This window comes from Lygodium microphyllum, chromosome 29, assembly GCF_053477565.2.
Source record: "Lygodium microphyllum isolate KBCC chromosome 29, Lygodium_microphyllum_v1.1.10, whole genome shotgun sequence".
Lineage (NCBI taxonomy): Eukaryota > Viridiplantae > Streptophyta > Polypodiopsida > Schizaeales > Lygodiaceae > Lygodium > Lygodium microphyllum.
The window spans coordinates 36907315-36979403 of NC_141163.1; the positions used below are offsets into that span (position 1 = coordinate 36907315).

Consider the following 72089-nt stretch of genomic DNA (forward strand, 5'->3'; position numbering starts at 1 on the left):
TTTATGTTGATCCAGTGGGGATATAGTTGATGAGCTGCCACCTATTGATGAAGACGGTCTTATTCAGTACATCCCAGAGGCTGTTATAGGTCAGCGTGAGAAGAAGCTTCGATCTCATTCTATCGTGGAATATTTGATCAAATGGAGAGGTTTACCACCTAAGAAAGCTTCTTGGAGACCTGATTCTATATTGGATGAGTTTCCTTTCTTGAGGGATGCATTGGTGGCTGAAGCCTATTGATTATGGAGCTAGTGATGATGCAGACAGGTTCAGGATAGCACGTTGTTTTAGAACAGTTTTTATCGTGCCTAATTTTCAGAATTAAGCTATCTACATGGGCTTAAAGTACTCTTCAAGAGCTTCGTTTTGATATATGGTACGTCTCATTTGGATACTTCTACTAGAAGTTATGGCAAATTTGATCCAGCAGGGTCTGTTTATATAGCAAGCTGTCTACTTTGTTTTGAGATTATTTGTTGAAGACTTTATGGCTCCATATACTTTTGAAGTACTCCAGATCATGTATATAGCTGAGGCTTACTTCCGTTCTTCAATCTCAGTTCATATAATTGGTCATACTTCATTCATTTCCCATTTATAAAGCTATAAAAACAGAGTAGAACTCTATTCTATCCATCTTTTTCTAGTTTTCTAGGTTTGTTTTTTAGGACAAAAACTTTTAGGAAGGGATGGATTATAAGAAGATGAGAATAAGGATTCAGTGTAAATAATATTGATATTATGCCATGTCACACTAACATTGGTATAAAAGGAGAGGACATGTAATTTTTCACATCTTTTTGATACAATTACAGTCTTCTCTCCCATCTTGCTCACAGCTTCTATGGCTTCTCCCATCTTGGTTGCAGTCTTCTCTCCCATCTTGCTCACAGCTTCTATCGCTTCTCCCTCCTTCCTGTCTTTCTCTCTCCAAATCTAGTCTTTCTCTCTCCTCGTCACTCTTCTTCTCTCTCTTCTTGCAGTCTTTCTCTCTCTTCTGCAGTCTTCCCTCTCCTCTTTCTCTCTCCCTAGTTCTCTCTCTAACAAGTTCCGGCATCATGGGATGTATGGGCAATATGCCCCACATGGTAATCATGGATAGCAAGGCCCTTATGGAAAATTTGGCCAACATAGTCCTCATGGATAGCATATGCATGGGCAACATGGACCACATGGAATATATGGGTAACAAGGCACTAATGAGCTACGTGACAAAATCATTTTTACCAAGTTTAATGGACAATCCCCATCCTTGACTGACTTGGAAGAGTAGACCTCTAAGCTAGAGGACTATTTTCACATCTACCCATGCACCAATGAGACAAAGGTCCTTTTCACCTCTCTTCATTTAGAGGGCTTTGCCCATATGTGGTGGCATTACATACAAAGGGAAAATCAGCAATTCTGTGATTGGGATGTCTTTGAGATGCATATGGTGTAGATATTTGTGTTCCCCCGGGTAGAAAACAAATGGTTGGCAAGAAGATGGTACCAACTTGATCAATGTGATCTTACTGTACAAGAGTATACAAATCAGTTTATGAACTTGACAATGTATGTAGAGGTTGTTAGTAATGATGCAAAGTTACATAAGTATACTTATGGGTTGGAACCAAGCCTTTCAGCTGATGAAATGGCTCAAAAGCCATCTAGCTTGTTTGAGGCCATAGAGTTGGCTGAAAGATATGGCCGAAGAAGTACTACAAGAGTGATAATTTACAGCTTGGTTTTGGATAGTAAAGAACCCCCATAAGGCACAACCAACGTGGTGGGATTTATTGCAATAATAACATGCCTAGTGGCAGCCCCAAAATACCTACTTTTTTCACTTTTAATGCTAATAGAAAACATGGCACTTTTGGGATAGCATCCACCCTAAAGGGAGCCACTAAGTATGTTGAAAACAAACCATGCAATGCATCAACCCCAAGTGGTCAGAAATTATCCCACCAAAAGTGGTTAAAGAAATAAAAGCTAAGGGTTTATGTTTCAAATGTAGGGACAAATATACATCTAATCATGCTTCTCAATGCCCTTGTATAGAACAACCACTGTCAAATTTCACAGCATGTATGTCTTAGAAGATTATGAACATGAGAATGAGGACCCGAGTGTTATGTCTCCTATGCCCCATGCTGAAAATATTGATTATGAGGAGGACCTTGACCATGAGCAATTCTTTGACTCTCCAGAAGGATTCCCATTTAACCCCAGTGGTTGTCTTCCTCATGAGATGGATGAGACTGATCATATGACACCCCCACATGCCACTACTCCCATTTGCTCCATATCTATGGATGCATGGACAGGCTCTAGAAACCCAAGTACACTACACATACAAGGAAACATAAATGGGATGCATGTATTTATTCTTGTTGATAATGGCGGCGCGCATAACTTTGTAAATAAATCTGTCCTTGACCGTTTGAAATGCTTGCCCCACTAAATTATAGCAGCCCCTTAAGGTGCAAGTGGCTAATGGCAATGAGGAAATCAGCACTGAAATATGCTCTACGGAACCACTCAGCTTGGCTGCAAATTACATGGCAATTGTGGACGTGATTGCAGTTGATATGGAACCCATTGACGTTGTCCTGGCTAAAATAGTTGGGCAAAATTGCCATAGATTTCTCTCAACTGTCCATGGAATTTCTAATGCATGGATAGCTTATGCACTTAGAGGGGATTAGAGATAATGCTATTTTCAACTCATTATAGCAAAGCAACAGAAACGGGAGCTTGATGCTCAATCTATCTTGCATTTAAACAATGACATTTCAAATCAGTCCACTAATTTGACCAAGGATGCAGCCTTGAGAGATCTTTTGGATGAATATAAAGACCTCTTTCAACCACATATAGCTCTCCCACCAAAAAGGCAAGTGGATCATCCTATTGACTTGGAACCCCACTCGAAACCAATCAATAAGCCGCTTTATAGGCTCTCTAAGTGGTGTGAGTGCAAGGAAGTTGCCAAGCAAGTTAAAGAGCTCATTGAGATGGGGTTTATCGAGCCTAACTCTTGCCCCTATGCATCTCCTATCTTCTCGGTCAAGAAGAAGGATGGCTCCTTCAAGATGTGTATCAATTATCATGACCTTAACAAGACCATAGTCAAGAATAGGTGCCCCATACCTAGAATTGATGACTTGCTAGATGAGCTCAAGAGCGCCCAATACTTCACTAAGATATACATGAGGTATGGCTATCATCAAATATGCATGAGGGCAGGTGATGAAATCAAAACACCATTCATGAGACTGACAGAGGGTTGTATCACTTTCTTGTCATGTCATTTGGGCTAACAAACACCCTTGCCACTTTTCAGAGTCTTATGAACAAGATTTTCCATCCCTTCCTTTTTCAATTTGTGCTTGATTGTTTGCCAAGGAAAGCATATGTATTTTCATGCAAACTGACGTTGAGTATTTGGGCCATATTGTGAGTGAAAAGGGGATCCAAGCTAACGCTAAGAAGGTGCAGTGTGTTCAGGATTGGCTCACGCCCTCTAATACTACCTCTTTATATGGCTTTCTTGGTCTCTCCTCCTTTTATCAAAGATTTATTTGCCATTATGCTACAATTGCAGCACCATTAATGGATAGGCTAAAAAAAGAGGCTTTTTTTAATGCTTTGACTGAACGCACCTTCCAACAACTAAAAGAATTGCATACTTCAACCCCCATTCTTGTGTGTCTTGACTTCACAAAAAAATTCACTATACAGTGTGATGCTAGTGGAAGGGGTATTGCTCCAAGTAAGTTACTCATGAATACATGTGTGCATCATGTGGGTTCAAAATAAGGTATTTTTAAAATACCATTTTTCACATACAAAAGGGTATCATATAAAGGGGTTATTTATAGACTGAATAGAAAATGGTTATGTTTTATTCAGGAAAAATTCATAGATAAGGATATTTATAAATAGGCTTTGAACGCACGTGATGTAGAGGATATACATATAGTAAGTTCCCCGAGGGGTATTGGGACTCTTTTGCTACAAGAACATGGTGTTATAGCCTTTGAGAGCTACAATTTGGATGAAAAAGAGAGGCAACTGCATATTTATGATCAGGAGATGTTGGCAGTCATTCATATTATTAAAAAGTGGCACCACTATCTATATGGCAACAAATTTAAGGTGAAAAGTGACCATCGAGTGCTCAAATACTTCTTGACACATCCTAATTTGACTCCTAAGCAAAGGCGGCGGGTGGCAACTTTGCAAAACTATGATTTTGAGATCACTCATATCCATTGGAAGGACAATGTGGTGGATGATTCTCCCTCCTGTATGTGGGCATGCAAAGTCTCATTGATCACACAAAACTTCACAGTGATTGGATAGAGGAACTTCAAGAAGCCTACTTGCTCAATGCTAAATTCAGCTCTGTCTTTCAAAAATTACAGCAAGGCACTATGGATGAGCACTCCCCATATCAACTCAAAAATTGTCTCATATGGGTACATGGCCGGATTGTGATTCCCCACATCTTCCCTTTCACATAGCGGATCCTAGAAGAGATGCATTATTCGTCAATTGCTAGTCACCTAGGGGTGCTTAAAACCTATGATTGCATCTCAAAGGGCTTTTATTGGAGAGGCCTATGGAAAGATGTTAAGGACTTTGTGTCTCAATGTGTGCCTTGTTCAGCAAAATAAGGACAACAACCTTTAGCTGGGTGGATTATTGCAGCCATTGCCCAGGCCTGAAGGCAAGTGGACCCACATTACGATGGATTTTATCACCTGTCTCTACCCATGACCAAGAAGGGTTCGAACAACATCTATGTGCTAGTTGATAGGCTCACAAAAGTAGACTATTTTATCTCCACCAAGTCACAATTTACAGCATCTCAAGTGGCTAGTCAGTTTATGGAGCATGTATTCAAGTTGCATGGGTTACCACATGTCATAGTGCATGACCAAGAAACCAAATTTATGAGCCAGTTTTTGTAGACATTTTTCAATACCATGGGGACGAAATTGGCTCCATCTATAGCCTATCACCCCTAGACTAATGGTTAAACAAAGTGGGTCAACAAGTAGCTTGAAACCTACTTGAGACATTTTTGTCACAATGTCCAGCATGTATGGGATTCATGGCTGCACACTTGGCTGAGTTTGCTTACAACAACTCCACTCATTCCAGCATTGGAATGTCCCCCTTTGAAGCCTTATATGGCTATCGGATGCCCCTCCCTACTACAGCCATCTTTAGTGAAAAGCTCAACCCACATGAGAACGAGGAATTAGACCACATGCAAGACTTACTTTAGCAGTGCAAAAGAACCTTAAAAAGGCCCAAGACCACATGAAGCTCTATGTTGATGAAAGGATGCACTCTCTTGAGTTTCAAGAAGGTGAGTTGATACTTCTCAAGGTCCCCAAATCCTAATATGCCACACTCAAGGATGGCTCATGGAATAAGTTGGCACACTGCTATTATGGGCCATATAAGAAAGTTAAGAAAGTGTATGACTTGGCCTACCACCTCCAACTCCCTCCCTCCACTAAGATCCATGATGTCTTTCACCTGAGCCACTTGAAACCATTCATTGGTACCTCAACAGACTATGTGGAGGAGTTGTCCCCCATGAATGAAGAGGGTCTTATTCAATACATTCTTGAAGTAGCCATTAGGCAGAGAGAAAAGCTACTTCGTATCCAATTGATCAGAGTACTTGATCAAATGCCAGGCCCTACCTCTAGAGGAAGATTCTTGGAGACCAACATCCATTTTGGAGGAATTTTTCCACTCAAGGATGCTATTTTGACTTAAAACTAACCACAGTTGGCCGTGCTTGGACTACAGACCACTTTTAGACAACAAACTATTTTGCACCAATTTTGATCCTAAATTTTTTTTCAGCCCAAACCCACCTACGTGAGCTAAGAGTATGCTTCATAAGCTCCACGTTGACACCTCAACCATCCTATTCTAAGGTCCCCACCCCAAGTTATCACCATTTTTCTATAGTAGTTCTGCTCTAGACAACATGATGTCTACTTCATCCAGGGCCTTGATTTTCATGAAATGGTGGATGGTCTCATGTGTGGGCCCACTTGTATGATGCCATACTCCCTATGCCTCTCTGGGCCCCATTTCACATGGTACTCAACCCCCTCCTCTGGTCATTTCCCTTGTATTCCTACATAGAGTAGTACTCTATTGCCTCTCCCTCCCCCCCCCCCAATTCTCCTTTTGTTTTTGGGGACAAAAACCTTCTAAGTCAAGATGGCTTATAACAAGCAAGACATACAAGAATTACAAGGAAAATAGCAGTCACACCGATGGTATTTAAGGTGTAAGAGGGTTAGGTCAATCATCATGAATTAATCAAGAAACTCGCTCTTCACCTTCATAGCTTCCATGGCTTCCTTCCTTTTCTTCCTCTCTTTCTCTATCTTCCTCTCTCCTCTTCTAGTCTTTCTCTCTACTTCTCACTATCTTTCTCTCTTTTCTGCACTCTTTCTTCTCTCTCTTAGATCCTGTTAGGTTCACTACATTACAAATCATTAGTACTACATGCAAGGATTGAGTGGGCAACATAAGACACCTTGTTGCCCCATAAGTCAATTTCATATCAATTTTCTAGTTATCATGTTCATATAATTGAATGATATTTATCCAAGACATGTATCCTTTGTATTTCTGCCATGTAGTATTTGATTATATACAATCTTGCTATTTATTATTGAGCAAAGCATCAATCCAACATCTAATTCTAGGTTTTAATAATGATAAAAAATAATAATGCATGCTTAGGTTCCTTATACCTATTTACCAATACTCTAGGAGTAAAACTATCATGTATTAATTTTATCATAGTTTCATGCATAATCTATACGAAGCTAGTTCTTCATACTAGTGTCATCTATACGTAATATAGCCCCCAATTTTAGTGGTTTCTTTCAGTAAACATCTATGGATACCATAATCAATCAAATTTACATGTTGATGCCATGATATACATATAATTAGGATCAACCCAACAAATCCATACTATAGAAAATGCAATCCATACCAAATTATTTCCAAATATAGAAAATGCATACTTCAGTTTCCATTTTTACACCCTAAACCAGTCACATATATATGCTCTTTAATATAAGAGTAGAGTTATCATTTAGTTTTCCCTACTTTATGCATGATCAATATAACTAAAGTTATCTCAAATAGGTACTTATTGCTCTTAGACTATCTCCACACTTACTAAAAAACCATGCACGATGTTAAAGTAATACCATACAAATTTATCAACTACATTTGGAATATCTATCTGTGTAGTATAGATGCATTCCCACATCTTATTTTCAAGAATTATACAAAAATATGTCATTTAGTTTTGAAGATACAGAAGGCAATTGGACTATATTCAAACTTCATATAATTCCATCTATTACTTAATTGTAGAAAAAAATATGCATAATATCTTTCAAAATTGGTTCCCATAAATCCCTGTTAATTGCCATGTTTTCACTGGTGGGTATCCCAAATAATCACGTTACTTGGGCAAGGTCTCTATAGAATAAGCCTTTCTTGTTTAGCTAAGCATCTCTAAGATTATGGGTCTGGTTGTTCTTCTACCTCTCAATTGTGTGAGTAGCAAGCTTACACTAGAGTTACACTAAAAATGTCAAATATATATGATCTTAAATTCCTAGAAGGCCAAGTTATACAAATCTCTAAAAAGTCTGTTATACTTTCCAACCCACTATATTGTTCTTGTCATTCAATTTACTGCCACATAGGATGTAGATAGCATAATGCCTTTCTGAAGGTTGTGCCTAGTAATTTGCAACCAAGCACTTTTCTCGCCTTTATAAAATGTTCAACAAGCTATGTGGAGCTTTTCTTTTTGCTTTCCTTTGGGATCTAGTTGCTATTGATCATGGCTATTGTGGTGTTCTAGGAACTTTACATACCGTGCATTCATATGAACAAACCAACTAATAGCTCCTAAGTAACATCTGGAGCAATCCACTAAGCCAAAGATAGTTTATTGTCCACTTAAGGTCAAATTATCCATATTTCTTTCCAAAAGAGCACTCAACCCCAAAGACAGTTGATTGTCCACTTAAGGTCAAATTATCCATATTTCTTTCCAAAAGAGCACCATTGGAAACTATTGGAATAACATTTTCAACAATGATTGAAACATAGTATTTCACACATTTTAGCTTTATCTCAACTAACAATGTATTGCCTACTTTGGCATATCCAAAGCTACAAGATAGGCAACAAATCAATTTGATTCCCACTTCTCTACAATACTACATTTTGGTCAAGTGAACTCAAGGATGGTGGTTTTGTTGCATGGAAAACATTTATGTGATAATGTGTAACCACATACACAAAAGAGAAACATATTATGCATAATTTGCATTAAATATAAAATAGGGCTTCTCGCTCTTCTCAATTTGCGACAACACATTACATTCAAGCGGCCGTGTGTCCAAGTACATGGTTACAACTAAACCCATTGGCATACTTTTCAAATTCAACTAACTATTGCAAGTTTCTTTTTCCCTCCTTTACACGTTCCTTATGTCCATTCCATCTTGCTTTATTTAGCTGTTGGCAAGATGAGTTGAATTTTGATTATTACTGTCATGGATGTTGATAAGGGGATGTACGATAGACATGAAAATACTTACGCTAGCATTAGTTCCAAACATGAAGCAAGATAAAACTAGACTTAAGTTATAATGGGCAAATTAACCTCTTTGACATTCTAGGGCATGCTTCACCCATGTATGAGATAGTTGTGGAGGCTGATAGTAGGAGCGTGGACCATGAAACTGTTCGAAAACCATACTAGCCCAGGAAAGTGTATTGTTTAAACCATCCGAATTGATTTCTGACAAAATCTTTGGCCCATGCTTTTTCCCCTTCATATGTTTGGCCTTAGCTGGAGCAACAAGATAGGTTGATGAACGAAAGCCCCACTTCCTTTCCCCTTCATGGGTTTAACGAAAGTTATGGAGTGAAGTCCATGGATGTAATCTTTTAGAGCCACATCGGTCATGCCATTGAAGGACCTACTTGACAAGTAGACAGCACTAGTCATTCACCAAGAAATCTTGTGAGGTTTGCCAATATCTTGATAAGGACTAGTACTTCGCGGGCGGGCGGGGAGGAAATGGGGGGGTTATACGTGCCAAAGCTCAAGGTAAGCGTTAATACTGTGACAAGGACTTCACCACAAGGGTAAGGATTGCACAAGGTGTACTGTACCAAACAATTTCCACAGCTCGAAAGTTGCACCAGTATGTATCACGTTCCTCTGGTTCTTTGCCATGGCCTAATAAGTTCTAGGAGGAAGATGCATCGTCCTCTGACACACACAGCTAGAGGGCTAAGCTTGTACCTTCAACCTTACGACTGGCCAATAGGGATTTGTAATTACTTACTTTTCCAAAAGCCCCAATAGAAGAGAAGAGACTATAAGCAACACATGATCTCTAATGTTTTAACAGATCAAAAGGAGGGGCACAATGCTGCCACAGAAAACCCAACCACAGGAAAAGGTGGGCTTTGATATACTTCGGTTTCAGTAAAAGAAACTAAAAGGCCAAAACAGACAGACAGTAACTTTTACATGGTGCAGTGATAAAGTTCGCCTTAACCTGAAATTGCTTTGATGGGTACAGATAGATCATACTGGTGTTCTGTGGAGACTCAAAGATGTTGCTGTACAATATGACAAACGGAAGGAAAAATTCTTGCAAGTTACGCCTGTCTACAATAAGATGCATACCGTGATTTTGATATACAAACTACACATGCACACTCCCTGGACTAACTCATCTAACTTAGTAAAGATTCTAAGTTTTTCTCAGTTGTTCCATACATTATGATTTTTCTTTGCCATATTCTGTCCCAAGGGTTACAGTAAAGAGACTACTCTCAACATTCCAAGTTCCCCCAACTTTTCCAATCATAAGCAAATCTCCCATTATCGTAGGCATGGGACAGAGAGATATGGTTACCCATGAAAATCAAACTTGTCTATGAAGTAGCCATCATCCATGGCATCACAGAGATAGTAGATTTCAACCATTTCCAACCACACTGTAAGAACTTAAAAATGAACACACTGTGCTTCAGCATGCATATGCTCATGATTATGATCTTCGTCATCAAAGACTGTTACTAATATATCCCACCAGTTGCCATCACCTTGGCTTTACGATATTTACCACATGGCCAACTATGTTCACTTCCACTCAATACCATCTCAATGAAATTCAGGAGGCCGACTCCTTGTTGAACAATCCAAACCTAAGGCACATGTGCATCCAGCTGAATGAGCATCATCCAACAGGATGTTCTGCCTGGCCAAAGTAATCACCAGCTATTGTTATCAAAATGTTAATCATGTGTAGCTCTTCATCCTCAGGCTGCTTATCTTTTCTAAACTCTGAACATTTTCTCAGTAAGTCACGAAATGCAGCACTTGTCTGGTCATCAAGTGGAAAATCAACTGCCACTGACAAAGAGAACAACCATAGGGCTCTTTCATACGAGAGATGCGTCTGCTCTTTCAGCCATAAGACATGATATCTGAATAGAATTGCTCTGGAGATCTCGTCCAATCTCAAGAGAATATTAAGAAAAGGAGAACATGCCGTGATACCACAAGCACTCTCTCTATGACAGGTCTCTTCATCTGAAGAGGATCTCTCAGAAGCTTCATGAACATCTCTGAAAGGAATTTCACTGTCCTTTTCATCCACAGGGTGTTGATTGTTTGATTCAGATTTGTTGGCCCTGGAAAAGCAAAAGGATTTCCAAATATCTTTGTTGCGAATAGGAGGAAGTGGTAGGAGATTATTGATCATGTTAGTGTGCTCTGCTGAAAGCCTTGTGAATGACTGCCAAAAGTCATAACATTATGAATTAAAACCAACGACAATGGTAAGAACATTTAACAATTGAAGCTCCTTTAAACCCTGACGAGATACACTTAAACAAGAAACATACAGCTCGCAAGCCCGAGAAATCTGCCAAAAAGGAGTTCTTCCAGTCCTTGGAAGGAATTAATTCAAGTGGACATGTTGGTATAGGTGGAATCTCTGGCATATAGGCAGTTTGTTTAGAACCAGGATCTTTTCTTTGAATTTTTGCTGTTTTTACTTTTGGACATTGAGCAGCTTCCCACCTAGAACCCAGGAGTGCTATTAGCAACTTTAATGAATCACTATCTGCTAGTCACATCAGTCAAAAGTGCCTGATTTTAACTAGCCACTAGTCCTTTCAGAAAAACAGCTCAATTTTCACAAACTTGAGAGAAGGTAAAAGAAGCACATTATGCACTCTCAGGTGATCAATAAACATAACAACAGGGAGAGTGGCTTGTTATAAAGTAAAGCAATAAAGAATTGTTACTTTGAATGCGAAAATTTGTACTTCCTTGCACTGATATTAAAACCTTAAACAAGAACTATAACCAGTCAAACACACACACATTCAGTAATTAATCACATTAGATATTCCAGTGTATGTACACACACACACACACATATATACATATATGTGTACGTATGTATGCATGTATGTGTAATATCGAGGGGATGACAAGTGAGTGCTCTTACCATTGATATCATTTGGATTCAAGTTTAATGTTTGATGAAACAAAGGCAATGGGTAACCAAATACTTAAAAAGGTTATGAAAGAATATCATGCAATTAATTGTGATGATCAAAAGGTATTACTGCTTGTATATAGCGGTTCTAGAAATACACTTCTTGCCTAGTCTGCAAAAGGACAGCCCCATACTCAAAAAAATGCACGGTTTGCTAGCAGTTCAAATCTTCCAAGCACAATATATAAAAATACCACCTAACTTTGTGATATGTGTTTTACACTTTTAAGTCAGCTGAATTTAAGTATTGGCTGGCTAAGCACTTTTCACTTGCCATGATGTTTAGTCGCACCTTTGCACTTTTTCCATTATCGTGGCTTATCCTCTCCCCCTTAAAGGATGGTGGCAATCTCCGCACTTTGAATTGCCATGGCAATGTACCCATGTACAACAGGATAAGGAAAAAAATGTCATCTCATCCAACGCCCATCAATCTCATCATGAAGAAGATAAAGCGCTCAGTAGTGAGGCTTTTCGTGAGGAGATCTGCAGGATTTTCGTCAGTGGAGATCTTAACAAGGTCAACGAACCTGTTCTCCACGACATAGTTTCCATGCGTTTTGGAAACGAGAGTTTCGGAAACTGAAAGAAACGGAGTTTCGGAGTTTCGGCCATTTGAAATTTTGGTGGAAACAACGTTTCGGAGAACCCAATAAATTATGATTTAATATACATATATATACACATACTAAGTATACTAGAGACTAGAATCACTGGTGACTGAACAATCTTAACTTTTAGCACAAGAATCCAACTTCCAAGACCCATGATTTAAATTTCACAAATCACATTGCGCAGCAATTTCACATAGTTATCAATTTCTCAGGCTGCAAATCACAAGATTGAAGAAATCTTAAATCACCCAAAATAACTTACAATTTTTTGAAACAAAAGTGTAACATACTAGCATAATAACATCTGCCATCCAAGAATCATGATCAGAACTTAAAAGTTAAAAGTTAAGTTCATCATTCATGAGACTCTTCACTCGTCACTCATGATAATACGAGTAGTCACCGGTGACAGATCATAGTACTAAGTAGATACATGATACATCAAGATTCATCATTCATCATTCAAATTTCAAAAGAAGGCAGCCTAGATTCTAGAATCTAGATACATCTAGCATCAACAAAAGCCAATTTAAAGACTCAAGAGTCAAGACTACAAGCTATAGCAATGATCATATGATGTATCATGTGAGTCATGACATGTCTCAAGAGTCAAATATCAAAGTAAGATAATAGATCTATGAGATCTCAAAGAACTGATAACTTCAAAGTTCAAACAACGGCCACTGGCCAACCATGGGAAAAAACATAAGCAACTGACAACTGTCAACAATGCTCAACATCAACAATAAATCAAGGCTCAAGGCTCAAGCATCTGTAGCAACATCATCTAAGCCAATAGAGATGTTGTCATCCTGATCCTCCTACAGAAAAATCCAGCCCATAAACAAATTCAAAATGAGTGCGTAAACTCAAGAAGAAGCACTTTTGACCATCTATGAACAATGTCCTGAAGAAAAGAGGTCATTTTCCTCTATTACAATCATAAAAAACCCATGTTTGCTCATAAAAATAGATCAAAATAGTGGGCTGCCCTGTTTATGACTGGTTATTTCGGCCCATAACAATCCATAAGTCTTCAATATCCTCGCCCTTTGCTTGCCCCAAAGTCACTCAAGTACTTGGGCACAAGTCGGGCTTCATTGGACCAAGAATAAGGTAGAGAAGATGAGAGAAGTCGTGCATAAGAGCAGGCTGAATACTCTTCTCTCAAATTTCCCCTCTTTTATAGACAGTTTCAGCATGCATTTTCGTCAAACCAAAGAGGCAGAGAAGTGGAGCTCTCACCAAGTTTACATCTTCAGTAGTTGGACCAGTTAATCTTCAGTTTGCATGCTCCACTCCATGCATCTCAGCTCCAGCTTTCTTCCAGTTTCCCTCAGACAGAGCAGCCCGCATTTTGCGCCGAAAAACGCGGGCTGCTCTCTGCTCCAACCCTGGTCACTTTTTGACCAGCCTAGGTCACTTGCTGGTCACCTAAGTCAGTTACTTTTGGTCCCATGTGGACCTAGTGGACTTTTGACTGTTTTTGGCAACATTTTTGGGTTTTGTCCATATTTTTGTACCTGAATTAATGTGATTTATCTAGCAGACTGTCAATTACTTCCAGATGTCCAAGTTATAGGTTCCCATAGACTTATTTTTCATAAATGTACATGGTATATCTGCAAATTATATGCTAAATACAAAAGAACTTGTATAACTAAGGTAGATATTGGATAATAATGCCTGAATTTTGTATGCAAATATCTCATACAACTTCCAGTGAAACTCTTCTGTGTTTATAAGAATCCCATGATTTATATCATGGACAGTAAATTCTTTGACAACGTGGTACGGCTCAGGGCTATCATCTCCTAGTAGAGCATGGTATATATGTCCCGCTCCTCTGGAGTGATGTCTAGAACAAACCTCACCTTCTCTATGTCGATCTTGTCAATATTTACATGTATTTATTTAACATAGAGATTTAAAAAAGTTATCAACTTTAGATTCTAGAATTGGCATTCAAGAGTCAAACTTCAAAGACCATAAGCTATTAGCAAAATATAAATATAATCACCTGCGCAAGCTCGGGATGAATATCGTTTTTCTCAAGCAGTTGGAAGTTGCAATGGCAAAAGACCAACATCTCTAATTGAGATGTGGTAAGTTTATTTCTTTTCTTTGTATGGAAAGGACCCAAGTACTCCAATTTCTCTCACAAGGGCCTGAGCTACAATCTTGTGAGAGAACCCGTATAGCAATGTGTTTCTATAAATCATCATTCAAAGAGAAACACAAACAGAACCATAAGAATCTAAGATTCAACTTTCAATAATCAAACTATACAGTGAATGCCAGTGATAATAAATTACAAATATGTGATTGTATATAATTATTAAAAGAAATCTTGGGATTACAAATTACCAATGTGGGCGCACAATTTTCATACTTTTCCCACCATGAGACAAGCTGAAGTTGAGTCTCTCTCAACTTCGCAGTCTCTCTACTAAAATGCAAGCTCTCATTGCAGAATGTCAAAAGATCATCCTCAATCCTTTGAAGCATTGACACATCACCAGCTGTCACCTTTGTCATATACTCTATGAATCCCTCCTCTAGCTCCTCACACTCACTTTGCTCATCATCTCGCCGAAGAGGATGCAAGACATGGGCCACTGCATGAATTGGTCTATGAAACCAATTCTATCTCCTCTCCCACACAGCTACGATTTGAGCAATCCTTAAGATGTCAACATTGAAGAAATGTCAATTCAAGTCTCAAGAATAGTTATTCAAATTTCAAAATTCACACATATAATATCAATTTGTAAAATAAAGACTCCAGAGTTACTTACTTGTCCGAGGGCAAAAAGTTATTTTGTTTTAGAGTCTCTCCTATCTTATCCATATACTCATAAAGAAGACCCATAGTGCTACCCTCCATATCGGTAATGCGTAGCACTGTATAGATAGGATTGAGAGTTCTTACCATAGCCTCCACATCTTTCCACCAAGTATCATTCATGACACTGCACTGAAATGCCATGGCCTTTGGATAATCATACTCATCCCACTGCATGATCTCATCAGACCATATAGTGCGCACCAACTCCTTGTGAACGCGCACCAATCTCTCAAGAATAATGAAGATGTAGGCAAATCTGGTGGTGGAGGGTTTTAAGAGCTCAAGATAGTTAAATGAGCGAAATATGGTAAGAACCTTGGGCCTTCTCCTCACAAAATTGACCATACTTGTGGCCCTGCTGAATATGGCCTTAACCCATTGAATTTTGCCTATATCCTCAATCAAAAGATCAATGGAATAAGAAGCACATGGTGTCCATACAATGCTTGGAAACTCCTCTAACATATTGCTCATGGAGACACAATTGCTTTCATTATCGGTCACAACCTGCACAACATATTCAGGCCCGATTTTCAAGATGATATCCCGCAAATGTTGCCATATAAATGCATCTGTCACTACAAGGCTTGACAAAGAGGCATCAATAGCCTTCACAAATATAGTGCCCTTACAGCATGAGACCATGACATTATACACATTTCTCCTACGGACATCAGATCATCCATCACACAAAACGGTGTACCTATACTTCTTCCATGCATCTTTCAATGGCTCTAATTGAACCTCAATACATGCCTTTTCCTTCTTGAGCTCCCGTATGCATAGTGCCTCTGAGGATGGGCCCTCCCATTCACATCCAATGCGGCTAATAGCTTTTATGGTTCGCCTCCATTGCTTTGTTTTAGCCACATGGAAGGGAATAGCACATCTAATGAACAATCTCATCAACTCTCGAGTTGCCTCAGCTATGGCTTGCTTTTACATAGCAGATGTATACTAGCCCACTGTAATGAACCTCTAGGAGCACCTGAAACATCAGGCTGAGACAAAGAAGTCCTCGTCGCACGTGAATCAAAGATCGAGGCTGAAGCAGATGCACTCGCAACAGGATTTGATGCAGGCTTACTTCTCTTTAACGGTCCAACCACACTTATGCTACCCTCTTGTTGCTGAGTTGTGGCTAAGTCTTGATCCTGTTCTGCACCAACTGTCAGAAGACCAAACCGTTGCCTCCTCCATAAATCAAGAGAAAGCTTCACATCTCTTGGCACATTTGCACATGGAGCTGTGTCTCTTCTTGGCACATGAGCAAGATGGTCTTTGACCCTAGTGACACTCCCTGTTTTCACCATGCCACAATAAATACATTTCCACTTTTTAGATCCACCTGACCCCTCATATGAGGTTATGAGAGTAACATGGCGCCAATTAGGATCAGGAGCCATGGTATTTTCTTGTCTACAAGCTGTCCAAACATCAAATAAATAGCACATAAGGCTGAAATAATGTGCACATGCCTGGCAAGACAAAAACTTTCTTATAGCTTGGCTGAAAATTGCAAAATTTCAGTTTTGAAATCTACATGTGCCATGAAAACAGGCTGAATGTTCACAAACAAATAACACATAAGGCTGAAATGTGTACACACAACTGGCAGGACAAAAAATTTCATATATCTTGGCTGAAAATTGATTATTGCAGACATTCAAGTCTGAAATCTGCATGAAACAGGCTGAATGTTCACAAACAAAGGACACAAGGCTCAAATAGTGTGCACACAACTGGCAAGACAAATAAATTCATATATCTTGGCTGAAAATTTATTATTGCAGACATTCAGGTCTGAAATCTGCATGAAATAGGCTGAATCTTCACAAACAAATGACACACAAGGCTGAAATAGTACACACACAACTGGCAGGACAAAAAATTTCATATATCTTGGCTGAAAATTGCAGACATTCAGGTCTGAAATATACAGGAAAACAAGCTGAATGTTCACAGCTGAAGGTTACCTTTCGAGAAGAGAGCTTTTAGCAATACTGAGTGACCACGGGCTGATGTGCAGCAGTTCAAGCACGATTGCTTCAGTTCGAGCAGCTGCAGCAGTAGGAGAGTCCAAAACGAGCAAGGGGAGAGACGAAATATGCAAGCGACTAAGAAACGCAGCCTGTTTTGGGGGTTTTACCCTGCCCGCTGGCAGAAATGTCGTTTCCCAGAAACAGAAACGACCAGAAACGGTCATCCTGTTTCTGGGCACCAAAAATGTCGTTTCTGGAAACTATGCTCCACGACCCCACATATGAAGTGATAGCTCACCTCAATGTGTTTCGTCTTCACATGAAAGACTTGGCTAGCTGAATAGCACTCATAAAATCCAAATGTAGCGTAGGTAAAGCATCAATCCCAAGGTCATGAACCAAACAGCCTGGCCATATGGCCTCCCTGCACGCCTCGGTGGCTGCAACATACTCGACCTCAGTGATAAATAGAGCCGTACACTTCTGAACCTTGGACATCCAAGAGACAGCACCTCCAGCATAGGTGAATACATAGGTGAATGCATAGATCAATACCTCCAGCTATCGCTTATATGACCCACGCACGAAGAAAGTCTTTGTCAATAGGGATGTCCTATTTACTGAAAATGCTACATTTTCACATTATCAATTTCAAATGCCAACCACCCATGACATTGATGATGTCTTTGAGGGTCTTTTGCCACTTACTTTGGAGTCTGTGTCTACTGTAAATGGCAAGACAGACTTAATACAGCAAGCTATTGCTGCACCATATGCTGCCGACCAGCAAGGTATCGATGATGGTTTGCCACATGCAATAAAAGAAGCAATACAACATGAAAGGACTGCTGTAAATACAGCCAAAACAGTCCCAAGATGGCTGTTACAGACTCTCCAGGAGAGTAAAATGGATGCTCCTATACCTCAATGCACTAGCAAGGCTGCCAAAAATGCAACAAATGATGCAGGGGGGCACATTTGATTGATTTTACGGAAGTAGATGATTGTGATGAGCATGTGTTTATGAGCTCACTATTGGATGATGATGAGCCTACTTCCTTGGACGAAGCTCAACAAGATGTACATTGGATCCAAGCCATGCAGGATAAGTTAGACTCTATTGCCACTAACTCTGAATGGGATCTTGTGGATTTACCACCTGGCAAGAAGGCCATTGGCACAAAATGGATTTTTAAACTCAAACACAAGGTTGATGGTACAAAGCACGGTTGGTAGCAAAAGGCTATGCACAAAGGAAGGGCATACATTATGAAGAAACTTTTGCTCCTACATCCCTGTGAGTACGGTGAGATGTGTGATAGCTATGGCTGCAATTATGGCTGGAAAGTACATCAATTGGACATTAAAAAGCATTCTTGAATGGGGATTTGCATGAGGATGTTTATGTGTCACAACCTCCACGGTTTGTGGTTAAGGGGAAAGAGCACATGGTATGCAAGCTGCATAAAGCTCTTTATGGTCTCAAATAGGCTCCTTGTGCAAGGTACTCCAAAATCGATGCTTATTTGGTTAGCAAAGGGTTCAAAAATAGTCCAACTGCTCCCACTCTACACATTAAGAATGAAGGGAGGGACTTGTTGATTATCATTCTTTACGTAGATAACATGCTGCCCACTGGACCTACAAAAGAAAAAAATGCAGATTTTAAGGCTGAATTAAAACATGCATTTACTATGTCAAATATGGGCTGCCTACACTATTATTTGGGGATTCAATTCACCCAAAATCAGCATGGGATCATCATGTCACAGTCACAATATGTGGATAAGTTGTTACATAGGTTTAGTGTGCAAGATTGCAAACCTATGTGCACTCCTATGGAGCCAGGCTTAAATCGTCTATGCATGATGGTGAAGAGATGTCTGATGTTGCAATTTACAGCCAGTTGTCTTATTTATCTTTGCAACACACGCCTTGACATTCAATATGCAGTATCTCAGGTGAGCAGGTATATGCATAGCCCACGGACCATACATTGGCAAGCTGTTAAGCGGATCTTCAAATATTTGTAAGGTACTGAGTCACAGGCATTATTATTTCCTAAGGGAAGAGACTTGCACTTACAGGCTTACAGTGATTCAGATTGGGTTGGTGATGCAGACACTAGGCAATCTACTAGTGGACACTGTTTCTTTCTAGGCCGTTCATACATTTCATGGCTAAGTAAGAAACAGCCTACAGTGGCTATCTCGTCTTGTGAGGTTGAGTAAAGGGCAGCCAGCCTTCACGGCAACAGTGGAATGTGTACGGTTGCACAGATTGTTGGCTGATCTACATTTATCATTGGAGGGTCCTACCCATTCTTTATGTAACGTGTTCGCTTGTCCACCTGTGGGACACGTCTTAGCAGCCCATCGGGAAGAGAGTCTAGGAAGCGCCACCTGGCACTCGCAAGGAATGTCACAGGGTTTGCGATCTAGGTCTTCCCAAGTCTGCCCCAAAGCGGAAGTATCCGGTCGTTCCCACTTAGGACCAACCTGAAGTCAGGGTTTTTTTCCTATCAGCCAAGTCTCTAGGAAGTAGCTAGCGTCGAGCTCCAAATGAACCACTTTGCGTAGGAACAACAGAGTCGAAGTGGATTTATGCTGCACTTGGTTCATGGAGAATGGGAAACGAGAGGGATGCGAAGCTCAACCTTTCTGCCCATAAGGCATAGTCCCATTCCGCTCCCCTAAAACAGCATAAATTGAGATTCTAACTCTCCTGACTCTAGATCTTCACAGTTTCGTTATCACGTCTTTTGAGAAAAGTTCTCGACTAACCAGGACCACCCTTCTGTAGGACGGACCCAAGTCACATCCACCGCACTTTCCTCGGGTTGCTTAGTTATCTAATTACCTACCACATTATGTTTGACATACAAAGGCAGCTTCCTTAATTAATCAATTTAAACACAGGTTCCTTCACACAACTTAGGCACTGACATAAACAAAAAAAATGTCAAGCAAGTTCCTTTTTCAAATATTTGATCTTTATTTATCATAGTCTTGGAATACATCAAGTATCTTGCCCGAAGGCTATCCCAGCAATCATCAAGATTGTTGCTCCAAGTTTTGCCCGTAGACTAGTACACGGGCCTCGAGATCCCATCTCGAGTCACGTCGGCCTCTTGTGCGGGATCCGGAGGCAAGGAATTACAGCCAGAGCCTCCCCTGGCACCCAAGCGTCCTCCCGCTCCAAGCAGCACCCACGAAGAGACCTCTCGCGGCGAGTTCAGTCCATGTACCCGGCGCGGCTAACAACCCCCTTGGATAGGGCCAAGCAAGCAGTCGGAGGTAACTGAACCTGCCTCTCCCTCCAGGCTATTAACCTGAAGCATTAAGTGTTTGGCCTTAAATTAGTTCCTTGAGCAGAGAAGTTCAAACAACGTACATAAGTGTATAATCACAATCAATTCTGTGGTCGTTCGTATGACCAACTGCTAAGGTGTGATTCCTTCTTCCCGAATACTCCCAGCATTCGATCCTGGATCGTTCACGACTTGGCGAGATTCCAAGGGCTTGGCAAGCTAGATTGCTTGTTTACCCTTTTTCTTTAGGTTAGGATTTATACTCTACCAACCCCAATTATCATTACCTTAGGTTTCCTTGTACTATAGTCAAATAGATCTTGGACAACCCCATCATCCTTGGTTGGTCAATTTGCTTCTTGGTAGTTCACAATTGCCCTAAGTTTGACAAATCAGTGAAGAAATCGCGTTTCACCGGACACTACCTTGAAGACGAAAATTATTTCAATATCTCACCAATGAAACGCGAAACTTAGCAAAATATCACTAACAGGGACATTATTTCACGTTTCACTGGTCAAAAGTTGCAAATCAAGAAGAGAAACATGAACTATAAATTAATTCTATGGAAACACAGAATTTTATGATAAAATCCTTTCTGGAAAAGCTATGCTGCTTTTAAAAGATACTCATGATTTAATTGCAATAGCATATGACCTTGCAGACTTGATGCACGAGATAGGTAGCAATACCTATCTTAAGGAATTACATCTCCTATCATATGGCAATCTTTGATTAAAAATACCTTTGATCAAGGTATAGGATCTGGGAGTCCCATTGACCCCAATCCAAAACCCTAGTCCCACTAGGTTGAAGATTAATTTGGCTCTAGGATTTCTTGTGAGATTTTATCGTTTGGTCCTTCCATCTTTAAGATGAGAACCCTAAGATCACGCCCTTTTCCCTTATGGACCACTTGTTCCTAGTAAGATTGTCCAATCAGACAATCCGATGATTGTCTGAAATTATCCTCCAAATGACCAAGGCATAGGCCTTGATCTATAATCCAACCTAGAGTTTAACCTATCGATTTATCTTGGACTAGAAAAACGTCCTAGTTCCGTAGTCTAAAGTCGTAACGACAATTTGCAAGCAACTCGCTTGGTCGCTTAACATCCTTTGTTTGTCGATATTACTAGTGTTCGTGTCCTAAGACCTAGTACCCTCTCTTACTTGCAACATAGAACGATCTAAGTACGAGAACATTGGATTAACTCTGCAAGCGCAATACTAAACAAAATTTTAACTTAATTTAACCTATCTTTTCGTATTGAATGTGACTATCATTTCATGCATATTGCATCCTATATGCTATTCATCAAATAAAATATAACCCTTTTTCTTTTCATACATTTACTTATGTATGCAAGTTGCTTATGCATGCAAGTTATGCTATGTATATTTACAATGATATTGAAATAAAAACATAATCTTTTTTTTTTCCATGCAAGTCACGTGAAATAGAATGCAATTGCTTATGCGAATTCTAAATAAAATATAACTCTTTTATTCCTCTCCATAGCAACTATCTATTCTTTAATTAAACATCCTTCTATGAAGTAATCTATTTACAGTCATCACAAGGGATTTTTATTGCACAAATGCATTGTATACAACATAATTCATTCTTGCCAACGTAAATTACCCAATGCAAACCTTCCAATGTACAAGAACATCACAATATATATTTAACCTATATGCGAGATGTAACTAGAACATTATTGCATAAGTGCATCTTTTAACACATGAACCATATATTCAAAAATGCAACAACCTTTCATCATGATGATGCAAGAGTTATAAGTACCTTGACATGCAATTTAAAACTTTTTCGAACATTCCTATGATCTTTTTTTTTTAAACAGAGCGCTCAATTATAGTAAATTTCCAATGCGATTAAGTTTTCCCTATGCGAATTTATACTTAATGCACCCATATCATGCGGAAATGAAAAAGGTGAATTTGATGGAACCTGAACATCCGCAGGAGGGGTATTATCGATTCCTGCGCTTCGGGTGGGGACTCCTACACGTGCTCCTCTTGCTCCCGCGCGTGCTCCTCTTGTGTGGTGCTTTGGGGCCATCGCAATTGGGATTTGGGAATAAGTCGGACAGGTGGAGGATGTGCTGAAATTCTCTGCAAGTTGGCAGTCCTTCCTTCCCGCAAGGGAACTCCCTTCACAAACGAATTGTGCCCTACACACGATCTGCGGGTGAAGCACCCCTAAGAAGCTTTTAGTGGAAGCTTCTTTGGTTTCTTCCTTTCTATCAGTCGGACCTGACAGCATCTCCTCCTCCTCAATCGTGCTGCGGATGGTGATGATGACGAAAATGATGGCGGAGCAGGGGGGTTCTTATGGGAGAGGCACGGGAAATGTTACACTTTACGATAGTCAAAGTGCTATTGTACTAGCAAGAAATCCTACGTTTCATGCTCGCACGAAACACATAGAGGTGCATTACCATTATGTTAGAGAGAGATGCTATGCACGAGAGATCAGCTTGATGTATGTATCCACACAGAAAAATGTTGCAGACATTTTCACCAAGGCACTATCACCAACGCGAGAAGTTTGAGGCTTTTCAAAAGTCCTTAAACTTGTTACCCTTTGGTGATTGATCATCCTTGTACTTCATCAAATTGACACTGCAAGGGGGTGTTAGAATTTGCCAATTCTATGGGCAGCGTCCAATGTAATTTATGTGGTGTGGACACTTATTAAAGTGTCAATGTAAGGTGTGTACACCTAGTGTCTTAGAAACTTAAAGTAGTGAGACTAGGCTCTAGAGTAAAATAAACCTAACGCTAGATAGTTGGTGGAAGGCTGGTTAGGTCAACCCTTGACCTAAACATAAGTTGTATTTTCACTCTATCTTTCATTCTAGCAAGTACACTCTTCTCTTTTTGCTTGAGTTCACTCTCTTGATGTCATTGTCTCTCCTCTCTCTCTCCATAGCTGGCTACCATTTTCCAGCATCCCAGACCCAAAAAGGTGTCCTAAGAGAGGGAAGAGACAAGATCCACCTTGTAATCCAATTGTTCAACCTATAAGGTGACCTGAAGTGAAGAACAATAGACATGATGGGCTAATAGTATCTGAGACTCAACTGGGCAAAGTGGCCCCGTAACTTCGAGAGATACCTAGCCATCAAGTCATGGCTGAAACGTCAAAGGCCCCAAGTCATGGCTCAAACTGTCACTAAAAGAATAAAGAATAAAGAATAAAGTGGCGGTGGCGAGCGCCCGCCACCTGCGGTGTGCAGTGAGAGCTACTGCCAGTGTAGTACTACACGGGCGGCTAGGCGGAGGTGCCTTTACCCCCAACAACCTCCCACTTAAAGGCGAATCTGCCCCAATGAGAAGTGAAAAGAAAAAAGAAAAGATAATACAATGTACATATGTACAACAGGATAAGGAAAAAAATGTCATCTCATCCAACGACCATCAATCTCATCATGAAGAAGATAAAGCGCTCAATAATAAGGCTTTTCGTGAGGAGATCTGCAGGATTTTCGTCAATGGAGATCTTGACAAGGTCAACAGATCTATCCTCCATGACCCCACGTATGAAGTGATAGCTCACCTCAATGTGTTTCGTCCTTGCATAGAAGACCGGATTCTTGGCTAGCTAAATAGCACTCATAGAATCCGAATGCAACGTAAGTAAAGCATCAATCCCAAGGTCATGAACCAAACGGCCTAGCCATATGGCCTCCCTGCAGGCCTCGGTGGCTACGACATACTCGGCCTCAATGATAAATAGAGCCGTACACTTCTGAACCTTGGACATCCAAGAGACAGCACCTCCAGCATAGGTGAATACATAGCAAAAAGTGGACTTTCTACTATCTACATATCCTGCATAATCGGAGTCTGTGTATCCCACAACTCCTATATTCTGGCTCCCATAGCAAATACGCATATCTATTGTGCCCTTCAGGTACCTCATGATACCTTTCACGGCATCCCAATGTTTCCTACCAGGTGTAGCCATATAGCGTGCCACAACACCAACTGCAAAGGTAATATCTGGACAAGTGGCTATCATGGCATACGTCAAACTGCCCATGGCTGATGCATAAGGGATCTTGGCCATCTCGACCATCTGCTCATCTGTCTGTGGACAATCAACCTTTCAGACTTTCACATAAGAAGGTAATGGATAGTCAATAAGCTTCATGTCCTGCATGCAAAAACGCTCAAGGACTTTATGAATGTACTCTCTATGTGAGAGGTAGAGTAGTCATTGATGCCTATCGCACTTAATGCGCATACCAAGAATGTGAGAGACCTGTTCCAAATCCTTCATCTCAAAGCTATTCTTCAGCTGAGATTTAAGAGCATCCAGCTCATCATGAGCTTTCCCTACTATCAGCATATCATCCACACAAAGTACCAAAATAAGTAATGAGCCATCATGGGCTTTCTTGTGTAAAGACACGGATCCATAGCACTCCTGCTGTAGTCCTGTAATTGTATAAAGACATCAAACTTATGATACCACTCTTTAGGTGTCTGCTTCAAGCCATACAAGCTCTTTTTCAACTTGCACACTAGGTGCTCCCTGCCTGGATCTGCAAAGCCCTTAGACTGCTCCGTGTATATCTCATTATGCAAATCCCCATGCAAGAATGCAAACCTTACATCCATTTGATACATGTCCAAGTCAAGCTGCGCGACTAGGACCAAATCCAAGCCTAAGATGATCATCTTGGCTACAAGAGAAAAAACTTCATCAAAGTCAACTCCATACTCCTATTTAAAGCCCTTAGCAACAAGTCTTGCCTTATAAACCGGCTTGGGGTTTCCAAGGGTACTTTTCAACTTGTACATCCATTTGCACAACAAAGCCTTCTTGCCCTTAGACAATGCAACCAAATCCCAAGCCATTTTCTTAAGTAGGGTGTCTATCTCAGATTGCATAGCCCAATCCCAAGAGTGACTGTTACCCCTGTGCATAGCCTCATCATAGGTGAGACACTCTCCTGCATCTGTAACCAAGACATAATGCATCGAGGGCTCAAATCTATCAGGCGGATGTCTATCTCTAGTAGACCGTCTTACTGCAGGCTCTGCTGCATGTCCAACATCTTGTCCAACAACCTGGCCATATGCATCAACTGCTACTGCATGCTCTCCAACTTGCTATGCAGGAGCACGTGGCTCCACAATCCACAGCCGCATCACCGAGATCGTCCCCCTCTAAAAGGGATGGGGGGTACGAGGGAACCACCGGAGGAGAAGGTGGGGGATGGGAAGGAACCTGTGGAATAGAAGGTGCACAAGCGGGAACGGGTGTAGCAATAGACTGCCTCGGAGGACCCTGCATCAAAGAAGGGGAATGGAGCCTGTAAAGCCCGCTCTCCTGCCAACCTGTAGATAAGACAGCTCCTGTAAGAGAATCCTCAATAACAACGGCATGCTCGGTGAAGATCACTCGTGTGCCAAGCCTCGTAAGACCATAAACTGAGAGGAGGGGAAGGCCCAAATCCGGAACATGTAGGGCCTGTGAAAAGGAGCTCGAAGGTCGGTCGGTAAACAAAGGCAATGTGCCAACACCACTAATAGGCACCGATAAAAGGTCACCAACAGTGACGGAACCCTCTGATGGACGGAGATCCTGTAACAAATCACCTCGGGGAGTCATATGACTCGAAGCACCACTGTCCACTAACCAAGGCTGCGCAGAAGACACTGCAGCCACGGAAGAAGGATCCTCCTCCAAAGCATGGATATGAAGGAACACTGACTCATGGGTAACAGCTGGTGTAGAGGTAGAAGAAGGCTCCGATGTAGATCCACCCTTCGCTCCCGGACGAAGGTGAGGGTACTTCTTCCAACATTTCTCCTCCGGATGTGTCCCTTTCCCACAGTGTGGGCACTTCGGTCGCTCTGAATCTGAGTCAGAGCCTGAAGAACTGTCCTTCTTCTTAGCCTTTGACTTCGTCGTCTTCTTCTTCTGTCCTCCCGAACCTGCAACAAAGGCTCTAGTGGAGTCGGATCCACTAGCACTGACCTCTCTGAGTCACTTGTCATGCTCCAAGACAAGCGGGGATAGCTCCTCCCATAGAAGCTTCTCACGGGTCCTCGATGTAAGTAGGCTGGTGTAGAAGACATCAAACCGAGGCGATGGCAGCTGAGTCAAAAGAATCATAGCCATGTCTTCAGAAGATATCGTCCGACCGAGGGATGCAAGCTCATCCCTCATATCCTATAATCTGTTGATGTGGTCCTTCATGGAAGGACTATCATCAATAGCGAGCATCCGCAACTTCTTTTCGAGAGATATCCGGTGGGCAAACGTCTTCTGTTGATAGAGAGACGCGAGCTTTCTCCACACATCTGCTGCAGTCTTCAACCTGTGAACATGAACAAGGACAAAATCCTGCAAACTCAGAAAGAGGAAAGATCTGGCTCTAGAATTAAGCCGATCCCATAAGGCTGCACGATCCATAGATGTCCCATCTGCGGGATCCACCTTAGGCCGAGGAATAGGAATAGAAACAAGCTCCCAAAGATCGAAGGAGTCCAAGATACACTCCACCTTGCAGGACCATAGAGAAAAGTTGGAGCCATCCAACCGGTCCTCTTTGGGCAGCTGAGGAAGTACGGGTACCTGTACAGGGGATACCAAAGGCTGCATCGTCGGCCCACTGGAAGGGGATCGCCGAGATATATGAATAGAAGGGGGACGAGAACGAGGAATAGACTCCGGACGACGGTCCTCGTGATAGAAATCACGCCTCCGTTCAGATGAATGTCGAGACAAAAGCTCATCATCTGAGTCATCAAAACCTGTAGACTGATGATAAGACATCTTCTAAATCTGCAAAACACCAAACACCAAAGAAAACTGTGCCGATGCCGAAGAATGACCACCAGACACCAACCACCAGAAGAACCACCAAACTCCAGGAAATCAGGTCGCCTATCACCAGGAGGTGAAAACGCAGCTGTGTAGGGCACAAAATCCGGAGGGAAAGTTGCCAGGCACCAAAACGCAGCCCAGAAGAGAAGCGCCAGCTGGAGATGAGCCGCCAGGAGGGAATACGACCACCTTGGATGCAAAACGCAGCCTGTAGTGGAGTCGCCCAGCTGAAGAGAAGGCCGCCCAGCTGAAAACGCAAGGAGACAGGGCTGGTTGATGACCTGGCAGCCTCTGGAAGGGGCTGATGCAGCAAATGCAAATATTCAGACCACCTATGCAGCAAACGCAAATATTCAGACCACCTGGAGGGGCCGCCTAGCTGTTGGAGAGAAGGGGGGCAGCAACAGATGATAGGTGTGGTCTCTCTCCAGTCGATGAAGACCTCCGTGCTCTCAGTTTGGCTCTGATACCATGTGAGAGTGCGCAACGGAAGAAGAACACGAACACGGAGGAGAGGAGAGAGAAAGCAGAGAATGAAGGAAGAAAATCTGCACTGACTGAAATGAATGCTGAATACACTGAAATGGACTGATCAGTCCCTGCACGCAGCCCAAAGCGTCAGTGAGGGCACCAGATCAGGCTGATGATGACGGCAGCACCGAAGACGGAGGAAGATGACGGAGTCGGAGTGTGCACCTGCCAAAGAAGGAGGGAAGTTGATAATACAACTGACTGGCAAGTGGGAAATGGCTATAAATAGCCAAAAAACCCACAAACTGGCCGACCTGAAATTTGAGGCCATAAATATGTCCGACCAGCATTTAATGCTGATCTGACCAGCATTTAATGCTGGTAAAAATGCCAGGAATGCTCAGAAAAATCCCGGAAAGGGTGGACAATGTCTGGCAGGTGAGGCAAGCTGATGAATGCAGAAACTGCCCCGGGAAATGCACATCTGAGTGCTCTAGAATGAGCTACCTCCTCCGTCAAAACAAGTGATAGACAAGTCAAAGCTCCTAAAGTCCTCATCTGACTCAGACTGAGGCTCACAGGCAGGAGATGACAAGGCATGACAAACATGACTGCTAACAGATTCTATTCATCTGCTCAGCCAAACCATTCTAGGGTGGGGTATAGAGGGGCGGTCAACTGATGCTTAATACCCCTCTCATCACATAGCTGCTCAAAGACACATGACATATATTCTCCCCCATTGTCAGTCCTAAGGCATTTAAGCCTATGTCCAATTTGGTTCTCACCAATGCAAGTCATCTTTGAAACACAGCCAAAACATTTGACTTAAGCTTAATGGAATAAGCCCAAACTTTGCGCGAAAATTTGTCAATAAACGTGACAAAATACTTAGCACCACCCATAGACTAACAAGGCATGGGCCCACAAACATCCCAATGTACCAATGCCAGGGGCTCACTCATGCGTGTCCTACCAGACTTCTTATGCGTATTCCTAGTCTGTCCGCCATAAAGACAATGCTTACATGAATCAAAATATACATAGTCAAGGGGCGGTAAATACTACAAACCAGAAACCATTTTCATTGCCTTCAAGGATATATGGCCCAAACGAGCTTGCCAAAGAAATACGTGTGGGATGGAACACACATACAAAACATGATCAACAAAGGATCCATCAACTACAAGATGATAGAGGCTGCTAGCCTTGGCACCTCTAGCAAGCATAAGTCTGCCACATGTGATCTTCCAGGCAAAATCCCCAAAAGAGACATGAAACCCAACATCATCAAGCTGTCCTGCAGACATAAGACTACATGTAAGTGCAAGTACATGACGTACATCCTGTAATAGAAAAGTACTGCCATTAGAGAATTGCAATCGTACATCCCCAGTGCCAACAATAGCAAGTGACCTGTCATCACCTAAGCGAACCGAACCAAAGATAGCGCAGTAGGAATGGAACCACTCACGACATGGTGTAACATGAAATGAAGCACCAAAATCCAAAAGCCAGCACGGCGTACATAGAGTGAACCTCGATCAATGACGTAGTATCACAAGAACTAGCTGCAAGTATGTACTCCCCATCGGAGTCCTCAGTCTGCATGACATTTATCTCCTTGATTTCGCACATAGAATACTGCGATTAAAGAACTTTTCCTATACTTTGCCTTTCCCCTTCACTTTGCACTTCTCATTGCGCAACTCATGACACTGTGGACGTATATGACCCTTCTTGCCGCAATGATGGCATATCACATTAGCATTTCTCCCACGAGGCTTGCTATGCAACTTACCCCGCGACTTAGACCTAGACTTTTGCGAGTCTCTGCCATGTCCATTCCCACGGTCATTCTTTCCAGTATTATCTCTGTCTCTCACAGTCAAAGCATACAACACACGAGAGATATTCAAGTTCTTACGATTGATCTCTTCCTGCAAAAGATCACTCTTTACATCAGGCAAGTTTAAAGTAGTAGCAGAAGCACATAAGGCAATGCAGAATACGTCCCATAACTCACTTAGAGTCCCAAGAAAAAACAATCGAATAACCTCATCATTGAAAGTAATGCCCTGCGAAGTCAAGTTCTTGAGAATAGCATGGAGCTGGCTCAAATGAGCAAACATCGTCACATTCTCTTTCATGCGCAAGTCCATAAGCTATTTCAGTCAATACATCTGACTTGCTAGACTTTTCTTGCCATAGAGGTTCTTGATCTTATCCCAAAGCTATGAAGCACTCTGTGCTTCCTCAACCACATTGTAATGCATCTATTCAGTGAGAGACAAGATGAGGGTGGACTTACATAACTCATCAAGCTTCATCCATTCGTCATCAGTCATAGTTTCAGGCTGCTCTCCACTCAACCTTAGGGGCTTTATCTGCAATTTTTGCAGCAATACCTGCCAAACTTGGCTCTTCCAATAGACATAATTCATACCATCAAGCTTAGTGATGTTGAAGATATCACTATCAGTGGAAGAAGATGCCATACTGCAGTCCAAAACAATGTAGACAATTCAAAACTGCTTGCTATTTTCTGCTGTAAACAGCCAAAATACTACCAAAACCAAGGCAAAATAACCACGAACTAATAGCTAATGATGCTGCCCATCAAGTACCATCAAAAGTACATAAAACTTGGATGACTCAATATGAAAAATATATCACAGTCCATGCATTACTGCTTGCTGTAATAAATTACAGCTAGGTACAATGAGAGCAAACTGTAGGCAAAATGAATGCAACAAGTCAACCACTGACTGTCAAAGCATAACCAGCATCAAGCAGGCATAAATCAACATGTGACAGTCATACGGACATCGAGCAAACACCCAAGCATGTCAAATGAGTCCGTCAATAAGCCGGCACACCCCCTGTGTAATAGGGCAAAGTGTACACAATATTGGCAAGACCTGACACAAATAGGTGTATGCTCAAGGAGTGCAAAGCCCAAATCAGCCCAAGTACATCTATGAGAACCACAGCATATCAACCATCCAACATCCAAGTGAAAATCCCAATCTCAAGTATCCGAATGCTCAAGTAGCATAAATGTCTGTCAAGCGTATAAGACGCTCCCATTGGCACAAAAGCTGTAAATGTCAAGCAAGAAAGCTCAAACAAAGCATGTAAGAGTGCACCAGTGACAAGTGTCCAAGATCAAGCATCAATGAGACATCCCGAGAATGTAGGCCATGTAGCATCCATACATAGCATACATAGACATCAAGTACATTCAAAGTGTAACTTTGGCAAGCCAAGAAATAGCCAAAGTAAGCTCCGGACAATCAAATGTCAAGCCCGAGTAAGCCGCATTAGCAATCAACTCCAAGACAATGTAACTAGCATGTAGTAGTGGCATAGGCCAAGCATGTCACGACCGGTCAGACATAAGCAAAGTACATGCATTAAGTACATCAAAGATGAAGATCCAAATGCTATGCGAAGCAAGCTCAAGCTCAACCAATGATCCGAGAGCAAATCCAAGCTCTATGTCGATCCCCAATGATCAATACATCAAAGTACATCTCCAAATCATGTCCCGATTCCAAGAGGCATAGGCAAACATGAAGTAATAGGCTTCAGCCCACTGTTATACAGCAGTGATTTGCTGTTGAAAACTGTGAGCAGTCCAAAAACCAATCCAAGTTCATGGCAAAACATATGCTTTGCATCCCCCAACAATCGGTCATCCATAGGGATCAAACCGCTTAACTAGGAAGCTCCAAACAGGCATAGGCATCAACTGCTAGTGTGGCATTGACATTTAGTGTCTATAAGCTGCTGTAAACTGTTCAAAAGCAGTGCTACAGGACCTCAGATCCGTGTTCAAGGCTTGGGAGGCTTCAAAGCACATCAAGCATCATTGCCAAGGGTGCCACAATGATTAGGAAGTATACCATGACCAACATTTGATGTAGGAGCTATTGTCCATCTTCTGCCTACAACAGGTGCAGGTCACACTGATCTGCTTGGGATTGTTGCTCACGTTTTGTGCTGGTTCAGGGTGGTAGGAAGCTCAAGGGGGTGCCAAAGAAGGCACACAACAAGCCTAAGGTGCCCCACAAAGGCCTATGTCAAGATATGGAGCCAGCAAGATACAATGGTGCTGCCCCCTTCTTCTCAGACCTGTAGACCTGTAACCAACATGAAACCTTGAAGAAGATGAATGAATACCTTTGTGAAATTCCCTCAGGGTGCCCAAAGGGACCGGGAAGGTGCTCGGGAAGCGGAGGAGTAATAGGAACTCGAGAAGGTCGGCTATGTCTGCTAGAAAGGAGACCCAATGAGTGTAGGTAATCAATAGGAAGCTGAAGGAGTCACGAACCAAGTCAAAATGCTCTTGAGCAACCATGCTCTAATACCAGTTGAAAGGTGAGAAGGATCAAAGCTTGAACTTGGAGAGCTATGGCGAAAGAGCAAGAGCAAGAAAGAGAGAGAAGAAATAGAAACTCCAACAATCACAATGTGTGACCAGGCCTTCCTTTATTCAAATTGTCACTAAAAGAATAAAGAATAGACGGACGCCTGCCACCTGCAGTGTGCAGTGGCGAGTACTGTCAGTGTAGTAATATATGAGAGGCTAGGTGGAGGCGCCTTTACCCCCAATAGAGCCAAAGATGGGCAACAACCTCTATCTCTCAGTAGAGCAAAATACAACGTCAAAGGGGTGAAAGAAGTTAAACAACCACTCTCTCAAAGAAGCAGACTGTCAAGGAGACGATATCCAATAACCATTCTCTCTCAATGGATCACACTGCAAAAGTATAAATTGTGAAAACCACTGGACCCAAAAATGGGCAAGGAAAATCTCTGTAGTACATTGCAATGGTCTCTAAGAGGGCTTATCACCTGATGGGATCTTAGAGTCTCCTTTTGCTCACAAGGGCTTAATGTGCATCATGTGTCTTATTGCCGTGAATATAAAAATTTGATGGCCAATATAAAATGATCGTTGGGGCCCAAAGGGGTAAAATGGCATAAGGCATGGAAAGGGAAAGACACATATACTTCAGTGGGATAGAGAGCAAAGATTGATGGTGATATCTTTAGTGATATCACCGTTCTTGCTATTGCAAAAGCAACTAGTGGGCTATCTTTCCAAATGGGGCAATGAAAACAGAAGGCATTTTGAGAGTATTGTTGACCCCACAACCTGTGTCTTTATTGATGAAGAGGATCTTTAGCTCTCTAAGCAACTCTACTTTCATACCATGTCAAGAAAAGTGGCGGGATGGTATGTATTCATACCGTATCAAAGAGATAGTAGGGTTTGCAAGGAGAAACACAATTTTTATAGCAAACATTAAGAGAAGAAAAAATCAAAAGAAGAGTGAAAAGTGATAAACACTAAATCATGTTTGTGCAATGGAGCAAAAGCTCAAAGATGACTATGCTATCCTAGCTGATCAAATAGCAATAAGTAGAAAATCTGCACAGTGAAGGAAGTGAAATGCTATCCTCCGAACAATAGGGTATCCAAGGTAAATGTTGATGGTGAAGGGCAATTGTAGAAGGACCAAAACACAATCCTCACATGCCTTCAAAGAGAAGGAAAGAAGATCACCAACAAACCACTGCACTGCAAGTCTAAGGGACAACAAGGCAACCTACCTCTAGCTAAAACACAACAATAGAGAGCCCAACAATAGCAAAACGCATCATACTCAATATGCAAATTGCATGTCAAATACAATGCACATGCCAAGAAAATGCAAGTCTACAAAACACAAATCCTAGCTAATAGAAATGATGTCACCCACAACGATCCTATAAACGCTAGTCACTCTGAAGGTGTAGACCAACTAGACGTCTAACCTATAAACAACCTATACTGAGTAGAACAGACCGTTGAGCATCAAACAACTGTCAACTACAAAGGATTATCCACAACTGAGATGTCTTTTGAATAGGGATGTAAACAACAATGGACAGACTCAAGAATAAAGCAAAGACTGATAGAATAGAGTGATCTAACAGAAAGAGTCAATGAATGAATATGTAGAATGAAGGGAGTCAATGCCCTATTTATATGCACAAGCAATCTTGAATGACACCCAAGAATGTGGCTAACCAGCCCTTTTTAGGGCTATACGAGTGAAACCAAAAGGAATTAAGGACAAGAAATGGCCTTAACAAATGGGTTTCTCAACATATGCTGCCCAAAACAATGGCATGCCTCCATCTATTTGATGTACGTAGAGTAAACAATATTGATGTAAGCAAAGGGGTGACATGCCAAAGCTCTGAACATCCTCAAACTTTGACTGAGGCTCAACCACAAGAACATAAAGAAAGACAAAAGATGACATGATTGCTAACAAACGCAAGAGTCACTAACGAGAGCACATTCTAAGATCGGGTCCAATTAAGCCATCACTAATCTTCTCACTTTTGTTGAATAGAAGTCAAGATGTCTTCACCACACTATATGGATAAGGATTAGAACATCAATCAAGTTAATCAGAATACATAAGCTTGAGACATCCTACTAACAGCCATCAAAAATCATTCATTGTGCTTATGAAAATATTTGAAGGATCTTGATAAATTTTGTATGCCGCTACCACAATACCATGAGGTACTAAGCTTGAAGATCATGCATCTACTTACCTCTTATCATACTGATGTGAACCAACAAAAGCAAAAAGATAAGAGCTCCTATAAACACAAATCTTTAAACAAGAGAGTAAGAACAAATGAATGCAAAGATAATGTACTTAAGAAACAGAATACCAAGGCTCAAGAGTGTGTACAGAGGCATGTGCTATGGGTAGCCAGCAAAGTGTTCATGGTCTCTCCCTCTCCAAGAAGATGCTATGTGCATGTATGAGATGAATGCGAGGTGGAGGGAAGGTTGTCTTAAATAGGCAGAAATAACACAATGTAAAAGCATGTCAACCAGCATTAAATGTGCCACTCTCAGTAATACAATATCCCTTGGCTGTGAACCTGAAAATCCAAGTTATAGGCAATGCTAATATTGTTGATATCGAACTACACTAAATATGACCAAATTATTTAGCTATATGAGTCACAGCCTTATTTCTCAATGATCCCATGCAGCCAATGATAAAGCCTAAGCAAACCACTGCTTGTGAAACCATAGACTTTTATAATACACAGTGCAACTTTTGCAAGCAATGCAGTTGCACACATAAAACTGTGAATTGCATTTCTAGCCAGCTTTATAGTGAATTGCTCAAAATGCACGTCTGAATAAGAAACCTCAAATTTTGGCTACAAGAGAGAGTTTTTACAAAACGGAGTAGGCATAGCCCCAATTCGCATCAAGCACACTGCAGCATGAGTAATGTCTAACACTAGAATTCACATATACATGAACTTATCAAATACAAGATTATGCAAAGACATGACAGATATATGAGATTTATCAGTGACTGCAAGTTAAAATTCAATAATTAAAAGAAGCTACAAGGCATACATTACACGCCGCAAATATTCGTAGCCATCAAGGGGGGGGCCTGATTCAAAATCAGGTTCACCATCCACATAGAAAGCAAGTGGCTGAAGGCTCCCTTCATCATCACTGTCTTCATAGATATCCTGCTGCTCAATCGGATCTTGAGAATCTTCAACCATCCTGTCAGATGCCAGCAGATGAGACAACGGGAGTTCGGGAACTTCTGGAAGTTGAACAAGACCAGCATATTGTTAACATCAAAAAGAATGAAATGGTATGACGCAAAAACAGAGGCAAAACTTAATATTATGCTAGACCGAACAGATGCCACTAATATAATTCAGCCGATAGGAACTTCTGGAAGTTGAACAAGACCAGCATATTGTTAACATCAAAAAGAATGAAATGGTACGACGCAAAAACAGAGGCAGAACTTAATATTATGCTAGACCAAACAGATGCCACTAATATAATTCAGAAGTTCAACAAGACCAGCATATGGTTAACATCAAAAAGAATGAAATGGTACGACGCAAAAGCAGAGGCAGAACTTAATATTATGCTAGACCGAACAGATGCCACTAATATAATTCAGCTGATGGGAACCTCTGGAAGTTGAACAAGACCAGCATATTGTTAATATCAAAAAGAATGAAATGGTAAGACGTAAAAACAGAGGCAGAACTTAATATTATGTTAGACCGAACAGATACCACTAATATAATTCAGAAGTTCAACAAGACCAGCATATTGTTAACGTCAAAAAGAATGAAATGGTACGACGCAAAAACAGAGGCAGAACTTAATATTATGCTAGACCGAACAGATGTTTTTGTATGTGTGTTGTACACAGTTAACTTGTCTGTGGGTTGATGATAATGGATTGAAACAGGGAGCATGACTGCAACCCTTCTGTCCTGAGCCTTTGTCCATCTCTCTCTCTCATTTGTTACATGGTATCAGAGCATGTAGAAGCCCCGACAGAATTTGCAGTGACCGTAGCTTGAAGCGCCAGGTAGCAGGGATGCAGAGCCAAGTTGGACCATGGCAGACACCATCTTTTTTTTTTGTCTTCTGTCTGATGGAGAGATGCTCCAATGAACGCAAAATGATTACAAGCAGGGGCAACACATAAGCTGTTTTCAAATCTTTCAAAAGCTGTTCAGGATTGTTCACGGTGTTTTATTCAGTCACCACACCTAAAGGTGTTTCAACATCAGTTCCAACAGCCGTTTCGACATCAGTCGGAACCAGTTTGAGTTCATATCAAGCAGCTACTGGAGGTGCCAATCAATCAGATTAGTTGGGGCAGGCACAGCAAGTGGTGCAACTGCTGCATCCCATCCAGAGACCCCAACTGACCAGTTCCAACTGTTCAATCTTGAGTGGGAGCTGTGACAGCCGGAGCTGCTACTTCTGGTTCCCAATCTCCAGCAGTGCTTGCTTCTTGTGTCCACTGATCAGGAGCTGCAATAGCAATTGGAGGTGCAGTAAACTCTGCAAGAGGAGGCGCCGATTGCAAACTGATTGGGCTACTACGTTTGAATCAAAGGGTGCGCTTTAAAGACTTTGCAAATATTGCAAGTGTGTCTTATCTTACAGAGAAGGAAGGTGACCGCAGGAAAGAACCGTGCACTTATACGGTTCTGTATTTGCCCAAAACTGAGTATGCAATGTGCCGCTTATGACTACATACTATAATGCTCAAAGGACTAGACAATTTGTTGTCACTCATTCTTGAGATTTTACTCCATAGTCCATCTGTACACCATGTACAAAAACTATGCTGCGGCAGCCTGCAGCCTGTTGTGCTGGCTGGAGGGTCCTGCATAGCAATTGACTCTTGATTATTTCCCTATGCTGCATCAAGTTTTCTGCAAATGCAATGAGTGTAAATCTGGCAAGATGATGGTGTTTCACCTTCCTTTCCCTGTGAAGGCTTAGAAGTAGCCAACTGAGCGTTGAAGTTGAATTGGGGCAGGCCTTGTTTTGTTCCAGCAAGTAACTGGACAACCCAGTGTTCTTTTCTATGCAGCAAGGTTTTCTGCATCTTCAAATGCTACTCAAGTATCAGTCATTATTTGTGTGTTCAAGCTATTAATGACACTTTGATGATTTGGGTCGAAGGCCATTTTTAATTGCAGGCGTTAGTGGGCTATGAAAGGGCCATCTAGAGCAAAGTTCCAGAATTCAGCAGCTGTTTTTTAAGAATGGCAGCACACAAGGCTGCTGCATTGGTATTGTTCTCTTCCTTGCAAGCTGCAAAAAGAGAGGCAGTAACCTCTTTGCCAAGAATTGTAGTCATCATATCAAATTGGAATGCAAAGCTGTTTGAGGCATTGTAACTACAGTTAAATGGGAACAAAAGACATGTACTGGCTGAGAATGCAACAGTGTTATTGCTGCAGTTTTACAGTAAAAACCGGTTGCACTACAAGTCATTGAAGTGTATTGCATGCTGGCATTTTGGGAAATTGACTCTCTACATTTAAACTTATTTTGTAAAGCTGAAACTTTGGAATGGCAAACACAGGAGAGAAGGATACTATCTAGAGGTGCCTCAAATGCTCGTGGAAGAGGGGATTATTCATCTAGAAGAAGTGGCACTTGGCAACAGTCTCAAATGAGTCATGAACAGCAATCAAATGCAAATAAGGATTGTCATTATTGTGGCAAATACGAACATGTAGCTAAGGATTGTTACAAGAAGCAGAATGATCAAAAAGTAAGAGGAAGACAACATGGTAATTATACTTCTTCTAGTGGTATACAAGAGGATGACGGATTGTTTGCTATGCAACATGTGAAGAAAGGGTTGCAGGCAAATGATATGCGAGTACACACCACAACAAAATGGTGTAGCAGAAAGGAAAAACAAGGTGATCATGGAATCGGCTAGAGCCAAGTTAAATGAGAAGAGTCTACCAAATGCATATTGGGCAAAGGCTGTAATGATTGCTATGTATGTCATGAATCGTACACCAACAGCAGGGATACATGAGGTGACTCCTCATGAGAGGCTTTATGGGATAAAGCCGGATATTAGCCATCTTAAGGTTTTTGGATGCTTGGCATATGTACATGTTCCAAATGAAAAGAGGAAGAAGCTTGATCCAAAGGCAAAAAAAGTCATCTTTATTGGGTATGCACAAGATAGGAAAGCGTACAAATGCTACAATCCTTCTACTCATGAGACATTGGTCTCAAGAGATGTAATATTTGATGAGCTGAAATCGTGGCATGAGAAGAAGACCGTCTTGATGAATGATGATAATGCTTGTCAGGAGACTTATGTACATGCAGGTACAAATGAGAGTGAAGAAATTTTTGGACCTTCTAAAGATACTACTACATCTGTTAGTCCTTGAGCGGGTAGATTAAGGACTTCAGCATCTTTATCCACTAACATGAGTAAGTCAGTGAGAGGGAGAAATGTAGATAAAAGGCAAAGGCAAACTTGATGATGTTACAGGACCACTCACTTGTGATTATGATTCACTTGGCACTGACAGCTTGGATAGTGAGTTTGGTATTCCCTCAGTTGTGACTCCTGGTGTGAGACATAGATACGTGTCACCTCATGAGAGAGGAGAGTCTCATACTACACCTCAATTGAGGAGATCAGAAAGAGTCAAAAAGCCTGTGGATAGGCTTACATACAGTGGTTATACAATGAGGCACTATGCATATATGGCAAAAGTCACTGGCTTCAAGGAACTCACAAAGTTTTCTCAAGCTACTTTGGATGATCATTGGTGGAAGGCAATGGACAAGGAATATTCAACATTGGTTGAAAATGGCACTTGGGATTTGATTGATTTGCCTGAAGACAAAATGCCTATTGGTTGCAAATGGATATACAAAGTAAAGTGCAAATCAGATGGCACATTGGAAAGATACAAGGCAAGACTTGTGGCAAAAGGGTATGCACAACAATATGGTCTTGATTATGAGACATTTAGCCCCGTTGCTAAAGTGGCAACCATGAGAACAGTGATTGCATTGGCAGCATCTAGAGGATGGAGTATGTATCAGATAAATGTGAAGAATATTTTTCTCAATGGTGATTTGGTTGAGGAAGTATACATGGATCAACCCGAGGGCTATGTACATCCAGATTTTCCTACACGTGTGTATAGATTGAAAAATGCATTATACGAGCTGAAGCAAGCACCTAGAGCTTGGAATGCTAAGATAAGTGCATGCTTACAGAAACTTGGTTTTACTATGGGCAAGGCTAATCATAGCCTATTCACAAAGAAGACAAGGATTGGTTATGTGATATTAGTCATCTATGTGGATGACTTTATCATCACAGGTGATAATGTCACGGAAATTGGAGAGATCAAGAAGTGTTACATGCTGCATTTCAAATCAAAGATTTGGGTGAACTAAAGTATTTCCTTAGGATTGAGGTTGTCTCTACACCTCATGGTACTTAGTTGTTGCAAAAGCGGTATGCACAAGACATGTTAACCAAGTATGGTATGTTGGATTGCAAGTCTTTGAGCACTCCATTGGAGCAAAATGTTAAGCTACTTGCAGATGTTGGACATGAAATTGAAAATGTCACTATGTATGGAAAAATGGTGGATAGCCTGATTTACCTTACCATTACTAGACCAGATCTTAGCTACTCAGTTGGACTGATTAGCCAATTCATGCAGAAGCCTATGAAGCCTCACTTGGATACAGTGAGAAGGATCGTGAGATATGTGAAGGCTACATCGGACTATGGTCTATTCTATGAGCATGCTAAGCCTTTGAAGCTAGTAGTATGGTCAGTTGGGACAGTAAGGAACAAGCTGCAGTTGGGACAGTAAGAAGCAACCTACAGTTGCTCTCTCCAGTACTAAGGAAGAGTATAGAGGTACTGCATTAGCTACATGTGAGGCAGCATGGCTCATGAAGCTTCTTAATGATTTCGGCATGCAAGAAGTCAGGCCTGTCCCAGCTTGAGGGGAAGTGTTGAAGAGTCAAGCTTATAGTCTTCTGTTAGTTGTCTACCTTAGTTGAATAAGGTTAAGTCATACTGACTTAACCACGGTTAAATCTAGGTTACTTGTTTTTGTATAAGTGTGTTCTACACACTTGACTTGTCTGTGTGTTGATGATAATGGATTGAAACAGGAAGCATGACTGCTACCCTTCTGTCCTGAGCCTTGGTCCATCTCTTTCTCTCATTTGTTACAACAAGACTAGCATATTGTTAACATCAAAAAGAATGAAATGGTACGACTCAAAAACAGAGGCAGAACTTAATATTATGCTAGACCGAACAGATGCCACTAATATAATTCAGCCGATGGGAACTTCTGGAAGCTGAACAAGACCAGCATATTGTTAAAATCAAAAAGAATGAAATGGTACGACGCAAAAACAGATGCAGAACTTAATATTATGCTAGACCGAACAGATGCCACTGATATAATTCAGCCGATGCTACACCATTACGAGTGGCAGATGTCTTTCTCCTGACCTTCATGAGCTGCCTTGCAAGATGGTGCATAGAGAGACCGGTCCCGCATGTCCACATTCCTGCGACGCGGATGCGGTCTGCTATTGTTGTCGTCTGCAGGGACGAGACCGCGTATCTCCTGGTAAAGGAAGGAGTCGATGCTGGAAAGGATACTATCCCAGGCTCCCGGTAGGCATGAATGTTGCAGGTTCAAGAGCTCCTCCTTCGTGTAGCGCATGATGCAGATGCTAATGCAAAGAGAGAGACAGAGATGGAGAAAAGGGAGAGAGCTCAGGCTGGTTTTGACACTCCCGCCAGTTCACGATACACCGAATAATGTGCGCCAGCAAGGACTTCTAAGTTCTTCCATGGCTCTCCATGCCATCATCATGGCCTCTAAACTAGGTTAACAGATTCCTAAGTAAAGGAGTATGAAGTCCCATATGCAATTCTTACATCTTTGTTATCTAGTAGTTTTACCAACGGCGTTTAAATATGTGCATGTTTTAAAGTGAAATACATTTGCAAATAAGATTTAGCATTGTTTAAATACATAAAGAATCTCAAAAGGAGACTGTGTATACTTATATAGCTGTGAGTTTGAACATTCACATTTTTTTTGCTATATTAAATGAGGTTTTCTCTCCTCAAAAAATAATACTTATTACATCTTGTTGGGTGTCTGTATAGATTATTGTACCCTGTCACGATTGCATTTTTCTTACGAATGGTGCTCTACTCAAAATTCCTAGCCTTGTCTATGCTATCAAATATTGCTTCTTTATTAACCTCGAAGTTATTCTCGAACGGCTAGAATGTTTTTATATATTTTTTCATTTTCTTGACGGGATTTCTTCAGTGTTGTTGGATTCTTTTCTCGATGTTAGTTGTCTACCCTACGTACTCCTTGTCGTTTTTCTTACATCTTATGATGTAGATGAAGTACTTCCTTTTGTGTTTTTGCTTTTGCGTTTCTAGACTGGCTCATGGGTTTTAGTTGCAGACGCAGTACCGAATGATATAGAAGTATTTGAGCTGGTGGCAGGACTTACAGTGGTTGAGGTTGCAAGTTTGGTACTAGCAGAATTTTGGTTTCTTCTTGGCTTGCTTCTATCTACATTTATTCTTGAGCTAGTGGCAGGACTTACAGTGGTTGAGGTTGCAAGTTTGGTGCTAGCAGAAGTTTGGTTTCTTCTTAGCTTGCTTCTATCTACATTTCTGTGAGAAAAGTTGATATTGTTAGTTTTTTTTTTTTAATGTTTGAGAAGAAGTTGTGTTTGAGAACTTGCATGTTACATAGATTATGTTACTAAATGGATCACAGTTGGAATCATGTTTCTGGATGTAGACCTCTCTACTCAATGGTTGTGTGACCTTCTCGATCATTATTGCAGGATTGTCACGACCGTGATTGTAGTGGTTTTTTTCCATGTAATCTTCTAGTATGTCCTTGCCTTCTTTTTTCGTGACTTCTACCAAATTGCTAGGCGATATGTTAAATCCGTAATGCAACAACTCAATTGGATATGTTCCAATACCGTTTGTTCTTGCATCCGAAAGCGCTTGGGCCGTGCTTGTTCATAGTGGATTGTCGACCGTATCTTCATACTCAAGTTCGAGTCTGTTGAGTATGTCTTTGAGGAGTCCTACTTGTTAAGTGCATATGAGTTAGTGTTGTTTCAAGTAAAAATGAAGGTTGTGAAGTTGTAGGAGATTGTATATCAGTTGCAGTCTTGTCATTTGATGCAATGGGCCGTTCGTTGTCAAGAATTTGAGTGGATGTGGCCATCAATTTTTGGAGATCGTTGTACGTTGCAAAGTCGTTGACATATGTTAATGGCTTTTGCTCATTGATGTTTGCCATTCTCATCTAGTTTGTCATTACGTACCTATGATTCTATGTATTTGCAAGACGATTCTCGATCTGGCGCTAGGTATTCATGTGGTTTTAAATGTATAGCTGGAACATTTATATACATAGGTCAATGTGGTTAGGTGAAGTAATATATTTGTATTTTTATACATACTAGGTATCCTTTGGATTGTGCATACCTCATCCGGAGTCATCTTTGCCTTGACAAGTGATGTGTATCTGTAAAGGAGAAAATGAGGAAAGCACATTAGTATGTTAATAAATCTATTAGTAGAAGAAGAAAATTAGGAAAACACATTACTATATTAACAAACAACATTTGAAAGAAGGTTTAGAAGATTGCTTTATTACTTCCTACAAGAAGCATATGAGATTGTTGTGTGATGGAATGTATTGTATTTAATCTTTGTTTTTTTTTGTTGAGCTATGTTGTTTCTTTACTTGAGTCATGGTGTCAAGAAAGGTGTCGAAGAGAAGGCAAACGAATCTGGAAGGCCAACGATACGCAAATTTATTCTTTGAGTTATGCGGGAGAGCATTACATAGACTAGTCCGGGCAGGAACACACTTCTTATGTGTAGAAGTGCTTATTGGTTGATTGTGACTCCTTACGATTTGTGATTGGTGATTGCATATGTGAGTGTCAATGAGAACATGGATTTATTGTACCACTTTCTATTCAATGCCTCTTATGTTGGTGCTTACTGCATCATAGGGTGAGCTATTGGTTCATTGACTGGATTACGACCTGGATTCTTGATATCATTTTGTTGTTTGATATGTTGATACAATTGATCTTACATATCGCACTATTTGTTGCATCTATGGGGAGGTCAATACAGGGTTGATCTTACACATCACACAATTTGTGATGCACTTATGGGGAGGTCAATGTTCTCAGTTATCATTGCAGTTGCCCCAACTGCTATCTCCTCTATCTCTGGAAGTTCTTATCATGTAGCCAGATCTACAATGTTGGCTTGTCGTTTGCATTCGTCTAAACTTTGATGGTGTGGATCTATTCAGTTGTGTAGAATCTACTTGTTATAGTTGTGAACATCTTCCTTATGTGTGCATATGATTGTTGTTTTTTAATCGAAGAAATCTAGGACGTCCTTCTCATCGATCATCCATTGATGCAAGTATTCATGTATCTCTCACTTTGTTGGACAATGATGCCTAATCACTTGTAGAAACTATAGGAATGATAGGTCACTTACATGTCAAACCAAGGTTTGGAGAGTGTGTTGCTTTCCATGTGCCCAGTATGATGAGGAGGTGATGTGACATTGTTCGCAGAACTCAGTTTGATGGTTGCAAATAGGCAATAACTGTACAAGATCACCAAATAATATTAGGAGCTTCTTGTTGAATGAACTGAGTAGCGAGCCTTGGCAAATGCTCACTATCTAACACACTATTATATCAAACATTGTCCTTGTTAATATGGACATCTCATCCATGATGATCGCGTTGCATCAAATTCTCTTATTACAATGTAGCATTCGTCTGTCTCTTACAATTGTATTAAATACTGTTGTGCACGTACTAGTATATTGAATTGATAATGGACCGTGGTGGATAGGCTGCATAGTCTAGTTGCAGTTGCTCTTGTGCTTGCTATAAATAGTATGCTCTTATTCCTGGCGATGAGGTTCTAACTGTAGTAATGTATGAGAAAGCTCTTTCCACTGCTTGGTGTACCGCTGATGATGTGTAGGCCATATGTGGCATCAATGAGGTGGTTGTAGACAGCTTGTTGTTCTATTGTAAGAGTACTGTCAAGAAATGTTCAAAACTCTTTCATGAGTTGTAACATCTTTATTCATATCGATGCAACGCTACTTTCATTGTCAGAAGTTGCTAGAGGTACTGTGAATGTTGCTAGGTTTTTTTAATGAAAGGGATCTTTTGAATGATCATGTTCATTGGTTAGTGGGTTCAGTCGGAGGCAAGCAAGTTTCTTTGCATTTAGTTCGTGATGAATATTTCGAGGTCTTTCTCATTGGTTAGGAGACCATGGAGTTGACACTCGATGTAATATGATTGTGCCAATTTCTTAGTGCTTATTACTTTGCTCTCTGACCTAAAGCTTGTTTGTGAAGCATCTTTGAATGACTTGTTGATTTCAGGGAGTTGAAGGAAGTCTTGGCTGAAGGTATTGACCTCGAGGGTCTTTGCCAAGAACCAGGAGCGTTACATAGGCTAAAAGCCATCAGATGGTACACAAAAGTACCAAAATTTGTAATGAACATCATAGCAATGAAGAAACCTTCAATTTGTTGGCTTGGGTGAAAATCAATGAATCATATGAGTCTAGTATATTGCTCCACGGTATTACCATAAGTGTCGCGCAGAGAGGGTTTGAGATCAAACGTAGTGGTGCTTTTGGTGATGATGAGCTTTTGTGGTAGTGATAAAATGTTACATGCTCTAAGCTCTACGGCCAGGCACAGTAAAGGTCTACAAGGTGCATGATGATATTGACTGTCCTTGTGAGCTTCCATTATCGTATTTGTGCAAGGGTGCTATCAATGTAGTCGATAGACTCGCTTCATGTGACTATTGGGATCTACATGTAATTTAACGTTGCTTCTATGGGTGACACTAGCTTGCACAATGTTGTGGTGGAAATTACTTTTTTGCTTATTTGAGTCTAAGTTTTGCAGTCCTAGTCACTTGGCATCTTTTATCTGGATATTTAACTTTCCTATTGGCTCCCCCTTCATTGCTTACTTGAGCAAGTAGTAGGAGACAAAATAGTTTATTACTCATTGAATATTCATGTGTGCTCCCTAGAGGAGCAATATTGTTGGGTGATATGGCACAACATTTTGATGCTCATCTCAAGGATGGTAGTAGATGTATCGTTGAGTTTTAGGGTCTATTGTTGGTTTCAGATCGTCATGTGAGGCATACGAAAATTCGTACTTGCATTTACCGTGGCCGTTACTTTTACTTATGTAGCAGGGACAACAACACCTATGAATTTGCTTTGCCATGATGAGGGCTCTTAGTTTCTCATTGAACTACACTAATTGTCATTGGATGGAATGTATGCGTATATTTCATTTGTCATATTTGCAACGTTTGCCTCATGTAACCATAGGATCACATGTGCATGTAAGGAGTCCCTATGTTGGATCTCATACCTAATGGCATGATGCTAGATGCACCCAACGCAAGCAATTTTGCCAAGAATGTACTAGTTGAAGAAAAGGTGGAACATGGTGTGGAAGAGGATGGCACACTTATTAGGGTAGTCTTTCCATGAGAATTCAGGGTTGAACTCCTTTGCAATGCATTCCAACTTATTGATCTTGGCCAACCTTGTATGGGTGACCTCGCCTGCAGTGAATGTAAGGAAGAAACGAGGCATGGCCCATACGTCGACCATTGTGGTAAGGTCCTTCAAGTTGTTATGCATGTGCCAAATGGGGATCTCAATATTGAGGTGGGAACACTGTAGGCCAAGGATGTGCCTAATGACCTCCTCATTGGAACTGTTATTGTTTGTGCGGCTATAGTTGTCGATGTCCTTTTTGTAGGCAAGTTTTGCCTATGCTATTCGTGATAAGGATGGCATGTTCTTAGTTGGTATAGCATCAGGATGTAAGGCTTGTGTAAGGTGTACACAGAGAAATAGGGTTGATGCCCGTATCTTGATGTATTCATTAAGATAGATATTGCAACCGTAGGCACCGTGGCCAAGTGGACATAGGAACAGAGAATAGGGTTGATGCTCATATCTTGATGTATTCGCTAAGATAGATATTGCAATCGTAGGTGCCATGGCCAAGTGGACATAGGAAATAAACATTTTCCAAGGTGATATCTAAGCAGATTGAACTTCTTGCAGGCAAGCCATCCGTCCTAAATGTTGATTTCTTTATATGAGACGATTATTATTCCATAATATGATGCATGTGAACTTGTGTTGATAGGCTCTTTGAAATGCCTATCGTCGTTGGCTTGGCTCGTCTGTATTATCAAGCAAACTGCAACTTATTTCATTCTCATGTTCTGCTTGGAGCATTGAGTCGAATGGAGAGCTTTCACGATGGAGCTCTACAATCATTTTGATGGATTGTTTATTAAGGATGCAAAGCCCTATCCTTGGTGTGGATGTTCTGCTATAGCCATGTACTTCTGGATTTGTGGATTATGTAGCATGTTGAAAGTGAACACATCCACAATATTAGATGTAGCTAAGTCAATTCTAGTATATAGTTGAGAAACTGATGCATCATTCCAAGAGACTAGAGGGTTGTTGAGAATTGATTGACTATCCAAGGTTCCATTTGCAATCGTTGTTGTTGTTTTGGAGACTCGGATGGATGTATGAATGATGTTCAAGAGTCAAAGTTGTAATGGCGAGAATTCGTGTTGTGTAGTCTGGTAATAGTGAGACCACATTTTTCTTTCTATTTTTGTTCGCAAGAGATTGTCAGCATTTAGTTGTCGTGACGTTGACTCTATGTTGTTGGCATGCAAGGATGAGAATAATGCTTGATAAAGATGTTGCTACTTATATTTCTTTTGTAGATACATCATTCTTTTGCGAGATGACAACATGATGTTGCATTGTGACTATACCACAGGATGTGAACCTTGTTAGTGTTCCAATGATGCTTTCGCATTTTGTCACCCAAGATTAATTGTGCCTTACATGTCTTGAACCTTTGGCCAATTAGCTCACAATCCAAAGCTCTAACCATTAAGGCAAGTGCATTTTTTTAACAAACTCCCCCCACGTTGTATGTAAACAATATGATGAACGACTTTTAGGTCGAGCTTTGCGCCTAGTGTGTATCCAACCTTAGGGATTCTTGGCTATGAGGAAGCATTTTGCTTCTTTCAATAAATCTGAGCATGTCCTCTTAGATGAAGCAAACCTATTCCTTTCCAAACCCTACCTTGTGCATTTATTGTATATACCAATAGCAATGGCTAAGGGAGACAAATCTTAAGGACTCCATCACCATGAGGAGTGCCTTGTTTGGTGACTCCTTTAATTTGGACGAGGCCATGACAAAACTCTGGAATGTAGTAAGAGCTAATGCCATCAAGCATATATGGTCTAGTAGAAACAATGCCATTTTCAGAAGCAAGCATGTGTTGTCCCTTGTGAATAGAATTAGTTTATTGAAATCTTCACATTCTGCTATTATTGGGCAACTAAAGTAATGTCACTTGATCTTCAAGATTTTTTGTTAAACGTTGGGGCTTTCCCCATAGACCCTTGGTCTCAATGCATTACTTATGATGTAATCTTTTATTTCCTTTTGGTAATACAATATACCACAAATTATAAAAAAACTATACTATATTCCAAATTGGCTTCCAATTTCCATGATTTCGTAGTCTAAAGAGGTTCATTTATTAAAAATAGACGACCTTTCTTGTTTTACATTACAAAAGGGTTTTTGTCACAATAGATTCTAAAATGACATTAATAGAGAACATATATACACATAGTAGATTAATCAATTTACAAGAAGGAAAAGAAGGAACCTATGTAAACAAATGTGCATGATTTAATGGAGTTATCCTGGTAATGTTATTGTATAGAACATTCACCCTTAGTGTTTAGTAGATGGGTGGGCATCCAATGTAATGTATAGTCCATATGTCAATGCATTACTAGGTGGTCTAGACCTACATTCTACTCGTGCTTCATACCAGTGTTCTTTCAATGCTTTGCAATGGGTTTTGAAGGACTAATGTCAATAACACACAAGACTTCACATCCTAATGCATGTATCATGTGGTGATTCATAGATGGTTGAGTAAAAAAGAAGCCAACCATGTGTGTGTTATCAAAACGCTTATCACCAAATATATTTAGCTAGATTGATGCCTTCCATTTTGAAGAGGAGTATATACAATGTAAATTGCCTCATATTTGTTGCAAATTATTAATGGAATAGTATTTCAATGATAGTCTAAGGGATAAGGATTGATGTGAAATACATGTCAATAGATGTGAACTAATATCTACAATAGTATAATACATTGGAATTATGTGGCAAGATAAAGATATGTTTGTGAATTAATAATGAAATAAGTTTACAATTTTCAAAACATAGTACAAAACACATGGTGAGGAAGTGATCGTAGTACCTAATAGGCCAACCCAAAACACTAGTTAATAAGGACCAAAGAGTATTGATAGGTTGCATGTGTCAGGGGACCACCTCAGTTGTCATCTCCTATTGTGAAGCCATGGTACTTGCCAAAAAATAGATGTTGCCTTTTGTCTTTGAGCATAGAGCACGGTCTAATCAAAAGAGTGTTGTATAAAGATGAGACCCAAATTGTCATTTTATAAGGAGAATGCCTAATAATGTATCCTTTAGTGGTGAGATAGGATTTGAAAGAACTTGAGATATATGTATGATTTAAAGCCATAGTCATCTTAAGAGGTAGTATACATGTGTGGTGTATATAATCTATCAATAGTGTATAGTAGTGTAAAGTGTTTAACATATATTGTCTATTTAGAGTAAAGTTTTTAGTGTATATAGTCTATCAAAATTTTAAATCCATAGAAGCATTAAGCAGTGGAAAGGGGATAATAGACCTTACCTTGCAAGGTGTGTAGCCTTAAGGGAGTAATTTAGGTCAACCTCTTTTTTTAACAGCAATAGTGAGAGAGATTTGGTAAGTAGGGGATTGAATCGATAGAAAGGGTTGGGCATTCCAAGGAATAGGAGAAGAGAAGGACCACTTATGTATATGCTCAAGACGTGCATTTATAGGCAGTTTGGGTAGAGGAATAATAGAGTAATGGTACATTAGAATCGGTTTCCTATTCAGATTTCGTGGAGGAGTGGTGGATTGATGCTTCATTAGTGCATTCATAAGAGCTCTTGGCGCATGAATAAATGAAAAGGTCTGATGAATGTGGACACAATTGCACCATAAGCAAATCAACATGCACTGGTTCATTTTTTACCATGGCCATTTGTCAGAGGAAGAAGTCAATCATCATAAACATTTCATTCAAAGATGCCATTAAAATTTTGAGCTTTTCTCTTTTTTTAATGAAGATTATCTACAAATAGTTATTTGCCTTGATGCAAACTTTGCAAAGGCTCAAGGTGAATGGTACACACATGAGCGCATAGTAAGCATGGCAGATGCTTCGTGCCTATATGTTTACTAAGGATCTTCTCTCTTCAACAGTAAATCTGTGTTTATGCTTATGTGCATGGTACCCCCTAGGAATCTGTAAATGCTTATGTAATTGTTATGCTATCCTACGCAAGGGTTTTGGTTCCTATATATTTGGAAACCCTACTAACATATTGCCTTCACAAGGAGCTGCTTCCACAAATTGTCCACTACAATCTACAACTATCTCTTGGTCCTAACTTAACAATTTACTCGCCAATTAGGTATAATGCTAAGAGAGTTAACATGGATAACAACTAGGTGGGTCTTTGACACATGTGATGTGCACTAGAAGTTGGTTCTCACCTTGTTTCTTTAGTATGGGTACAAGTACCAATCTTCACCTCTACTCAATTTGCAGTGTACTATTTTTGGTTCTATTGATGTTGCAAACTATTACAAATTACATTCTCGTACAATAAAGACTCATTTTGAATATAAAAAATTGTGTTTGTCATAGCCTTCAAGAATAGAGAGAAATAACGATGAAAAGAGAGGCCCAGAGGGGGGGGGGAGAGGCGGATAAGAGGGGATTATTACTAGGTGATTAATCACCTTGGAAATTAATGCAATGTATAAAAAACAATTAATAATAATGCTGATGGCAAGATTAAGTAAGGTGGCTAACATGATATTTGATTAAAGGTTAGCTAACCTTATGATGATATGATGGCCAGTTTGGATTAACCATGGAGGTTGGGATCCATGGAGCTTGGCCAACCACACACCATAATAGAATGGTAAAGAGACAGTTATGCAAAGTGTACAATGATAGATAAGGGACCATGTCTGAGCTCTGAGAAGGAAGAAGGCTACAACTAACATAGGAGGGGGGAGGTTACATATTCAAGAATATGAGGGCTTTCTAGCCAATTACAAAAGAATAAGCAATATGTAGAAAAGCTTTATATGATATGATGTGTGATTAAGGTTAGATAACCTTATTACTTGATGATATGGTAGCTCATCAATATCAATATAACCAGACTAGGATTCATGGCAGGTATTCGACCGTGCTTTAGAGTGGCACTTCAGCCATTTAGGTGGAGTAAGAGGTGATAGGGGGGAGGGGGGACCATGACAAAGCATAGAGCTTGTAGATGGTGAAAGGAGGTTGCAACCCAAAGAAGATTGTTGAGAAATATAATATAGGTTAAGTCGCATCCTCTAGTTGTATGAAATGGAAAAGAGGTTGTATATAAATTGTCCTAAAGTCAAAGTATCTATCCACTTTGGGAGATACTTATTGTGAGTTGAGAAAGAAGAAGAAGAAGAAGATAGATTGAGCCTCCATATCTTATGCCATCTCCCTTTCGTTGCACATCTAAATTGAATTCTTTTAGTTGGTATTGGGAGTGAAGAATCTAATTGAGTAGTACAACAAATCGAGGTCTACATTGAATTCAAAGCTTGTCGACCACCATTAAATCAAGCACAAATCCTCATCTAATCAACTCAAAATAGGTATATTGATTGGAAGAGATATTGGAGCTCGGGTTTGGAGTTTTATTTGCCTACTTTGAATGCATTTGGGAAGCCATATGAGGTTAGAAATCATGAATGATAGCAAGGTTTTAGTTTGCTTTGTGGTACAAATCGAGTCATATGTTTATGCCGGAAGCTTGGGGGCTTCTTAAGCTCACAGCTTGCTTGAGCTAGGGGCCTACTTATGCCTAGAAGCATATGGGCAACTTGCAAAATAAGCACAAGGCCTACTTGTAAGCAAGGGCTTTATTCAACAAAGAGACAAAGAGAAGAATTGAAGCTATGTTTTTGATATACAAGAGAGCTTGAAGCTTATGGACTTTATAAGTGGGACAAAAAGATGTTGTGGAGCAAAACAATTGTCGACAATACATGGAGGAGACCCAACATCGTTAGACGGCTGCAAAATGGCTGCAAGTATCCCAATTAATCTCATAAGATTTTAATAGAGCCTTTAAATCATAATAGCATCCCCCCTCCCAACTTAACCATTTTCACAACCCTTGACCTTGAACTTGTTCACTTATGGTGTTGACGCTAGGATGAGATGACCTGGATATTTGCTAGATTGGTTTCACACTTTCTTGGGCCAAACTAGTTTAGATTGAATCAATTCATAGTTTTTGTGTTCCCACAATAGAGAAAGAACTAGTTGTTTTAAGGATCAAAAGGCTAGTTTCTATATGCAACATTCGGATGCCAATTTAGAGGGCAAAATTTATGAGGAAAGTTACTATGGTTTTGATCTTCTCATGGCATTCTCAACGCAAAAATTTGTAGAAAAATAGTAGGGAAAATCTTCAACTTTTGGCTCATATTTTAATGCTTTTTGGGCCATATGAGCACCATTTGAGCTTTGACTTCAATGTTTCTTGTTGGATACCTAAGGTATGACATGTATGCATGACGGATGGATGTATTTGATAGCTGCTAGGCACGTGTATGATATCCATATCATTAGGATTCATTTTACATGTATTTTCTTGGGTAGTTCTAATGCCTTTTGGTCTCATATTTGAGTAGTTGATGTTCAAGACTTGTTGATGTGCGTGCATAGTGGTATGGCACACTATATATGACTAAGTTTTTTTGAAATTGCAATAGTCATAATGTTAGAAACAACACAAATTACTTAAATGATCGGTGACATTGACAAAATATAATTATAGTGTGTGGTCATATTGCATGGAAAATTTTATGATGGAAAGAGGTCAATGGGACCTCATAATAGGTGAGGATGCATACCTTGAACTTCCTAAAGATTCCACAGAGAAACAAAAGAAGGGCTATAAAGATTGGACATGTAAAAACATGAAGGTTTAACATTGGATATCTATATGCATTTTAGAGACCTTGATCCTGCATATCAAGAAAGCTAGCATATGTAAATATGCATGGGAGATGATTGAGAAATTGTATGGGACTTGTATAGAGACAAGGAAAATATAGTTAAGACAGAGATTGCATGGTGTATGGCATGGGATTCAAAGCAATAGTGACTATATTGTGGAGATAAAGCATATTGCAAAGGTTCTTGCTTCAATAAATGCACATGTGGATGATGATGACTTGGTTTCTATTGCCTTGAATGGACTTGGACTTGCATACAAGTACCTTGACACTTCTATTTCTATGGGAGATGGTTCTATACCTAACTTTGAGAAGCTGGTTGCCTTATTGCCTAATTGAAGAAATAAAGTTGGTCTTAAGGCATCTAGCAGTGGGAAAAATGCTAGTCAAGGACAAGTGCATTCTACCATTAGATAGATTGTTGTAGTTCATCAAGAGCTAGAGGATCTTCATATGGTCGTGGAGATAGCTTTGCTTGTGGTTGTAGCTCTTTTATTTGTGGATAAATTATGCCTAGAGGCAAGGAAAAATCATTTTCTAGATGTAGAGGATAGTCTAGTCCTCATTAGAGATGACGAGTTTAGGATACCCCATGTTAGAACTCCAGGCAGCATAAAGAATGCACAAAAGTATGTACCATCACATGAAGAATGGTTGAGACATTGTCTAGTGCACCTCAATTAAGAAGATCAAAAGTAAAGCATCCAATTGACATGTTAACATACATGCTTTATGAAAATGCATTATATGCATACATGGTATCTTATATGTAGCATATAGGGCCTACTTGCTTTGAAGAAGTAGCTGAAAGCAAAGAGTGGAAGGAAGCGAGGGATGCAATGACCAAAAATAAGAATTGGGATCCAGTCGAGCTAAATTATGGCAAGAAAGCAATTGGTTGCAAGTGAGTTGATAAAGTTAAATGCAAGTTAGATGGCTCATTGGAAAGGTACAAAGCAAGATTGGTTGCAAAGGGTTATGCACATACATATGGATTGGACTATGAGGAGACATTCTATCCAACTATAAAGAAGACAATAGTTAGATCAATGATTGCCTTGGCTTCAATTTATGGTTGGAATTCATATCAAATGGATTCCAAGAATGCCTTCTTGAATGGGACTTTGAAAGAGGAAGTACATATGGAATAGCTTGAAGGGTATATGCACACCCTAAGTATCCACATTATGTATGCAAGCTAAGGAAGGCATTGTATGGGTTAAAGCAAGCACCTAGAGCTTACCATGAAAGAATTAGCAAGTTCTTGTGTAGCATGGGATTCAGCAAATCATGGTTGATTACTCACTCTTATTTATGTTGATGATCTTATCCAAATATGTACTCTTGAAAGAGAAATTTTTGAAGTACAATATGGTTTGCTAGAGGATTTGGACATCAAATATATTGGATTATTGAGGTATTTTCTATGCATTAAAGTAATTGATAGTCCATGTGGAATTTGGTTGGCACAAAGGCAATATTCCTTGGAAATGTTGAAGAAGTATGGGATGACATCATCTAAGCTAGTTTGATATACCATTGGATCAAAACATAAGATGGTCGATGATGGAAAGTATGTTGAGGATATTACCATGTTCAGGAAGATGGTTGGTAGCTTGATGTACTTAGCCATAATATGACCATACTTGAGCTATTTGTTTGGAGTGATAAGTCAATTCATGCAAAGGCCATGCAAGCCACACTTAGAAGTAGTGAGGAAAATGTTGAGGTATGTCAAGAAGACAATTAGCTATGCCTTGTTTTATGAGAAAGGGGTCTCATGCCTACATTCTTTGGATACATAGATGTTGAGCGGGCATGATGTATTATGGATACATGGATGATGAGCAAGCATGATGTATTATGGATAGGATGCTGAGCAAGCATAATATATTATGGATAGGAGATCCACCTATCCATAATATATTATGGCTTTTAATTTGGTTTAGCCATGCTGAGTTAGAGTAGCAAGAAGCAACCCACAGTTTCTTTGTCAAGCACAAAAGTAGAGTATAAAGAGATAACATTGGTAGCATGTGAGCAAATATGGTTGAGACTATTGCTATGTGACATGGGGATTGAGATAGATGTGTAGTTATCATGTATTGTGGTAACATCAGTAACACCATGCTTGCAAAGAACCCAATCTATTATGCAAGAACAAACACATTGAAGTGCACTATCATTTCATCAAAGAGAAAGTCATGTATGGAGAGATAGACTTGGTACACATAAAAACGAACGACCAAGTCACAAACATCTTTACCAAAGCATTAGGTAAAGATAAGTTTTACTTTGGAAGTGCACTTTGAGTATTATGTTTGCAACATCATCTTGATCTTGAGGGGGAGTGTTGAGAAATGTAACATACATTAAGTCATATCATATGGTTGTTTAAAATGAAAAATAGGTTGTATGCAAAGTATCCTAAAGTCAAAGTATCTATCCACTTTGGGAGATACTCATTGTGAGTTGAGAAAAATGAAGATGATAATGAAGAAGAAGAAGAAGAAGATGGTTTGAGCCTCCATATATTGTGTCATTTCCCTTTCATTACGCGTATAAATCACATCCTTTCAAAGAGGAAGGAGGTCGCTGCTGGTGGTGAGGGAAAAGTAAGGCATGTCAAGTGTAGTGTGGTGGTCCAGGGATTTTCTGGGGGGGACTAAGGGGGAAGGAACAAAACTCATGCAACATGCAATCATAAATGGGAGGAATGCGATAATTACATCTAGGGTGGCAACATCAAAGGTAGCATGAAAATAAAAGGGGAGGGGGATTAAGAGGTAGAAAAAAGGCCAAAGATTAATAGCAAGGGGAAAGATTGAGAGTAGTAGGCAACTAAGAGGAGAGAAGGGGAAGAAACCTAAAGAGTGGGGAAACTAAAAGGATTAGTTGAGAAGAGACTAGGAGTTGAGTTTTGGCAAAACCAATGGGATGCTTAGAGGTTATGCCAAAGAGAAAGGATGAAGAAGTTTTATTTCTCAAGAGAATTTAGGGTTTATTCTATTAGAGGGGTAAGCACAAAAGGTAGTGAGTGAGTTAATTTATTAAAAGAAAATTCAATTAGTATACATTCTATTTTAGATTTAACTCCTTATAATAGGCTTTTGAATGACTCATACACATATAATTTGTGTGAATTATAAAGAGAATAGATATTGGGTTAGTAGTTAGAAAGATGAGTGAGTGGGAAGAAGATGTATATATTTAGATATACATGACTATGTAAGTATGGTTGAATTAAATCAATTTTATAAGAAGAACTTAATGAAAGTGGGTTGTTCTAGAGATTGATTCACAAATAAAATATTCTCTAAATAAATAGAGAAGGGATATTATTAGAACATGATATTTAGTTGGGGGAGATTGATTATGTGCGAATAAGATATTTTTTGTAAGCTAAACTTGTAAGGTTTAATAGCAACCTTGATGAAACCAACAAAATTGCTTCATATTTTTGTAGTTAGAGAGAGGTTCATTCCACAACATGTATAAATCCACTAGTGAGAACTTGCCCTTTTCCATACTTATTGGGGACCACAATGAGGTACGTGGTAGGCGAGGGATCAGTCCCATAGTACATACCTCATCACCATACTAAGGCCAAAAGTTTATGTTTTTCAAGTCAAAGGAGAGGAAAGTCTTTTCTAATTGATAAGAAATAAGTCACCATTAATGCAAGATAATTCCATATTCAAGAAGGTGGTAGCAAGTGATACAAAGTGGGCTATATCAAATATAAAAGAGTAATTTTTTTCTGATTAAGCTAAACATATAGGTTCATTAGCTCAACCTTATAAAGGCAGAGAATTTTGGCAAGAACACAAGTACGTTGCAAATAGACACAACTAGATGCATTAGTAAGCCAGCTAAAGTCCTCTTTATGAGCTTTACAAATACCCATAAAAAAGGGTAGTTTACCATGATTCCATTCTAGGTTAAGATGTGTTAAGGATTCAACCAAAAAGGTGCTTCAAAGAGTTTTTCTCTTTATTAAGTTAGTCTCTACCTCCAAATCTTTTTGATGATCTCGTTCTTGGATGGAGGTTTCTACCATTCTTAAGAGATTACCTCTACAAACCTATGGATACATTTTGTGGTTCGACCCACTCCTTATGTAATTGCTTTTCCTATGATGAAAGGTTTTACTTTAAGAATCCATACCAGGTTGGTACCTTTGACTCTAACATTGTTGTAGATAATAACCTCATGCTTCTTATTCTAAGGGTTTAAATCACATGCCTTCTAGAAGCTTTTATAATAATGAGGTTCGTGATGCTCTACTTCAAGGTTTTGAGGAAATTTTATAGCTTTTCAAATTGGACACACTAGTGCTTATCCTGAACAAATTTCCTCTTATATTATCCAATAATAAAAAATGGCATTCTCCTTAGCTAGATGTGTCCATAAACATGAGCTTGAACCTAATGCCTTCTTTGGACTCTTCTATATTGTTGAAATAGATAAGTTTCCTAACAACCCTTTCATCTTTTGTAAGTAGCTAATTGTCTCTCTTGCAAAAGTAAGATTTGATGGTGCTAACTTTGACTTTTCCAAATTAGATACACCATCTATTAAGCAAATCTAGTAACTAATTACAAAAAAAAAGGGCCCTAGAATGAGACTTAATAGAGAATTTCCTAGCAGCCATGCGGCTAACAAAGATGATTTGCAACCATTAGTTAAATAGCAAATGTTTAGCTATTGATCCATAGTCCTCATGCAAAACACCATTTCTTTTTAAATTTGAGATGTGTTGAGGCTATTGTTAGAGCCTTAGGTAGCAGTAACAATGCTTCTAGACCCAAATTCCTGGTTTTATAATGACCTCGAGGTTTAGGGTACTACAAGAAGAAACTTGTGAGATCCTTTGTGAGGATGAATTACTTAGGGGCTTGGAAGATTTGTTGTTGGAGAAGCATCTTTCTATAAGTCCAGCACCTCTACCTTTTATATTTCCAAGGATACTTTGAGAGCCATTATTAATAATGAGGTTCTTTGTTGTGCTAAGAACCGTTTCACAAAAATAGGAGAATAGTAGAGTTGCTTTAACTACATCATGAGCTTCTAAGGCAATCCATTTGAAGAATAATATCATGTAGCATCTAAAGGATTTGGCCTTAAAAAACAAATCGATATTGTGCATGAAAAACTAGATAGCATGGTCAATCCATAGGCTTGAGTTCATGTCAAGAGTACACTCCAATTAGTAGGACCAAAGGGAGTAGTTTGATCCATCAAGTTGATCTTCTTTAGGCAAGGAAGGAAGAAGTATACATGTGCCATTGCCTATGATGTCTATGTAGGGATCAAAAGTATGGGCTCTATGAGAAACATGTAAAGAACAAGGGAGTAGAGAATGTTGCTTTAATCTTTTGGACTTGGTCGAGTTCCTTTCCCTATTGGAATGTGGTTTTAACCTTCTATCTTTGCATTGCTCTTTGTGATGGTTGGACCAATGAGAAGGCTTGGAAAAGGTGGACTCCTTATTTGAGTCACCAAATGCATTGAACGAGCAAAACTCCATAACTCTTGTAGGCCTTAAACACACAAGAAGAATCTATGTTTTGGTGTGGGTTGCTCAAATAGAGGGTAAATCAGCTACATCTTATAAGGAGAAGTTGTAGATGTCCTGCACACTTTATAAACGGCTCAAGAAAAGTAAAGTTTTGCATTCTTCATGACAAATCTACTCTCCACATAGAAAATTGAGTGTGATCTTATTGTCATAGGGTCTCTGAGTCCTCTCTTTTGACTTTGATGCTATGTAAGAGTGCAGAAAAGAAGAAGAACATGAACATGGAGAGAGAAGGAAAGAGAAAGACTGCAATGAAAGAAGAAATGTCATCGTCTCTTGTGAGCAAACCACCAAGACCCATGGACCTCTTATTGCTTGTGTTTCAAGCCGAGAGCTATGGCTACCTCTCACATAGCCATGCACACTCTTCCACGTGCAAATTTAGTGAGCTTACCTTTGAATCTGATTGAGTACCTCCTCCCACGAATCTGTTGATAGCTCCACAATTCAAGATGTGCCCTCAAGCAAGCTCCATCTCCAAGGTCCCCGAGCTTCGACCTCCATAGACATGCTTGCAAGAAGGGGGAAGAGAGAAGAAGAAGAAGATGAAGAGAGGAGAAGAAGAGCTTCTCCATAGTCTCTCACTCTCTCACACTCTCTCCCACTCTCCCATTCCATGCATAAGAAGGAAGCAAGAGCAAGAATTAAGAAGAGAATAAGTTTGGCCACACACAAGAATGAGCTTCTCATTCATTTCTTGACTTTTATACATGCCTTCATCCCCTTCTTGGGTGGCCCTCCCCTTTTTGGTCCAACATTTGTCCATTCCTCTACTCTTCTTCTCCTTCCTATTAGCGTAGGCCTCAATCCCCAACTCCCATTCTTTACAACTTGCATAGAAGAGAGTTTGGTGCTCTTTTACAAAATGAATTGCAAAGCATCCGACACTTTTCTTGTTAAGATATTAAGATTCACTTGTTATTGTGTCCTTCCTTTTACATTTGAGACTTTTCTTGCACTTCATGTCTTCATATTTTTCTAAGTGTGCCTTTATCATTTGTCTTCCTCTTGCCTTGGTACTATCTTCCATTTCTGATCTTTTGACTTTTTCATCTTGGTCTTCCAAGGGTGTAACATTAGCCGTCTTCGAGTTGGGTGCCAATCCCATGGCACATGGTATGGGCTAAAATTTTTGGGACTTGGTGAGAAATGGTTCTTAGGGTCGTTGGAGAGGTGGGTCACGTTGGGAATGCTTTGTGAAGTGATTTTGGGAGGTTTGCTGATAGCGACGATAGATGATTGGGTGAAGAAGGCCTTTGTAGGTATTGATTTGTTACATAGCCGTACAATGTTCTTGAAAAGAAAAAGGGTGCACTTCCTAGGGGGTTGTGTCTATCTTACCATGCAGTGCATAGTGCAAGTGATAGTGGAATTGGGAGATGGGTTGCAAGCCTAAGGTGTTGTCCCACACTTGAGGACCCAATTCGTATAAATGGAGGCATTGTGAGTGACTTAGGGAGATAGGTCTAGCAATCATGTATTGCCCTTGATGTGCCCTAAATTGTGATGTGGAGGAAGGCTAGGATGGTACCTAGGTGCAATGATTGTGATGCTCGTAGAGTAAAGATGGGATAATTTCATTGTTTTGTTCCTTTTCTTTCCACTTCTTTCTCTTCTTGTTCTTGTCTTTTATTTTTTCCTTTTTTTTGAATTACAAAGGGAGCATACTAGGTGGTATTCCATTCAAGAGCAGGGGCCAAGCGGTGTGGAGGCTTAAGGGCTTTGCTTAGGAAGGCCATGCTTTGTATATACCCCTTCAAGTTAGCTCTTACATTGAGTGGTGTAGATAACAAAAATGAGTGGTTACACCCAATGAATCTACTGTCACTCATGTCTTATAATAGATTCATACAAAATATTGTCAAGAGGGTGGCTCTCATCACAAGGCACACCATTACACGACTATCTATTCTAGCATTGATATAAAAAAAGAGGGGTGGTAACTGCTCTTCCTCTACAGTAGGCTTTTGTTTTAATAATATTCTCAATAGACAAAGATAATTACATGTGGTGATAAATGCAGGGTTTGGGCATGAGGAGAAGTCTTTGAGGAGACCTACTATGGATGGGTGGAGGTCCCTTTCAGTGAAGATCAAGCTTTCTTCAGGGGTCGAGACATTTACGTTGTAGATCAAAGGAAAGTCATACCTACCATGCACCTCTCATTGAAATCAAATCCAATCCTCCTCAGGTAGGACATGTAGATAGGATCATCCCTTTCATGCAGGAAGGTGCTACAGAAAGCCATCTAGGCCTCTAAGTTAGAGTCCCACATGTTTCTGCACTACTTAGGCTGAGCCTCATATCCTTCCCCTCTTCGGGGTACCTCCACTGCCTTATCTTCCCAGTATTCGATAGGCTCTTGTTGCCACCTCATGGGGTGTCTCATACTTGCCTCCAACCATCTCCTTCCTAGCCTCCCTAAGGGATTTATGACATTTTCCACCACCCTTGAAGATAGTAGCCTATCCAACATATGAGAGAAGGTGAAAGAGAACTCAAAAGGGCAGCCACAATTCTCCCATTTCTCCCACATTGCAAGTTCCTAGCCCTAGTTTATAGGGTCGCACTCCTCACTTTGAGGGATGGCCATGTGTGGAACTTGTATTGGCTTGGCTTGGAGCTTCTTGTGGGCTAGTTCAGTCTGTTCTCTACATTTGTACCTCATCTCCACCATCCTTTTAGGTGGTATAGCTTCCTTTCCTTGCTCTTTTGGTTGTGATTGTGGCTGCAAATGGGGGCTCGGTTCATGCACCTATTCTTTCTCTTCCTGGTCTTGTTCAAAATTGGACTGTGCATCTTGGATAAGCTTTATTTACTCTTATGGAGGTGGCTGTGCTTGCTCTTTCAGTCACTCACGGACTACTAGGTCAAGGTTTTTGAGTGCAAATAGTTCTATGGTTTCACCTTCTGGTCCAAATTTCAACTTTGTTGTTGGACATTTGACAGAAGGCCCTAATAGGTCTCAAAGTGGCAAAAAATAGTTAAAAATAGGGTTCTCTGGACATATTGTCTGAGTCCTTGTAACGTGCATGCTCCTCAAATCGCGGGACATGTCTTAGCATCCCATCGAGAGATATATATATAAGAGGCCGCCCGGCACTCCCAAGGAATGACATGGGGTTTGCTAACTAGGGTCTCTTGAGTCTGCCCCGCAACGGAACTTATCTGGCCGTTCCCACTAGGATCAACCTGAAGTCCAGGTTCCTTGTAATCGGGTCTTTCTAACAGCCTTCTAGCGTCGATCTACAACTACTCCACTTTGCATAGACACAACTGGGCCAAAGCAGACTCATACTGCACGTGGTTCAAAGAGAATGGAAAACGAGAGGGATGCATCGTTCGACCTCTCTGCCCATAGGGCATAGTCCCATTTCGGCCCCCTAAAACGGTATGAATCAGGTTTTTAACTTACAAGTTCGAAGATCCTCATCTATTTAACGTTTGCATCAAATAAATTCCATTGAGGAAAGCTCTCGGCTAACCGAGACCACCCTGATGTAGGATGGACCCGACGGTCACATCCACCACGCTTCCCTCGGGGGTTGTTTTAGTTATCTAATTACCTACCACATTATGTTTGACACATAAAAGCAGCTTCCTTAATTAACCCGTTAATCACAGGTTCCTTTACGTAATTTAGGACATAGACACTAAGACAAGATAAAACAAGATCAAATACTTTCTTAACTTATCTTTAGATTAATATTTGTCTCCTGCCCATATAGGAGGATTAAGTATCCCTTTCTGCCTCCACTGTAATATGCCCGCCCCTCAAATGGCGGGACATGTCTTAGCAACCCATCGGGAGGAGGGTCTAGAAAGCTCCACCTGGCATTCACAAGGAATGTCACAGGGTTTGTGATCTAGGCCTTCCCGAGTCTGCCCCGAGCGGAAGTATCTAGCCGTTCCCACTAGGATCGACATGAGTCCGGGTTCCTCATAGTCGGGCCTTCCTAACAGCCTTCTAGCGTCGGTCTACAATTGCTCCACTTTGAGCAGATACAACTAGACCAAAGCAGACTCATACCGCACTTGGTTCAAAGAGAATGGGAAACGAGAGGGATGCATTGCTCGACCTCTCTACCCGTAGGGCATAGTCCCATTCCGGTCCCCTAAAACGGTATGAATCGGGGTTCTAACCAACATTGTCTAAGGTCATCGTCCGACTTTTCCTAACATTTCTCGTTAACATTTCCTTTGAGGAACGCTCTTGGCTAACCGAGACCACCCTTTCGTAGGATAGACCCATTGGTCACATCCAGACTACCCTGATTTAAGTCCAGAAGACATTGAGCCTCCAAGAAAATGAAGCTACACAGGTGAAGTCTATGGATATATAGACAAATCATATAAAGACAAAGATCTAGAGCCCACTAAACCTTATTGGGAGGACTAAAATTCCTAGAAGCTTAATCGACATGTAACACAATTGAGAATAAATCCTACTCTTGTACCTATGGTCAATTCAAATAATATGAATGCACTACTTCAAACATTAAGAGTAGCGCAGTGGATGCATGGTGGGTCTTAACCCACAGGTCATAAGCCCCATTAGTGCTTGTCTTCCCTAGTTTCTCTTGAGATGAGGACATCTCGATTCCTCTAAGGGGGAGAGGATGTAACATCCCCCGTGTGCCCCCGTGCCTTCCCCATGCGAACCACCCCCTTTAAAATTTTAAAATTTTTTGAAATTTGTTTATCCCTCTCTCTCTCTCCTTGCCGACAGCACGTCGGGGAGAGAGAGAGAGAGAGGGAGTGAAGTGTGTGATGGGGGGCATGCAGCCCCCCAGATGGCGGGAGGCGCCGTCCTCCCCCCCTGTGGCCATCATCTGGACCCCCCTTCCGTTGCGGCAGCTGCGCCCCCCTTGGGCTCCTGTCAGGAAACATCCCCCCCCTTTCGCCAGGCAGATGCGTGATCAGTGTGAAGAGAGAAGGAGAAGAAGAAGAAGAGAAAGAAGGAGGAAGGAGAAGAGGAGAGAGAGAGAAGAAGAAGAAGAAGAAGAAGAAGAGGGAGAGATGGAAGGAGAAGAAGAGGAAAAGAAGAAGGAGAGGAAGAGGAGAGGGAGAGGAGAAGAGAACGAGAGGGAGAGAGAGAAGGAGAAGAAGAGAAAAAGAAGAAGAAGAAGAGGAAGAAGAGAGGGAGAGAAGAAGAGAAGGAGAGGGAGAGAGGGAAGGAGAAAAAGAGAAAAAGAAGAGGAGAAGAGGAAGAAGAAGAGGGGAAGAAGAAGAGGGAGAGAGAGAGAGGAGAATGAGAGAAGAGGAGGGAGAAGAGGAAGAAGAAGAAGGAGAAGGAGAGGAGAAGAGGAGAAGAAGGAGAAGAAGAGGAGAAGAGGAAGAAGAAGAGGGGAAGAAGAAGAGGGAGAGAGAGAGGAGAAGGAGAGAAGAGGAGGGAGAAGAGGAAGAAGAAGAAGGAGAAGAAGAGGAAGAAGAAGAGGGAGAGTGAGAAGGAGAAGGAGAAGAAGAAGGAGGAGAAGGGGAAGAAGAAGAGGGAGAGAGAGAGGAGAAGGAGAGAAGAGGAGGGAGAAGAGGAAGAAGAAGAAGGAGAAGAAGAGGAAGAAGAAGAGGAAGAGTGAGAAGGAGAAGGAGAAGAAGAAGGAGGAGAAGAAGGAGAAGGAGAGGGAGAGAGGAGAAGAAGAGAAGAAGAAGAAGAGGGAGAGAGAGAGAGAGCTTTGGAAGGTTCTAGGAACCTTCCAAGCATCCCTAGCTTAGAGGGAGTTTTCCCCTCCTTCCTAAGATTCGCAATTTGGATTGCCGAAGGTGCTGCAGGCTGCGGGAGCTTTTGGAGAAAATTTTCTGCGAAGCCTAAGAGAATTTTACCTCGTGTACGGCCGCTAATTTCCTGCGAAGTATGGCACCTAAGAGGCGCGCGTCCGGCAACCATGTGAGTAAGTCCGATGAAGATGGGGCCGTTGCCACTAATGGGATCTCAACTGATGGGAACCAGGTCCCAGACTCATATCTTCTCGCTGAATTTAAGCTCGTAATTTGACTTTGTAATCCGCCTTTAACATGTAAAAATATTAGTTGTAAGAGTAAATTGCATCGATTAAAATGATAATAATAATAATAAGCTCAAGGAAGGTTGTATTGATGAAAGTCGTAAATTTTGTCACACTCAATGCATGGAAAGGAATAGGTTATTGCATCTTGCTTTTTATTCTCTTGATGGATCAATAGAAGTTCTTCTCAATTCTGTTGTCCTACCAATTAGGGCACGCTATGCTGAAATAAGGGAATTAAGGTTTCGACCAATTCCTGATTTAAGCAGATCGTCAATTGCCAATTTGCAATTGTGGTTCCAAAGTTGTGCAACACAACTTGGGACGGAAAAATTCTCTTGTTCTTCCAGGAAGGGGAGACTTACACACTAGGGTAAGGACGTCCTAGTGGACTCAATGCACAACAACATTTAGGAGTTAGATAGGTAAACTATCTAGGGAAAAATTCCTATGAAGACCTAGTCGATGCTAGGGTCATTGGAAAGGGCGGATCACCAGTCCATAACTCGAAAGCACGAGTTGAATTGGCATTCGATTATGTAGATTCTTGTTCCTTACAAGCAAAGGCAAACTTAGGGGAAACCCCAATTCCCAAGGTATCGGATCTTGCGGGTTGCAATCGACCTAAGGAAGAATGCTGAGGGTATTCAGGAAAGGAACTTCACCTTAACAGGAATGTTATACAAACCACCCAACATGTCTATGTTTGAAACAATAGGGCAATGTTAGCCTTGATCAAATTAGGATCAAGGGGAAGACCACTTAGATCATTTAAAGGATCTAGAAGGATTTCTACCTTAGAAAAGGTTGTAAATTCCTTGAGCAAGTGTTTTGATACATCCAAGTTAAATTTTGGTTGTGCATGCAATGGGATTGTGATGCCTTGAAGCAAGAGATTGTGCATTCAACTGTTTGTTAATGTGGTTTTGGATGAGGATGTAACATCCCCCATGTGCCCCCGTGCCTTCCCCATGTGAACCACGCCCTTTAAAATTTTAATTTTTTTGAAATTTTTTTAAATCCCTCTCTCTCTCCCCGCCGACAGCACGTCGGGGAGAGAGAGAGAGAGGGAGTGAAGTGTGTGATGGGGGCATGCAGCCCCCCAGATGGCGGGAGGTGTTGTCCTCCCCCCACCTTATAACAATGCTCCCCTGGTTGCCGCAGGCAGGTCCTCCCCCCTCGTGCTCGTCACCTCTCCCCCCCTCCGTGCGGCATCAGTTGCGCCCTCCTAGGCCATCGACAAAAACCTCCTCCTCCTCCTCGTTCGTCAGGTGGCAACAGTGCCCCCCCGGCTCAACAGGTAGCGTAGCCCCCCCCGTCCTGGGAACACAGAGAACCCCCCTCGGTGATGAGAGAGAGAGAGAGAGAGAGAGAGAGAGAGAGAGAGAGAGAGAGAGAGAGAGAGAGAGAGAGAGAGAGAGAGAGAGAGAGAGAGAGAGAGAGAGAGAGAGAGAGAAGTAGGAGGAGGAGAAGAGGAAGAGGGAGAGAGAGAAGGAGAAAGGAGGAGAAGAAGTGGAAGAGAGAAGAGAAGAAGAAGAAGAAGAAGAAGAAGAAGAAGAGGAAGGGAGAGAAAGAAGGAGAAGAAGAGGGAGAGAGAGGAGAAGAAGAAGGAGAAGAAGAAGAGGGAGAGAGAGGAGAAGAAGAAGGAGAAGAAGAGAGAGAGAGGAGAAGAAGAAGAAGAAGAAGAGGGAGAGAGAGAAGGAGAAGAAGAGGAAGGGAGAGAGAGGAGAAGAAGAAGAAGTAGAAGAGGAAGGGGGAGAGAGAAGGAGAAGAAGAGGAAGGGAGAGAGAGATAAGGAGAAGAAGAAGAAGAAGAAGAGGAAGGGAGAGAAAGAAGGAGAAGAAGAGGAAGGGAGAGAGAGAAGGAGAAAGGAGGAGAAGAAGAGGAAGAGAGAGGAAAAGAAGAAGAAGAAGAAGAGGGATAAAGAGAAGTGGAAGATAATTAGGGGAGGATATAGGGAGAGTGAGAGAGAAAGAGAGAGGGAGAGAAGACTATGAGAGGGAGAGGGTGAGATAGATGGAAAAAAAATTGGGGAGAGGGTAAAAGAAGAAGAAGAGTTATGCATGTTGAAGTCACATTGCTTGGCCTTAGATTCCTTGTGAACCTGCGTACCACTTCCTTCCGCCAGGGCAAGAGCGGTCGATTTACCTCAAGGGTTGCAAGACTAGGAACGCACAAGGATGGCACCCAAGAGAGGAGTTACAAGGAGCACAAGTGCTGAAGTTGCAAACGGAGCTAGGAACATATCCAATGCAAGCGGAGACATGAATACCACCAACCCTCCAGCAACTATAGCTCATATCCAGGTTGTACCAAGATCTAGATTATTCTCACGCATCTTGAATTCTTAAATAGAGGTAGAATTGCATGTATTTGCCATTAAAAGGGCTTAGGATGGGTTGATCTTCTACCCTAAATAGGTAGCCATGATTAATAAGGGTCAAGGTGAAATCACTTAGATCATTTAAAGGATCTAGAAGAAATTTGTTAAATTGACCTTGCGAAGCCCTAACTCAAGGGGGAGAGCGAACTTTAGGGTAGTTGATTTATGCTAAGCATGTTGCTTGGAAGTGTTGAAATGGTTTTAACGAAGGTTGATCTTGTTAGAGATGGAAAAAGTGATTGCTAGGCAGAGTGATTACTTGCTGGATTAGGAAAGGATGTTTTCCTAGTTAAAGGATGTTAGGCTAGTTGTTTCAGCTTGATTGTTTCTGAAAGGATACTTAAGGATTGGTTGTGGTTTTGGATGAATATCCAAGTGATTATATTTTCATGGCGGGAACTGTAAGGATAAATTGCCATGGGAACAAAAGGGATGTTTTCCCTAGTAAATGCTATTGGGCTGGTTGCTTCAGCAGTAGATGTTTTCCTAAAGGGATAATTAAGGAAGGATGGCGCTAGCTACCCCCATGAACCACCAAACCCTAACCAAGGGGGTTATGAATCTGCACCGAGAATGTGGACCGAACCTGCTGCGAGAGGTCTCTCCGTGGAAAATACTTGGCGTAGGAGGATGCTTGGGTACCAGGGGGCTCTGGCCGTAAATTCCAATGCCTTTGAACCCTACACAAGTGTTCTACATGACTCATGATGGGATCCTGAGGTTCTAGATACTAGTTATAGGGCAGAATCTTGGTAGGATAAACCTTCGGGTTTTTATTGCCGAGAGACGGAAGGATTTTTCTATGGAGGCAGAAAGGGACACTTAATCCTCCTGTATGGGCAGGAGACAAACATTAATTTGAAGATAAGTTAAGAAAGTGTTTGATCTTATTTTATCTTGTCTTAGTATCTGTGCCCTAAATTACGTAAAGGAACCTGTGATTAATGGGTTAATTAAGGAAGCTACTTTTATGTGTCAAACATAATGTGGTAGGTAATTAGATAACTAAAACAACCCCCGAGGGAAGCGTGGTGGATGTGACCGTCGGGTCCATCCTACGGCAGGGTGGTCTCAGTTAGCCGAGAGCTTTCATCAATGGAATTTATTTGATGTGAACATTAGATAGACGAGGACCTTAGAACTTGTAAGTTAAAAACCTGATTCATACCATTTTAGGGGACCGGAATGGGACTATGCCCTACGGGCAGAGAGGTCAAGCGATGCATCCCTCTCGTTTCCCATTCTCTTTGAACCAAGTACGGTATGATTCTGATTTGGCCCAGTTGTGTCTGCGCAAAGTGGAGCAGTTGTAGACCAACGCTAGAAGGCCCGATTACAAGGAACCTAGACTTCAGGTCGATCCTAGTGGGAACGGCCGGATAAGTTCTGGTGCGGGGCAGACTCGAGAGACCCTAGTTGGCAAACCCCATGTCATTTCTTGGGAGTGTCGGGGGGCATCTTCTAGATATATCTCTCGATGGGCTGCTAAGACGTGTCCCACGATTTGAGGAGCAGACACGTTACAGTCCCAAACTTGGCCATCCAAGTTTCAGATTTGGACGTCCGAGTGGGCTCCTAAAAGTAAATAGCTATTCGAGTGGTCAGACTCGGACTCAGATGAGGGGTGCCCATCCGAATGTTTGAGTGGCCGTCTAAGGCCCAAGATTCGGTCATCTAAGGCCCAAATCGAGTCCAAGTGATCGAATTCTCATACGAATTGGATGTTCAAGTGGGTCAACTAAAGCGGATTGAATGTCCAAACCATGTCAGGATTCGATCATCTGAGGCAGCTTGCCATTCGAGTGACACATGAAAACATGCACGCCATCCACTTTAATGTCTTGATTATCAACAGTCGATGCACCTAGGGTTCTAAAGCAATTCAACAATCAGCAATAAGGACTTAGACCATACTTGGAAGGCCTAAATATGTCAATGGTGAAGATTGTAGATGCTGTTGCCTGTGGACTTATCACTTAGTGTCTCTCTCTCAATCTCACAAAGTGCAAATGAGCTGTCCCTTTCCCTTTTCCACCTTTTGTATTCTTTCTTTCTCCCCTTACAACATGTTTTCCTTTCTAGACATAAAAAACTATTTTCCCTTTCTTATCCTATTCCTTTGTTTCTTGGTTATACAAAGACTTATCTTCTCCTTCTTTTTTCTTATTTCCCAAACCTTAATGTCTTAAATATGATCAAAATGCACCTCCTATTCTAACCAATGCACAGAAAGCTTCATAAACCTAAACTAATCCATAAGAGAGATTGAATGGCCTATGAATCCCTTGCTTTTTACCTAAAACCAAGTGCTATTTTGGAGACAAACTCTTACTTCGTCACTTGATTTGGAGCACCCAAGCATCAAGCTTGAATTCATTGGTCCAAGCAAACAATAGAATCAAAATATCATCGCACTCACGAGAAAACCACCAAGACCCACAGATCGCTTATTGCTTCAAGTGTTTCAAGCTGCGAGCTATGGCTACCTTTCACATAGCTATGTGCACTCTTCCAAATGCAAATGTAGTGAGCTTACCTTTGAATTCGATTAAGTACCTCCTCCCATGAATTTTTTCGATAGCTCCAAGATTCAAGGTGCACTCTCAAGCAAGCTCCATCTCCAAGCTCTGAGCTTCGACCTCTATAGCCATGCGCACAAGAAGGGGAAAGAGAGAACAAGAAGAAGATCAAGAGAGGAGAAGAAGAGGTTCTCTAGGGTCCCTCACTCTCTCACACACTCTCTCCAACTCTCACACTCCCTCTCTTATGCACAAGAAGGAGGCAAGAGCAAGAAGCAAGAAGAGAACAAGTTTGGCCACACACAAGAATGAGCTTCTATACATGTCCTTATCCTCTCCTTAGGAGGCCCTCCCCTTTTTGGTTTGGCCTTTGTCCATTCCTCTACTCTCTTTTTTCTCCTTCCTATCAACCTAGGCCTCAACCCGCAACTCTCATTCTTTATAACTTGCACAAGAGAGAGCCTGATGCTCTTTTACAAAATGAATTGTAATGCGCCTGGCACTTTTCTTGCTAACATATTAAGGGGCACTGATTATTGTGTGCTTTCTTTTACATTTGAAACTTTTCCTACACTTCGTGTCTTTAGATTTTTCTAAGTGCACCTTTATCCTCCATCTTCCTCTTACCTTGGGACTATCTTTCATTTTTTATTTTTGACCCTTCCATCTTGGTATTCTGAGGGTGTAATAGGAAAATATACAAAAACATAGAGAGAGAAGGGAAGAGAAAGATTGCAATGAAAGAAAATAATGAAAGATGGACTAGTGGATCCCTGAATGGATCCCAAGATGTTAGTGAGGGCACTAGATAAGGGTGTTGATTGAAGGCAACACTTGAAGATAGAGGAGTATCTCGAATGTCAGAGTGTGCTAAAGATTTGCAATAGAATGGATGATCAACCTACTAGGAAATAACCATAAGTAGCCAAAAACTAGTAAAACTAGTCAACTATATGTTTTGGAATAAAATAATGAAAATACTACCAAGAAGTACTAATCACCATAAATTAATGTTGACTACCTCATAAGGGTGTGAAATCATAGGATCAAATTACAATCAAGCCCATCATCGAAATCCTAGCATGGTTGCAAAGCATAGTCACGATCCATAGAGTACACCCCTTGGCATTAGGTTAAGAAAATGTTTTTCTCAATGTCAAGAATCATGTAGTGGAGGGACTTGCTTGAGTTGCTGTGCCAAACACACACTCTATACACACAAGGAAGATCACTCAAGAACATAAGAAGAGAGATGGAGGACAAAACGTTTTCTTGCTAATTTGTTCTTCTTCTTCCGCACACTATACAATTTTCACAAAGTATAGATAAAATACAACATAAAGGAAAGTGGCCTTCTTAGTCAAACAGTGCATAACCGACTACACTAATCAACTTGCGCTATATCTTTGCCAGTTGTAGGTAGGTGTAACAAACTAAATATAATAAGTGATAAGTCAATGGCCATGTGAGTATTATAATGACCACCAACATGCTAAGTGTAGATGTGCGGACCCATCTAGCCAGGCGGTCCCCATCGTCAATGTCTGCACGTGTTGAGCTTGCCATCTCAACACTCCCCCTCAAGCTCAACTTTATCTCTGCAACTCCATGTAAGCTTCGGAACTTTCGAAGCTTCTCTGCACCCAATGCCTTTGTGAAAATGGTAGCTATCTAATCCTGTGTGTTGACATATACCAAGTCAATCTCTCCTGCAAGTACTTTCTCTCTCACAAAGTGGTAGTGCACCTTAATGTGTTTTGTCCTAGCATGGAACACTGGATTCCTAGCTAACTGTATGTTGCTCATGTTGTCATAATGAATGAAAACTAGACCATCTCCCTGCACATCCAAATCACCTAACAACTTTTGCAACCATACCACCTCACATGCTGCCATAGTAGCACCTCTATACTCAGCCTCTGTACTCGATAAAGCAACTATAGGTTGCTTTTTGCTGCTCCATGTAATTGCTGCACTACCAAGGGAAAACATGAATCCACTAGTAGATCTTCTGTCTAACATGCTACCAGCCCAATCTGCATCTGCGTATCCAAAGACTTGTACATTCTTACCTGCCTCATAAAAAAAGTCCATAATATAAGTGGACTTCACATATCTCAATATACGTCTAACAACATCCAAATGAGGCTTTCTAGGCATCTGCATAAACTGACTGACAAGGCCAATAGCATAGCTCAAGTCTGGCCTTGTGATAGTCATGTAAATCAAACTCCCTACTATCCTCTTGAACATAGTAGGGTCTTCTATCTCATCCCCAATGTCGGCACTCAACTTCACATTTTGCTCCAATGGTACTGAAAGAGGCTTATATGCTGTCATACCATACTTGGATAACATATCCAAGCCGTATTGCCTTTGGGATAACCATATACCATCATGACATCTGATCACCTCAATACCAAGAAAGTATCTCAGCTCACCCAAATCTTTCAGCTCAAAATTCTTCTTCAATTCCATTGTCACTATCACCTATAATAATCAAGTCATCGACATAGATGACTATGATGACCAAACCTGCATCTCCCTTTTTCACATAAAGTGAGTGATTAGCATCATAAATACAAAATCCAATATTGACAAGATACTCTCCAATCTTGTCAGGCCATGCTCTAGGTGCTTGCTTTAGCCTATAAAGTGCATTCTTTAACCTACACACATATGTGGGATGCTCTAAATCCTCATAACCTGCTAGCTGCTCCATATATACTTCTTTTTGAAATTCACCATGCAAGAAGGCATTCTTAACATCCATTTGCTGCAAAATCCAACCTTTGGTTGCTATCAAGGCAATCACACACCTAATAGTTGCCATCCTAGCAACTGGACTAAATGTCTCTTCATAATCCATACCATATGTTTTAGCATAGCCTTTTGCAACCAACCTAGCCTTATACATGCTAACTGAACCATTTGCATTATGCTTGACTTTGTAAACCCACTTACAGCCAATAGCTTTTTTACCCTTAGACAAGGGTACCAAATCCCAAGTCTTATTGGCTTCTAGTGCAGCCATCTCCTCATCCATTGCTGCATCCCAATGAGCATAACCAATAGGATCCTC

The 72089-nt window shown here is 40.8% G+C and overlaps 1 protein-coding gene and 1 pseudogene across 1 annotated transcript; both read right to left on the bottom strand.

The window, feature by feature from the left end:
- Positions 1-9479: 9479 nt before the first annotated feature.
- Positions 9480-41083, bottom strand: LOC148010524 (uncharacterized). Its single transcript, XM_087671273.1, has 4 exons — positions 40660-41083; positions 35202-35403; positions 10994-11171; positions 9480-10884 (listed from the first exon to the last, which is right to left on the bottom strand). The coding sequence occupies exons 1-4, from the start codon at positions 40874-40876 to the stop codon at positions 10324-10326; spliced, it is 1158 nt and encodes a 385-aa protein (XP_087527399.1). The 5' UTR covers positions 40877-41083; the 3' UTR covers positions 9480-10323.
- On the bottom strand, positions 14027-17597 carry LOC148010525 (uncharacterized; annotated as a pseudogene).
- Positions 41084-72089: the final 31006 nt, after the last annotated feature.

Bases quoted from the DNA above. Each gene is read 5' to 3' on its own strand.
- LOC148010524 (XM_087671273.1), bottom strand. From the start codon at position 40,876: ATGCGCTACACGAAGGAGGAGCTCTTGAACCTGCAACATTCATGCCTA. The intron at 35,404-40,659 runs GTCAGGAGAAAG...TTCAACTTCCAG, and splicing joins TTGCAAGGCAGCTCATGAAG to AAGTTCCCGAACTCCCGTTG. The intron at 10,885-10,993 runs GTATGTTTCTTG...GACTTTTGGCAG, and splicing joins ATTTCTCGGGCTTGCGAGCT to TCATTCACAAGGCTTTCAGC.